The sequence below is a fragment of the Ctenocephalides felis genome, unplaced genomic scaffold (genome assembly GCF_003426905.1).
Source record: "Ctenocephalides felis isolate EL2017-DRISC unplaced genomic scaffold, ASM342690v1 CF-g0.4_SCAFFOLD_01886, whole genome shotgun sequence".
Lineage (NCBI taxonomy): Eukaryota > Metazoa > Arthropoda > Insecta > Siphonaptera > Pulicidae > Ctenocephalides > Ctenocephalides felis.
The window spans coordinates 164,683,902-164,755,990 of NW_020538040.1; the positions used below are offsets into that span (position 1 = coordinate 164,683,902).

The following is a 72,089-nucleotide window of genomic DNA, read 5'->3' on the forward strand; positions in this document are numbered from 1 at the left end:
ATTAAGAACAAATAGTCTCTTTGCATAACTTTGTGCAATTCTTGTGATGCCCGTCCAATATCAAGCTAAAATATAATGATAATTATTTGATTTGTTTCAGTGATGGTCGGACATTGGTTTGTTCACATTTTTTACTTGTGCAATTATTTAATTTTGTATTAATGCGCATATAACTAAAATTTAATACATTTAATAAAATATTATATAAAGCGTAGTTTGAATTTTATTGCAACATGATTAAATAATCATTAATATTATGTCGAGCATACGTACCAGAAATTTGTGAATTCATCTACCCTTCTGTTTATCAACTGAAGAGACCAGGTTGGACAATCTGATATCAAGCAGTATTGATATTGGTTTTACTTAATATAGGTAGAAATTTATTTCCAAGTTAAAATAGTCTTTTGGGGGTACTGCTGGATTATTAATAATAGAAAAGCGAACGCGGGGTGTAATAATAGCATTAAGTATTATAAATAAAACTATATCTAGTAAAATACAATCAATAACGTCTTAGAAATAGTGACTCAATATAGCTTATAGAAAATGTAACAGTTATGATTACTGTAAAATAACAAGAACAAATCTGAGGTCAATCGATGGGTTGCCTTATAATAACGTCGTTACTTAGGAATAAACATAATTTAAAACAGCTCATAGAACACTTAAAGTTCTAATTGATGTTCAATAAACTAGTGGTGTAAGGCATCGTGTCTTAAGGCAAATTGCTGGAACTTCCCGTACCAAAATCGGATTCTTCGTTCTCTTAAAAACTGAGGTACCGTTTTTGGCACTTTTTGTCTTGTATCTTGGGAACCGCTAGACCTGCCTTTGCCAAAAACTCCACCACAATCTCTACAAAACACCACATCTCCTTATCAATATGAAACAAAATTAAATTATTCAAATCGGTTGATCCGCACACACACACACACATACATCTATTTACGGGTATCCCAAAATGTCCAGGAGGTTTTGAAACGTAAAGATTTATAAAAATTTTCATTTTCGATTTTTTTGCGATTACTATAATTTACCCTACGGGAAGTTAATAAAATATCATTTTCTTCGGCTTTGAGTCAAAAACCTTTGAAATTCATATTTGAATCAAACTAGAATTGCGCCAAATTTATGCGTTCTGATTGGACGAAGTTCTGTGACAAGTGATAGGCACAGAGGCGGCAGTGGGCGACGACGACGGCCTAGCGCTTCAGGAGCCCTCGCAAAGATTTTATTTATTCAAAATTTGTGTAATTTCTGAAATAATTTAATTAGCAATAACCAGTAAATCCCATTTACTCTTCATTTATCAGCTTAGGTAATTTAAGGTTGTTTTTATGGAGAAGCAGAGGAGCTCTCAAGAACCATAATTTTGCCTCCGCCTACAACTATTCCAGTTCCTCCACTGGCCATGCAAATTCGATGCGACATGTGCATCCTGAACCACGTGCTTTATATCAGTGTGTAAGTGGTGAGTGACATTAAAGGTTGTGCCAGTGCAAAAATGACAAAGTAAGTAATAAAATTTCATTTACTTAGATATTCTGTAATTAAAAATGTTGAACGAATATTTCTGCCCCATATTTATATGTTTTTATTATGCATTAATTTCATACCATGGCATATAATATACAAACAATTATTTTATTGAGTTTTGTGTGCCGGTTTACGCCATTGCAATACAAGATCAGATTTTTTATAATAAGGGATTGGGTGTCTGACGTTTATTTGACAATGGCGTTAACACGGCTTAGGAAGAGTTCACTAGTAGAATTGGTAATTTATCGACACTATTTTAAAAACCGAGTATCCCAAAATACTTAAGGGGCACAACTAGTGTAACCGCCTAAAAAAATGTGATTTTTGGGAATTTATATTAAAAAAAACTACTTTATTAATAATTTCAAAATTTTAGGAATATATTTATACATGTTTTAAGAATACATAATAAAATTTTTGAAGGAAAAAATTAAATATTTTTTAAGTTATCGTCAGTCTCCAACGGCGCGACAAAAAAAGGCCCTTCACTGCTGCAGTGATTCCGGCCTTTTACGTGGATGCAATTTAAAAAAAAATCTCGTTAAACTAGATAATATTGTCTGTAAAATGAACTACGATAAGAAAATCAAAAATTGACAAAATGACGGCGTTTTTTTAAAAAAAAGTCGATTTTACCCAAAATTTTGGTCGTTTTTGGACTGCCAAAATTCGATTTTTGATTCGATCAAAAAATAGATAGTGCATTTTACGGAGAACTATATATAGAACATGTAAAAAAAAATGATAGTGATCGGATCATTTGTTTTTTAGTAATCGCTGCAGCAAGTTCGGAAAATGCTGTTTCGAGAAAAACGCGTTTGAAGATAAAATGATCGTTATACTATATACTATATAGATACTCTTTAAATGGCTGTAACTCAAAAACTATTTAAGATATCGATTTAAAATTTTGGCATGTTATTTCCAAAGGTATAACCTATCGAAATATGGAAAAATTGAAAATTCGATTTTTTGAAAATTTCACACTAGTTGTGCCCCTTAAGGGTCTTAAGGGGCACAACTAGTGCGAAATTTCGAAAAAATCGATTTTTGTTTTTTTTTCATATTTCGGTAGATTACACCTTTAAAAATAATATATAAAAATTTCAAATCGATAACTCAAATAGAGTTATTTTTGAGTTAAATTTGAGTTACAACCATTTAAAAAGTATATATATAGTATATAGTACAACGATCATTTAATCTTTAAACGCGTTTTTCTCGAAACAGCATTTTCCGAATTTGCTGCAGCGATTACTATAAAACAAATGATCCGATCACTATCAATTTTTTTTACATGTTCTATATATAGTTCTCCGTAAAATGAACTATCGATTTTTTGATCGGATCAAAAATCGAATTTTGTCAGTCCAAAAACGACCAAAATTTTGGGTAAAATTCGACTTTTTTTAAAAAAACGCCGTCATTTTGTCAATTTCGGATTTTTTTTTATCGTAGTTCATTTTACAGACAATATTATCTAGTTTAACGAGAATTATTTTTTTTTCGATTTCATCCACGTAGAAGGCCGGAATCACTGCAGCAGTTAAGGGCCTTTTTTTGTCGCGCCGTTGGAGATAAAAATATTTAATTTTTTTCCTCAAAAATTTTACTATGTATTCTTAGAACATGTATAAATATATTTCTAAAATGACTGATAGTTACATTTACATAGAATAGTTTTTTTAATATACATTTCCAAAAATCACCTTTTTTTAGGCGGTTACACTAGTTGTGCCCCTTAAGTTTTTTATTACCACTATCCCAAATGGATCGTATATTTCTAATTAGATCGTACATTTTCTAATTCGATTCCACCATTTTTCTACTAGATTACCCTTCCGTTGCATCAAGAAATGTATGCGGTAATATGCTTCACACATCTTTATACATCTTAAATGTTTTACATTATTTAAACAAATACTTTAATCATTCGCTCCCTTCACATATTCTTACAGCAATGATAATAATGTACAACAATAATTATAATTGCCCTACTTTTTAATAGCTTTTTTAATTAATAATGAAATTTTTAGCGAGATGTTCCTTTTCTCGAATGATATGCAAACTCACATTAATACATGTAAGTGTTACGGATATGATACATATGGAAACATTTACATAAATGTTAGAAATTATATCTAATTATTTCTATGGAATGGATTATATGATAAATTGGGGAAATAATAATTTTTAGTGTAAATTTGCCCTCTGCCGATTGGCGGCCTTTTTTTAATCCATACATTTTTGGTTTGACCTTGCTCAATTACGATTTATTTACATATGACTTCGATATTAAAAATACTATCTGAGAATAAATAATATATTATTAATTAATCATACCGGTGTCGTCTTTTGGATTTTCATGTAAATCAGTGATTTCCAAACTTTGCGTTGCGCTTCCTTAAATTTTCTAATAAATTAATTTCACAAATTGTTCATTTGAACTGATACTATAATTTAAATAATAAGCTAGTATGTTAATTATATATTAATAATTTTTAATTAATTTTTTTATATATTTTTTCCATTAATATGATAATGTTTTCATCTATTAAGATAGGTGTGAAAATGATCGTTTAATAAGGATATTTTTTTTTGAAACTTCTTTGGTTTGCATTCAAAAATGGTATTTCGAAAACAACTGTTTGCTTTTATAATGCACAAAATCTAATTTTTTTATTTATTCATTTATATTTTTTTTATTAATATGCCATTATTTTTAAACCTATCTTAATGGGTGTAGCAGGAATGATGCAGTGGTTTCCAACCTTTTTTGCCATGCGCCCTCCCGCTCTAATAAAAAAAAATGTTGCTTCTTCCTTATTTTTTTCAACAATTTTATTTTTATAAATACTCAACTAATATCATCAGACTTCAAATTAATATTCAATATTATGTAAAAAGATGCATAAAACATAATTTTTTAGTTTATTTTTTATATTAAATTTTTCAAAATTTTTGGTTTATTTTCGAAAATAGTTTTTTGGAATGTGCCGCACGCGCGCTCCTTGTAACAGCCAGGCGTTACCTGAGGAGGCGCGCCCCTACAGGTTGGAAACCGCTGGTATAATGAATAAAAAATATTTGTTTATTCATTTTTTTTGAATATTTTTTTTATTATTATACGATAGTTTTTACACATATTAAGATACTTGTAAAAATTATTATATAATTATAATAAAAAAATATTTAGACACCAATTCGACGTTTTTGGTTGCTATTCGAAAATAGCATTTTGAAAGCAACTGGTTTGCCTTTTATAATAAATAAAAAACAATTTTTTATTTATTAATTTTCTTTAATATTTTTTTTATCATTATATGGTATTTTTTCACCTATTCTAATGGGTGTAAAAATTATCGTATAATATTTTTAACACGTTAATTGCCATGTCAGTTATATGTATCAGACGCTATGAAGTTCTACATTAGCCATGTCTGACATCGAGAAAAATGTTTTAATAAAGGGTCATGTTTTTATTCATATATGTGGGACATAAAAAATTTTTCAGGTTCGGATTTCCACCTGGCCAGTCGTCAGAATGAGCAACTTTACCGGTTATAACCAGCATAGCTTCCCAAACCGAGGAGGTCATCACTCCTACGGATATAGTGACGAATGTGAGGAAAGACCTCAATATCTGGAGAAAACACGCCGTGGAAACGGTTTTCAAAATAGTAGGGGACGAGGAAGACCTAGTCCATCACAAAGTAAACGAGTCGATATGAACGAGTACAACCGATTAGCCGAAAAGCAGGTATTACAATCAAAAATGTTGTCAGTGACCAGCAGAGGTATTGGAGTCGGCACGACGCACCTCACTTATGTAGCAAAACAATACGATGAGAATATCCGTGTTCCCAATATCTACGCTCAGTTCAGAGCATATCTTGCTCTATTTGAAGCAAAATTAATGAATGTTGTTGAGCATTTTCCTATTGTGCCAAGATTTGCAGATCATATTAATACACATAGAGGCCTCAATGCAGAATTTCTTAGAACAATTATCCGATCGTTTAGCTTTGTTCCAACACCTATTAAACGAATTATAGATGCTATAGGTATTTTAAAGCATGAGGATAAAATTTATTTGCCTGTTATGGCTGCATCTCCAACAACAGAGCAGGGCGTCATAAGACCTAGGCCCGAATCAACTTGTTTTTCAAACCTTCGCGACACTGTTGTCGCCTTATCTGACCCACAGACTAGCCTAAACGTCAGGACATGTTACCATGAGAATTGCGCTATTCCTGGTGCTATATGGGCAAACAATTTATTAATGAATGCTGATGAGATAATTCCAGCTGATTATAATTTTGAAGAAGGTTTGCGTAATGATATAATGTTAATTTTACCTTACTTGAATAGATTAAAGAAGCACGCTCCTAAAATGGTGGGAGGTCCACTTGATGCGAAAATGGTTGGACGGAATTCTTTGTTATTGTCCAATGAAATGGAAAATTTGAAATGCCCAGATAGAAATGCAGGCGAGGATTTGGATGCATATTATGATAGGTGCATCATTGAAGGGAACATAACGAAATATACTTCCGACTGTAAATTAACAGCCGCAGAAAAGATAGATGGGCAGATTAATCTACTTGGTGAGCAACCAACTCTGCAAAATCTCATGAAGCCAATTTATATTCTTCGTGACAGCGATGCTCACGCCTATTATCTTCCAGCTGATTTTAAATCAGTCTGTCAAATTGATTATGCATAAAAAAATTGTTTTTTGATACATTGAGTTCATCTGATACATTTTTAGTTTTATTATTTAATAAAGTTACCATGGCCCAGATGAAATTTTTTCTGGAATTATTGTGGCGATTAACGTGTTAAAAATCATATTTGACACGAATTTGTTTTTTTTTGTTTTTGCTCGAAAATAGTATTTGTGTAACAGCTGCATGCTTATTTGCAACAGCCTTGCGCTTCCTAAGCGCCCCACAGGTTGGAAATCACTGATACATGGACTGATTATATTGAAACGAAATCTTATTAATAACGTATATTATTGTAAATTTTAAATTCATTTACCAGTAGAACCATAATACTTTGTGCATGATACTATTTATCGTAAATCATTAACAAATTGAAATATCAATATTTTAGAAAATGGTAATAAAATTTATTACCATTTAATAAAACATGTATTATATTCAGACATATTTTTTTATTAGCAATGCGCTTTGAAATATGACAAATATATATTACATAAAGTATCTTTTATTTATCATTTGACCTAAATTTTCAACAAAGCCAATTGGTAATGTGAAATATTTCAATACATAAAATTATCACATAAACGTCAATTAAATTTTATTTTATTTGAAGGTAGATTTAATATTTTAAAATCGTCTAATTTGTATTTTGGCGCGTTCTGAGCGCAGAATAACTTATAATAATTTATGAAATAAATAACATTTTAGGGCAGAAGTATAACATCTTTACACACACCTAAGTTTAATATTCATTATTTACAGATTTTACACGTACACATAATGTTAATTATGTTTTTTAAGGATGATACTGAACCTAATTGATTAATAATTAAATTTAAAACACATCTACGATATTTTGGAGGTCTTAAAGTTGTTAAAAATAGAACGCAATGGAATGTAGAAATCTTGAATACTTTCAAGTTGAGAGGAATGCAATATATATTTATATAATATTTAACAAAATTAAATTTTTTATTTCTGAAGGTTCAGAATCATTCTCGATGTAAGCTTAATAGTGAGTGATTTACCCTACGCGTGTGTGAAGTATTTTTTATCCTTAAAACAATTACATAATTTTACATACGACAACTGGAATTTCAGTACATCATTTCACTTGATATAATAATTTTTATTTCTTAATGAGGAACACAAATAGATGAATTAAAGAGATTGTCTTCAAATCATGTAAATCATTTCTCAATTTGAGATCAAAAGTCGATTAACCTTTATTTTAAATCATTTACCTAATTTATAGATAATCTCACGATAGGTCAATGAGATGTTCATAATTTTTTGTTCATTTACTACTAATATATTTTATATATAAATTAACATCTAATTATTGTTCACTAATATATTTTCAAGTGTATATGGTATATGGACAATATACTGTCTGGTTTTAGTTATACATTCACCCCATATTCGAATGAAAGCCAATTTTAAATTTATGTGGAATTTTGTTTGGCATTTTTAGATAGAGGAATTAGGAATAATTAGGCAAAGGTAAAATTTTTGCACATTTTTTTAAATGAATGCGCCTATTTTCATTATTTGGTAGTACTTAGAAATATTCAAATCGAATGCAAATCCAGTGATTGGACGTCCGGGTATAATGGTCACATATTTTTTTATAGTACATAAATATTATTTAATTTGTGTAAATATTATACGAAGTCAATGGTAAAATAATTTTACAAGTTTTCAAGTCTTTATCTTTTCAAGTCTTCAATAATAAATAATTTTGTATAGACCCTGCTAATATAGAACAAATTATTGTATATTTACTTTTTTGGTCTTACTCGTACTTCTAAAATGTATATTGACATAACTTTATCAATGTGAATTTTGAATATTTTTCAAAAATGTGCAAAAATATGCCTCTTTTGAATTACCCCATAATTTATTCATTTCTTCCTTATTATGACTATTTGTGATTTTTTTCTCTGACATTTTGCATAAGCGTTCGTTGTTAAAAATATAGTTTAGAAAACTAATTGAAGCGTTTTTTCAACCAATTTTTACAAAGATCATCATTGATTGTTGAGGGGATGATTGTAATTTTTTTTTATGAAGCAGTTACAATTTTGTATGGTTACCAGTTTTATATATCACAAAATACGTATATATATATATATATATATATATATATATACACGTCTTTCTATGTCTTCACTTTGGGTGCTTATTTATAAAGAGTGAACTGATGAGAAAATTTATCCAAATTCTTGCATATTATATTCAAATGAAAATATTGTCATGTTGTAAATATTTTTTTATTGAACTAATATTTTGTTGATCTATTGCCAAAGCCTCAACGATTAAAATACAGATCAAAAGGAATACCTTATATTTTATAATGTTTTTTAATAAGAATTTAATTAAAAGTGAGTAAAATACACCAAATTTATGACTAAAATCCAAAAAATTCGAAATATATTTTTGAAACAATATAGTTGTTTTGAAAATATTTATGTTGCTGTCCCAAAATGCTACCTAACAATAACAGTTTAGAGGATTAATCTTTTGTTTTATAGTTTTATAAATTTCACTGAAATAAATATTTAGTTCTAATTGCTCTGGCTAAATATAAATACAATCTATATATCCATAGAAATTGTATTATCCACGTTCATATTCAATTATTTGATATATTATACAACGATGAATCACTATTACATAATGTTTGTCTCTCATGATAGGAATTACTTTTGTAGCAGTATTGCCATTTAGTATTCAAACAAAAATCAACATTTCAAATGGAACGTGAATTTATTATTTATGAAATAGATTTATATTTGGCATTCTATATTTATTTATATTTTGCTCAATAGCTTATATAAATTTGTAATTTTTGATTGCTGTTAATAAATATATGTAAAAATTTTTTTAAAAAATCATATAATTTATGAACTAATGAATTTATTCACTTGGTAGTTTTTAATGTTGATTCTTTTTGCAAATGCTATAAAATATAAGTCCATCAATTATATATGTTAGTCATGATAGTGGCAATAGTTCAACTCAATAAGCTCAATATTTTCAAAATAATTGCTCAATATTTTAATCCAATCGAATATCAAATACAGTACATCATTATAGGGCCAACTCTGGTAAAATAGACCGCAACATAGCGTTTAGTTAGGTTGCTTTCTTCATATAAATTGGTAGTAAAAACTGTCAAAATGGTATGTACTTGCTATGCAGTCGTTAGGCGTTTTAGATATAAAACTCAACCTGAAAAACGTACAAACACCAAGAAAGGATGTTAACATAACTGCATCTTTTGGATGTGCATTTGTAACACAAACGTGAAGTTCGGTATTATGCATAAATCGCTTGATCACGCAGTAAATACATAGTATTTTGGCAGTTTTTACTACCAATTTATATGAATAAAGGAGGGTAACATAGTGTTGCTATGACAACGTTATGTTATAGTCTATTTTATCAGAAAATTGACCCCATATGGATAAATTATCTCAGTTCTGCATTATTTTTACAATGTTTTAATGTAACTATGAACCCATGCAGTCGAAAAATGAAAAGTCGATATGATTTGTTCAGACATACTTGAATCAGTTCTTGTATTTTTATTGTTATTTACATTCGTCCATGATTCTATATAACTTTATGAGCGGGAACACCGCATGTTGTACTTAATACATAAACAATTTCTCACAATAATTTAGGTCATTTTTTTTAAATTTACACACATGTACGTACATAAATTTTTACATATACACATCATACGTATACCCATGGTTTTAAGTATATATATACAAATATATATGCACATACATATCTGGGTTTTTCATCTACCGAAAAATAATTTGAAATCAAATTCCATAAGTATTAACAATAGTAATTTTTTTTCGTCTCGATTTGTCTAAGTTTCTAATCTAGTTTTATGTATTAGAGTACGAATTTGCGGGCGAAGTCAGATAGATGCTTTTTTTTTATTGAAAGATTAGTGAATTAATAGTGAACCCGAGTCCTTCGAGTTGTGGTCCCGACTCACAAATGCAAATATTGTTCAGAAACCTTAGTAAGTACTACAAAGCGAGGCTTGGAAGAAAGGTCGAATTTAGGAAAAGGACCCACGAATCATTAATTTTACTCACAATCAGCTATTTGATAAACCATGGGTAAACCATACTTTTATAACGTTCGTAAATCAAAAACTTTGTTCCAATTCAATCGACATTCCACTCAATATTTTTGGGATCAGTAAAGATCTTGTAGATCTTTGTTTAAATTTGATTGTATCTTACTATTAGTTCAACTTTTTTTAAATAGTCATTTGTGGATATTGTACAAAATTTTGAACAATAGTACAAAATGTTTCATATTTACAGTCTTGCAAATAATCGCAAATCTGTTTAACTAATAAATGCACTAAAAATCCCTTGATGTTTGGACTACAAAGACCCCGGTGTTGCACTCTATACGACTGTGGTGTGCAAAGGATTAAATTCGACTTCAATTTATCACAACATAATCGTTTTTTATAAATATTTTTTTCTATAATGTAATGTTTAGCTGTTGTTATTTCTATTAGTCCCTGTAATGTCCAATCCTAGTTTTCCAAAATTTTCTTAAATTCAGACCTTTTCGACCAAGCCCTGTGTAAATATTAGAACATGCTAGAACACCGCGGCCTGACTACAATGCGAAAGTACAAATTTTCGATATCTATATGAATTTTTTTACTATGAAAATACGTACATGAACTATATGATGCTGTTGATTGAGTTAAAGCGTATACAGGTTGAATAGAAATATTTAGTAATATGGAATATAGCTCTGAATTTGATAGTTAGATATTGTATCAGAACCGTAATCTTTTTTATCAGTCAAAAGAATGTAAATGCAATTTTAATTTAATTATAGTCGACTTATTAATAAAATATAAAATAAGTCCCTAATACATAAAACCATTACTTGTAATTTTAATACCTATGTGTGTATACGTAATTGAGAGAATTTTACTTGCGCAGTTTCACACTCTAACGAAATAATTTTTTAATGTAATAAAAATTGGGAAACAATTTTATAAATAAAATTGATATTGAAGCTGTATGTATATATAAATCTATCACAACATATCAAATAATTTTTCAAATTTATTTGAAATTATCTTTTGAATTTAATAATTTTTATTAAAGTGAAAGTGAATACTTGAGTTAGTATCCAAATAGCTGTGAAATGCGCACAATTGACAATTACCATTTTTACCTCAGTACTCAGAATTCATTTTGCATATACCAGGTAATCATAAGAAAACAATATAACCAAATGCTAAAGAAATTTACATGGTAAAATACTCAGTAGTTGTTTCATATTATAGCTGATTACCTGTTAACACCAAATTTTGTCGCATAAGTTGTATGCGTTCTTTGAAGAGTCGTCGATTTGTCATTTATCCCGATGTGCCAAATTCGTGAATTTTGGATATTTCTAATTTTCAGTGATTGATGTTACAGCTTTCGAATTTTACACATCGTTCTGTCAAATTTTCTTTGAATTGGTGTCCGATCGACGATTCCGCCGGTAGTACTCTTTGTGCGTGCGTACTTTCGTCGAGGGACTAATTAGCAATTGCAATTCGTGTCGGTTGGTCCTTGCGGAGGATCTTGCAGGCGGGTGCCCTTGTTACCACCTGCAACCAGTGTCGGGTCTGAGTCCAGGCTTTCGGACATTTTGTCACAGATTATATCCACGAGACGTTCGAACACGTTCTGTGGGGAGAATTAAAAATTACTTGCTTAGAATTGTTTATATTCACGAACTATCGACACTCTTTTTGTCAATCAAACCATAATTAGTCAAAGACAAGCAATTGTTCAGGGCAATAAAAAATAAAAAAATAGGAAACCGATTCTGCCATAAAATAGACCAATGTTATCGCAAGGCTACGTTATGTAGCAGTTTTCATATAAAGTCGTACTAAAAACTTGTCAAAATCCTATGTGGTTGCTGTGAAGTCAGGTGTTTTAGATAGAAAACTAACCTAGAAAACGCACAAATGTCAAATAAATAATGTTATCATAACTGTATCTTTGAGATATAGTGCAGTAAATGGAGAGAAAAAAGGGTGTAATCTCTGAATTTTTTTACTGTGTTCCAATTTGCACGAAATTTTGGAATTAGGTTTATCTTAGTGAAAACAATTTGGATTCCGCTGCCACCCCCGGGGGGATGATGCCCCTTTTCAGTGGTGTAATTTTATTTTTCCAAAATAACGTCGGATATCGATAGAACTAATTATAAGAAAAAAATGTCTTATAAAGTTTTTCAAAAAACCATTTTGACAGTATTTTGTACCACTTTGTATTGAAACTGGAACGTAACATAGCCTTGCCGTGACAGAATCGCCTATAAATATAAATACATACAATATCGATGTAAATAATATACAGAATATTAAAAAAAATTGGAAATGAGTATTTTTTAAATGTATATATCGCCTAAACCTACAATGACAATGTTTTCACAGCAGCTTTCTAACGTCATGACTGTATAATTTTCAGCACCTCAAATTTTCTAAAGATTATTATTTTCCAAAGGTTATTTTTGCCTACATGCCAATTCTTCTACGTGCTCGGGAATTCGAGAATTTTTTTTTTTTAAAAACGCACTTATCTTTGACAAATTTTTACTCTGTCTAATTGAGAATACTCTTATGTTTATAGATATAGTAGGTCATTGAGCCATTTTTTTTATCCTCTTGGTGGGCTGGTCAGTGATTTGGATTTGTGTAATATTTTAACTTGTTCATGTAAGGTATGACTTTTGTTTTTATATGTTCTCTAACAGTTGGAATTTTCAGATTTCGAAGCAGAAGTTTGTTAGATATATAGTATTTACTATGGTGCATTACTTGAAATTTTTAAGATTTTGTTTTTACACGTGTATGATTTGCTTTTGAAACCCCACAGTTCTACACCGTAGGTCCAAATTGGAATTATAATTGTTTTATAAATGAACACTTTGTTATCGAGAGAAAAGTCTTATGTTCTTCCTGTGAGCAAATATAACTCCGTGATTTTTTAATTAGATTTGTTTTTTCTTATTATATCCGAAAACTGATGACAAGATTATTAATGATTTTATACTTATAAATTTTAAACATTAGACCACTAATGCATTATTTGAGGATAATAAGCATCTATATGTTTGAATGAAGTCCATTTGATTTTTTTAACTGATGCCAGTCGGAAGTAGAACTTTGAATGATTGTTCAGAAGAGATATTTTGAAGTAGAGTAATAAATTATCTAAAATTGAGTATTAGAGTCCAGAATCTGTGCATGCCACTGGAAGAATTGATGTTACTGTGAAGATATGATTTTTTTTTATAATTCAACTAATTTTATCCGATTCAGTAAATTATCATTGATCAACAAGCCTTGAGTTTGTCATGTCATGGATCGTAGACAGATAAATTAGAACGGGGTTGGTTAGGACGGGGTTGGTTAGGACGGGGTTGGTTAGGACGGGGTTGGTTAGGACGGGGTTGGTTAGGACGGGGTTGGTTAGGACGGGGTTGGTTAGGACGGTGTTGAGTTGGTTAGGATGGATTTGGTTAAGATAAAATGATATTAATAGATGCAGCTCAAATGAAAAATAATAGAGTCAAAACATGATAAGGAGTAAAAATAACTATAATATATTTCATACGTAGGAGGAAAAGTAAATTCTTGAAATTGTATGATTCCTTACTAAACCGCATGTATTAACCCTATAACCATGCGAAGTTTCATCCGATTCCCAGGCGGGTAAACATGAGATTCTTGTGGTATTGATATATGTGAAGGGAAAACTTTATAATAAGCTTGGCTGACTCGAAATTCACTTCCGAGCAATGTTTTTTGCGCAAAAGTTTTTTTTTTGAATGACCATTAAATGGAGTGCACCGTGCTTCAGTGGCCAAAATTTTGACCCATCCACATTTGTCTAACGCACATATTTAATTATATATTTCCATCAATCTTCATCAAAACATGAAATTAATGAATACATTATTGCATATACATCTGCATTAATAGTAGTATTAAAGCAGATATTCTGCTCGAAGCCAATTTCGTGCACTTGAAATAATCTCAAACTAGATTCGGGACGATGGACATCTCGTTATGCGGAAGAAATCGTGCCCAATGCGCCGTGGCAATGATAATCGCACTGATAATTCTAAATTCGCTGACATTGGCACGATCATTTGTCATCGAGCATATGCTTTCTATACTTACTTTGACATTGATATTTTCCTTGGCTGACGTTTCGAAGAATTGGACATTCAGCTGCTCAGCCAGCTGTTTGCCGCGCTCATACGAAATGACTCGTTCGTCTTCCATGTCGCATTTGTTGCCAACCAGGATCACTTGCGCGTTGTCCCATGAATACGTTTTTATTTGAGTTACCCTACAGATTAAATAATATAATTAGCAAATTAGACCATCGCTATAAATATGGATTGAAAAATTAGAGTTACGAAGCTTATTTTCAAATTAAGTGCCGAATCAAAAAATTTTTGCCTCGAGTGAATCGAATCAGAAAAAGCCTGCTTCGAATCAACTCGTATCAAGCCTGTATCTAGACAAATAGAAGCTAAGAGAAAAAACATCGATGTATTGATAATGTGATCAAAATTTCAAATTCTGTTGAATTTGGATCATGCGAGTTAACTCGGTTGAATTAAAATCATAGCGAGTGATTCAATATTCATTTAATTACGAAACAATTTTTTTAACTTGTGAATTTTGGATGATTTGAGAATTGAAAATTGATAATTTGATTCATGCAATTTTTTAAAATTAAAAATGAGGTTCGATATTATGGAAACATTTCATTTTTTACATAATTTGTCATAAAAATTACCAGTTGAAAATTTTTTGAGTTTGAGTTACGTTTTAACAAAAAATATTCATATATACATATTAGAAACATATATGCAGATTGAATACCAATTCAAATTTGCATAAAGGCTTTGAAACACAAAAGTATGTATTTTAACGATTCGTTTTTGCTAAACCTCTCTTCGAAATATAGTAATATCCAAAAAAAATGTAAAAATCGATTTCGGTATATTGGTACACGTATATTTAACTTTTGGAGTTTTTTAATATAATTAGTATTTATTTATTTAATATAATTTATATTCTAGATGAGAATCTATGAAAGTAATAATTTATAAATAATTATTGCCGTTATTTTATAAAGTTCTTTAAATATAAATTTTCGTAGAGCAATTTAAAACATAAGCCCTTTTTGTGAAGTGTAATTTAATGTGGTATTCCAGTCTAGAGGTATGATCTTTAGGCGTTTTTTGAAAGGCTGTAAGAAAGGACAAACAATATTTCTATTTTTTTTTACAAATTTGAGAAATAATTAGAGAATAATGACAAAATTTAATAGAATGACAAGTTATAAAAAATGTTTTTTTTTACAAAATAGCGAGTATCCGAAAAAAATGTTTTCTACAGCATTTTTTATGTTTTCGAATTTTTTAAAAATAATAAAAATCATAATTTGGGGATGAGCGTAGGTCATACTGAAAAGAAAGTCTATAAAGAAAACTGAAAATTTTAAGTGAATCGGTCAAGTAGAAATTAAGGAATCGTGGGTATCGTATCGAAAAAGACGTGTTCAATGTTTCGCGTAGGAAGAAAACAGGAGGAGGATTTCGTGGTCAAACAGATATATCACCGAAAATAATTTAAATCTTGAAGGATTCTATTGTACACACACTTCTAAATAGTGAAACTTTAAAAATGTGATAAAAAACAATCGATGCCTTTAATTAATATAAGCTGAAATGGTTTGAACTAGAGATGGGTAACTCACTCCGGAGTTATCACTCCGATATAACTCCTCTTTTGGAGTGAATCCGTGTGGAGTTGCCTCACAGGATTTGTCATATCCGACTTCCCTAAACTACTTCTTTACTAATACAAAGATTTGTGTTGAAAGAAGTGATATTTTTTTCGTCTCACAGCCAGTTTTAGGACTTTCCAGGTATATAAAGTCTCAAAATAATCCTATTTTCTATTCTATATTCTGTATGCGATAATGTTTGTCCGTAAATGAGCTCTTTCAATGGTATTACAACCAGCTAAAAATATTTAGTAATATAACATTTACTTAATTATGATTTTATAATTGTGTAAGAGTAACAGTATGCTAATCAAACTACCCGATGTATAATTAATTCTCGAAAAGGAACTATTAGAAGAATGTGAGGTATTATTATTTTGTGAAAAATATTATACGCAAAGATTTGTTCTTATTTCGTATATAAGGTTCAATGCATTATTTTTATATAAAAATAAACATATTCAAAGAAATCTATATTTTCTTTTCAGAAATAATTACAAAATTGATTTTGATTTCCAAGTTTTTTGTCAATTTGAGATTTGTATGCATATTGAAATAGTAATTATTATAATAAAATGAACAAAAATGTTTGAACTATTTGTAAACTATTTCCAAAGTCTTAATAAATCCTCAGATATGCTATAGACACACTAGAGAACACATTTGTGTCAAGTATCATGTTTCAAAGTTGCCGGAATTGTGGAGTTGTTAAGTGGATATAACTCCTCTCTGAAGCGGAGTCAAATCCTAACCGCTCCGGCTTCGGATATGATAAGCTCATCTCTAGTTCGAACATTAGTATTGACTTTAAGAATCACCATAAAAGTTAATTATTTTATCGGTCCTTTTTATTGAACCTGCACTAGGAAAGTATATTATAGATCCTATCCCATAATATGTATATATAGTACTATTTTTTTTAAGTACTTTGTGTAAAATATTGTAAATGTAAATATAAAAAAAGTGATTTATAAGATCAATGACTTCTTAACAGCATTGTACGAGTATATTCAAAGACAAAACTTTCGAACGTTTATTTGCAAAACTAAATTTATCTCAGAAGTTAAACTTGTTCAAATGAATGATCCGATAATAAAATAAACAATTGTTCTGACGTGTTTGTATTTCAATAATGTTCCAGACGTGTAGTGTATTGTTTTATGCGAATTATTTTCAAGTGTTTGAAACATACCAATCCTGCACGCTGTTGAAACTTTCCTCATTTGTTATGTCGTACATCAGAATGAAACCCATTGCTCCACGATAGTACGCTGTCGTTATCGTCCTGTATCTCTCTTGGCCGGCTGTATCCTGAAAAATGAATAATTTTATTAAATAAACATAATTAACATAAAATATATTATCATAAACAGACTGTGAAATTCTAATTATATTGTAATAACTTTTTTTCAACTTCAATACTATAGGTTGCTTGGATTTTTTTCTTAACAGGGCATCATCAAGAAAACATCTTTACTTTCACTTAAAAATAATCAATATGATTTCCAATTAATGTCTTTCAAACACACTTATATCTGTAATTAATAAAAATAGAAGGCTAGTGATCGAGGATGATTAATATCACGGGGTTAATCTCTAATAAAGTTTATGTATTGATATTTTTAGTACGAGGTCTGTTCAAAAAGTTTTCGTAATTTTCGTTTTTTCAAAAAAATATTTATTTATTCGTCTACATTAACACTAAACATACCATGACGGGTCAAATGACCCATTTTGAACTTTTGCATTTAAATGCACGTATAATTTCATTGCGTTTGCACATTTGACTTCATGACTTTTTTTAAGTAATTAAAGTACAGTTATAAACAATTTTTTTTTCTTGTTTTGTTTTGTTTATTCTGAGTTATCCTTCTTGTATACCGATATCTACCACAATGGGTCATTTGACCCGGAGAGAATTTTTTGGTTTATGAGATTGTCGAGTCATATTTGTAGTCAGTAAGTTGCACATTCTTCTAAGCACTGAAAATAGCTCATAATAATTTCAGGAAAATACCAAAAATTTTAGATTGAAAATAGCTTTTTATTGTTAGAAAAAGTGACAGAAATTGAAAGTCTTGGTAAGTACTTGGCTTATATTTTATTTTGATAGCTATAGTAATACAGGTTATTTTTTACCCGGAAAAATGTCGAAGCAAACAAGACATTACAAGTTCTTAGAAGATATAAATAATATTGGCGAAGAGTTTTCAGAAATTAGTGAAGATGAATTTTCTGAAAATGAAGATATACTGGTTGAAAATGAAAATGAGTTTGATTCAACAGATACCGACGATAAAGAAAACAATGATAAACGTTTACCTGAAACTGTTTCATATTACAATAAAACCAAATTTGATGTAGACATGACCGATCAAATTTACTTCAAAAATTTACTACAAAAACCAAGTCTTGCAGATGGCCTCTCCTAGTTTTTTTCAATATCCTTGATTTAGCTAACATAAATGCCTGGATTTTGTAAAAGCAAACGACAGGAGAAAATATCTCGCGACAAGATTTTTTACTCAAGCTAGAAGAAGAACTTGGCGCCGATTTTCGAGAAGTCCGTGAACAACCAAAACAAGAAAAAAATACGAAAATATCGTTGCTTAAGTCTACTACAGATGCTTATAAACGTATGAGATGTCAAATAGAATACTGTAAAGAAAATAAAACCAAACTGTAATAAAAAATAAAACCAAAATGTACAATGATACGATTAACTATGAATTAAATTTTTTTATTTTTGCTTTTGTAATAGAAATGCTCAACATACTTTTTTCTTTAATTAAAATAAATTTAATTTTTATTTTTATTTTCTTCCTAACATCCATATTTCATACATTCAAGCATGAAACATAGAGTCGGGTCATTTGACCCGCTATGGTAGAATTAGGTATATATTAAGTCTTGGTATGATTAGTGTTAATGTGGTCCCCTTCAAAGTAGTCCCCCCCAGATATAATACACTTATGCCAGCGTTTTTTCCAATTTTCGAAGCACCCTTGATATTCACTTTTTGATATGTCCTTGAGCACTCTCGGCGATTTTCTTCAATCGAGGAAAACCGCCGTCCTTTCATGGGTCTCTTCAACTTTGGGAATAGGAAAAAGTCACACGGAGCCATATCTGGTGAATTTTTGCACTTTGCAACACTTTATTTCATTTTTTACGCAAAATTTAATACAAATTCTTTGACTTTTTCAATTCTTCCATCGTAAAAATCGCCGAGCTCAGAAAAACACGTCGAACCTTAGCGACTACCACAGACAAAGTAAACAGTGAATATAGCTGAAAATTTCATCATACTTTAGGGGCATGTATACCAACACAATAAAAGAAAAATTTTGACAATCAGACACTCCAGACCCGCGAAATTTAATTATTAGTAATTCGGGTACTTTTTGAACAGACCATGTATATAATTTGTAAATACATCACTAAAAATTGAATTATTTTGTTTAACAACTTTTAGTATCTATTTCGTCTCAACATATATTTTATTAACGTGTAGACGTCAGCTGTAATCAGTAGATACCTACAAATACACACAACACACATGCTTCGGAATAAGATTTTTGTTTCTCAGTTTTGTGCAACGATCAGTCAAGCCGTTTCTTTGTAAATAGCAGAAAAGTGGAAAGTTTTTCGTCCACGTTTTAGCCCGCAATTCTGAATCGATTTTGAAAATTCAAAAACCGTTCGAAAGATATTGGCTCTGAATCATGCTGATCAGTTTTTGGTAAAGATCGAACGGGCTTTTTTCTTGTAATAAAGTGTTAAAAAAATTTTTTCGACGAATTTTATGAATTTTTTTTGACGTTAGATACCATAGTCTTATAGATTATACTAAAATGTTTCGGCCCCACGACAAATAGTTTAATGTTAAAAATTTATCAAAGTTTGAGAAAAAATTAGTTAAAATTTGTGTCAAAAGTTACTTTTGTCATGTGATGAGTCAAACATTGTTATTTCATTAATACACGTGTATATGCAATATAATTAATATAATTATAGTTAATTTAAATGTGTTCAAAGAAATTATATTCAAAATCGCAATCGAAAATTTTATCTAAATATCTAAATTTCAATTTTGATCGATTAAGTCAATTTTCACATATTTCGGGAAGTTTATGCAACTTGCCTTAAGGCTAAATGCCACTTTCAACTAGTTTATTTTTACATATTTTGTCAAATTAATTATAGAAATTTTTTTTTGAATGTGTAAGTAAAAATATTTGGAATAAAGGGTCATTTTGGCAGATCACCAAAATGTTGCCAATTTTGCATACAAATCAGCCATAACCTAAGATGCAAATCGCGTAAGAAAAATAAAACATTTAAGCCATAATTAACCAATAACAGTTTTTGATAAGTTACTTTTAATTTATATTTTCTACTTTATTACTTCATTAAGTAAATGTTAAAATTAACGAACGTATTTTCTTAAAATAACTTAAATTTTATTTTACTACTTTTGAATATATTCTCAAATCTCATCATAGTTTGTCCTTTACAAACGAATGATAAAAGTTTGTCGATTAAAATTAATGCAATTATAAGAATGCGGAATAAACAAGAGAATTGAGTGCAATTAATTTTAAAGCTTTATTACATCTAATTGGAAATGCATTAGAAGCGATTTATTTTTTAAAGGTGTTGTTTTAAGAAAATATACGAAACATTTTTTAATCCTACTTCAATTATTTTTCAATGACGAAGTAATCATGGTATTTTATTTATTTAATTTAAAAACGTTACTTGGAATTGCGTTTTGAATTATTATTACATGAAGGTCGTAATATTGCGTTGTGCACTAATATGGTATTCGTGCAATTGAATAAAATTGCTTGATTAATTTATATATATATATATACTAGATGACCCGAGAGACGTTGTCCTGTATCCACCATCTACAATTTAAGTTCCAAATTTTTTAATATACTTTTATATATTCCTATACTTTTTAATATTCTATTTAGTGTCCTTCCATTTATGGTCTTAGCATAAGCTATATACATAATCCAGTTTTTTGAGTATAAGAAATTCAGAAAGAATAAATATAGTATCTGAAGTAAAAGAATAAAATCTTTATTTCCAACTAATATAATCGCTTCAATAATTTATATAATATATAATAATCTATAATTTTTATAATCGCGTACCCTATATTAGTTGCTTTTTGGCAATTACAATTTCTAAATTACATTTTTTTTACTAATAATTTAATAAAAATTATTACTTTATTTAAAATCTTAGGTGAATTGATTTTTAAAATATAGTTCATATAGCACTATTAAATCTAAGATCATGATGAAACAAATGAATTTTTAACACATAGAACAAAATTCTAAATCATTTTTTCAATAAGTGGAAATATTATTTTGTATTTAAATGATTCAGTAAAGTAAGGCAAAATCTAACATGCATAAGTTTAAAAAAATAGTGTATATGCAATTTTGGACATACTGTGTTATTTATCAATGATTTCATCTGCCAAACGTATATTGTATCAAATATTGTTTTAGTTTCTGGCACATCTCAGCTGGTTTTCAGCAATAATATTGTAGATATTACATTTTTATTATTCATAATCATGAACATGGATATTATATACTAATATTGTCTAGGCTCGCTTAAACTAAATTCAAATTTCAAGTGAATTGACATTTTTGGCAGATGACAGTTCTCATGTATCAAAATGTTTTCGATGTTAAACTTTTACCATTTATTTTTACAATATTACTATATTTTTATAATCATACATCCTAAATAATCCTTAACAAACATTAGAAAGATTTATCAAAATCCGAATAATCGTTTAGGAGGAGTATATTTACATACATGATATGTAGTACAGCAATTATTTTGTAAGATCGCCAGACTTTCTCATATAAATACATAAATGTGTGTATGTAATGTACCATAGTGCGTAAATGATGTTATAGGGCTTTATCAGAACTGATGAAAATGTGGTATCTATTTAATTGCTTATTGATTTTTATGGCAGGCCATATACAGTTTAATAATACCCCGGTCACATAATACTGTATATATATATATATATATATATATATATATATATATATAATATAAGACCGTCCTCGTAATTTCTAAATGATTTTCTGCATTAAATCTGTTCAAACAGATAAAAAGAATATTATGAGCTACTCGCCAAACTGGGCAAATATGTCAAAAAGTTTCGTTCAGTATAAACTAACAGAATATCACGAATGACCCGAATATTTTATAAAACTTTGTCCACAAATCTCCTTAATTAACTGTTCTATTTTTATACAAATACTAAATTAAAATGCAGCATTTTCATAAGCTTACTCGTTAAAATTAACTGTTGATTTTGTTTTTTTTTTATTGTGGTATAAACAAAAGGAGCGCGCGTAAGGATCACACGCGATTGAAGTAAAACTTATTTGTTAATGTACAAAGTAGCAAATTTAATTTGTGTAAAAATAAATTAATCGTATAACAATTTTGAATAATATTTATTAGTAAAATGGCAACTGCACACATTTATTAGTGTCAACCATTATACACATTTATATAATAATAAATTATAAATGATATATTTATAATAGCATTAAAAATATGTATAATATTTAAAAGCAAATGTGATTAATGTCATACTTCAAATATGATATGATCGGTTTGTCATTGTAATTAGCATTTAGAAATGAACCTTCATTAGAGAAATGAAGTAATAGCTGATTTATAAATTCTATAATATTCGTTCACACAGTAGATTATGTTAAACAACGCCTAAACAAATATTGTTTTGCAACTTCACTCATCATGTAATTGTGTTTGAAGAACCTCATGCAATTAAAATTAACATACATTCATTGATTGATGGTATTTAATTTTTTCGAATAGCTGTAATATCTGTTTTACCTAAAAAATATTTTCCATTTCAATAACTTCAAAGATTTATAGAAACTACAAATAATATAGAAATTATTTCAATAAACTTATCTTTCATACACGGCGCAAATTCTGCATTTGTTTTATTATAATATTTTCATTATAATTATTTACGGGGGGGCCAGGGTAAAATATTCTTCTGATTCAGACATTTTTCATTAAATCAAGATTTGTACTACGATGTAAGCTTAAGGTATTTATTTACATATGCTGATTTCCTTGTCGATATCGGTACGCATACAACGACAGATCTCTATTCACATACACGACGACTAATTACAATCGACCCGTATAAAAATGATATCATAGAGAGCGAATGATGAATCATTGGCAATCGACTCTTATCTTCTCATCTGCCGTAACACACTTCCGTTGCATTTGTACCGATTTACACCCTGGTCGCGCCAAAAGAAATTTTACTTCAATAATCCGCATATAGTAGCTCCAATTCTTAGTTTTTAAAACCTGAAATCTGACGTATATTTGCATGCACGTGGGATATATTTCCATGAAAAGTATTCTACCATGAACTCTATTTTCCATTAATTTTAAAATGGTACAGAATTCAAAGCTTCGATTCTAGATTACATAAGATTGCAAGTCCATTCGAAATCTATTAATAAAAATCACACCGACATTAATTCCAAAACGTGCATGCATATTTACATATGCGATATGCGTTAAAAGCTTCGAGCTTTTAGGTCGTGATGTAGATTTAATCTGATCTATTTGTACATTAATATTTGCATCAAAACGAATAATTTAATCTGAGTTGAATTAGATCTGTAGATACATAAATTAAGAATTGATTTATGTATATATATATATATATATATATATATATATATATATATGAGTGGTCCTTAATATGGACATTTTCAAATTTCCTTGCTTCCAGGGGCTCAAATGCTTCCAAATTGATAAAAAAAATCCTCGATAAGTTTTAGCTCTTAATATTGTCTTTTCGATAGTGCGCAATTCAATCAAAGTTTTGTATAGAAATAGCATGGGAAAATTTTCAAAAATTTTAAAAATGTTTTTTAGATATAACTTAGCGAACAAATGAATGAGTTTTATTCAAAATTCGACGCTCTACAAAACAAATTAAAATAACCTGTTTTGCAGAGCATCGAATTTTCAATAAAAGATGACACGAATTGTCACTTTTAATTCACTTGTCGCTAAGTTATACCTAAAATAAAACATTTTTAAAAATTTCGAAATTTTTTTCATGCTATTTCCTGATTAAGCTTTTATTGAATTGCGTACTATCAAAAAGTTAATATTAAGAGCTAAAACTTTTAGAGAATTTTTTTTTATTAATTTGGAAGCATTTACGTCTCTGGGAGCAATAAAAATCGAAAATGTCAATATTAAAGACTACCCTATTATTTATATATATATATATATATATATATATATATATATTATATATATATATATATAGACTATATATATATATATATATATATAGACTATATATATATATATATATATATATATATATATATATATATATATATATATATATATATATATATATATATATATATATATATATATATATATATATAGACTATATTTGATAAAATGCATTTTTTTTAAATATTTTATTTTCAGCAGAAATCCAATTCTGAGAACAGGGGTCCTTAAAGACATTTCAAAAACAAAGTAAACAACTTACTGCAACAAAAAGTCGACTTAATATTATAAAACATACATAAAATCCAAGGACATAAATGTTACAAGTAAATGAAAACTATTTAAAGAGTACAAGGACAAATATGGTAGATTTTTGGTTAAATCTAATTGGACTTTAGTGCGTTTTGTGAACCAAGTGTTTTGTTTATAGTGTTGTGCAAGACTTTGCAAATAAGTTTGACCACAAAGACTTGACCAACTAATGAATCTTGAATGCAATAGACATTTTAATTGTTAATATCTAAGGTTCTAATTTTACCAGATGTTAGGAATATTAAACCAGAAAATGGATTTCTATGGAAACTCGCGATGATAAGGACCCCGTAATTGACCCCAGTCTCAAAGATGATTTTAATAGAATTTCTTGCCAAAAACCAAATAGAATTACTAGACTGGACTTTATTCCTTTATGAAGTCAAAATATGCCAAGATTTACAAGGACCAACAATAAGAGTGGAGATGCAAAAGAAAAAACAAATCTCTATGTATGTTATAGTTAGTGGTGATCATTATGTATATGAGAATTATTAAAATCCATCTAAGTTCCATTAGTGATGAACAACAGTATTCAAAAAGAACTTCATTTGTGGTCAAATCATTTGCCTGGTGTCGCAGTGATGATTTTTTCTCGATTTTTGAGCGATTTTTTTAATCCGATTAATTTTTGTTTATCGTTTTTTAGTGTTTGTGTAGTGTTCTAGCTAATAAAGCTAATAAAGGCCTTTAAAGTGCGTTAGTGAAGTGATAGTGTATAGTTTTTGTTTCTGGTTCCTGGTTCCTCGTTTTTGGTTCTTGGTTTCCGGTTAGCTCTCTTCTGGAAATCACGAGGTAATGCACCAATTTTTTAGCACAAATTAATACTTCATAATTTATTGCAAAATTATCATTTTTTCTCTATTTTTCAGACAACAAATTGGTAATCGGGATGTTCCAGAAGAATCGGTGATTTTAAACAAAGGTCAGTGCATTTTCATTTCTAGGCATGATTTCTAAGGGTACGGTCACACGTCGATAATTTTGTCTTATAGATAGGTCGAACCGCAAACTAGGTTATAAATAGGAGATTTTTGTATGATTATATAATTAACTGATTATATAATTATTTAGTGTGGACAAAATTGTGACCGTATCCTTCACTAATCCACTTTATTTCAGCTTAATAAAAATGACTTCTTAAAATAAAAGTGAGTGTATAGGTAATTAAATCCGCGTAAATTATTTAAAAAAAAGTGCCAAATAAATCAATTTGCATAATTTCGCGTAAAACAAAGTGTGTGTGTGTGAAAAACTAGACTCTGGGCAATTTTGCGAAGAAATGCTGATATCCATGCAGCTTGAGGTAAGAACCAGTAGATGTATCAGGTTTTATTTAATTTATAAGTGATTTATTTTTTTCACTGGAAAATTGTAAGCATAATAATGATCGTAACTAAAATTGACAAATGCACATTTATTTGTAAGAGTTAGTTTAAGATTTGTTATAAATTATCAAAAACAGATTATGGATTAATTGTTAACGAAATAGATTTTTAAAGACTTTGTAAATATCTTACAAATACATGTCCAAAAAAATGTCACAATAACTACTTCTAAAAATGCACCTCAAGTTGTGCCACTTGATGATGTATCAAATATTTATAAATTATCAGAGGCGAATTTAGAAAGACATAAACTAAAAACTAAAATATTTTTGGTTTAAATTCTATTTATATTTTTAGTTCTAATTTGATTCATTTTCAGTACATGGAAAAAATATAGCCTAATTTAAAATAAAAACAGGATAATAAATATATAAAAAAATTTATGATACATAATAAAACATATTTCTGCGACCATTCAAAATACAAAAAATGTATATATTTATATGATGCGTGCAATTTGAAAACTTTTATTGAGCATAATATTTTAGAAGACGAATGGAGATATTCTTATAGCATATAAATATTCAGGTCACGTACCACATTGATCTTAGAGCAAATGTTTTCTTAAACCATTGTATAAAAAAGCTATGTCAGTGTCGTCTGCATGTCAGACTGAAGTACTCCGAAAGATCCAATGACAATTTTGCAGATATCTTTTAGAACGTGACTTTTAATCTATATTTAGATTGCATTAGAATTCTGTAAAATATTTAGTAAAGTACAATTTTCAGATTCGTTTCAGTTTTTACAGACGTCGCGAACTTTTATTAAGACAATGTTTCTTTATAAACTCTTACTATATTTCCTTTAGAAAATAAAAATGGATGCACCTTTATTAAATATGCAGAGGTTTCACAAGAGACATAACAAAACTCTTCGATGCTCATATTGTACATTTAAATATTTTTTTAAAAATAGGAAATGCTTTTTATTTAGCTTTTAGTAACTTCACTCTTTACATTTTATAGCATGAAAATACCGGTTTTGGTTGCAGAGCTATTTTTCATAAAAAAAACATCTCTTAAGATTGTTTTAAGATGTATGATAAATAAAAAATCTCTATCGAAGAAAATGTAGATATAACAAAACACACCTTTTAGTTTCTGTAGAAAAATAAAACTTTTCTAAAGTATATTTAAAGTTAACTATTGAATTATATGGAAAATATAAAAACCTCTTCTTTTCAAAAATAGACTGAAGTGTAGAACGAGTCGTAATAAAACTTACTCGTATTCATAATTACAAACAAGGTAATTTTTGATACATCAGATAAAAATACATAGCATGGTTTATTTCAAGAGAAAACTTTTAAAGACACGATTAGGGAGTAAATCTGTAAAAATGCAACGGAAGTTGCGTTACGTCTAAACAGTTCGACATTCGCCCTCGATGAAATCATTTCTATACGGGTTGACTGTGATTAGTCTAAATGTTTGCATAACGAGTGTTATATTACTAATAAACATTATTCCAATTTGTTATATTATGTATTTGTGTTTAACTTAAATGTCATCTCGTACAGTAGCAAAAAAGTTTTACTTCAATCGCGTGTGAACTTTACGCGCACTTTTTTTTCACACAAACGTAACGAGACGACACATAATAAAATTCTCTTATTTTTAAACTCAAATATATTTGTTACATATTTCCGTAACAAAATCTGTTTTCAACTTAGCTCTTAAAATTAACATCATGATCTAGTTTCCTCAGAAAACTGGAGCTCTACTAATATAGGTAGAGTTTCATGTTCCAGAATGTAAAAAGAATAGTCTCTTTATCAAAGAATTCATATGTAACACATATATAATACATATATGCATTATATGAAGTAAACTTTGAAGAGATCTGCTTTGAAGAAACTTCTATATAAAATCTGTTTAGACTAAGCTAAGATTTAGAGCTTTTAGTAAAATAATAGTTTTACCTTGCTTCGGTATAGCGTTTTTTCATTTTATCCCAGATATTCTCTAAAATATGAATAAAATCGCGGAGGAAAGAGTAGAATTAACGAAACAAACAGGTTTACATGAGGTAATTGTTAAAGTTGTCGAATAAATAGTTTCTAACGATGATCTTAAGTAATTCACTAAATAAAAAAAAAATTGATAGAAGTGATTTCGAGAAAGATAAAACAGAATTTTTTTATAAGGTTTGTGAATAGGTCTTTGACTACTAAGACAGAAATTGCAGACGAATTTACTGAAAAAGAACTAGCAGGTGTTTGGAAACACGCCTTTTTCTTATAGGTGCTTTATCCAATTATCAACTTCTAAAGGAGTGAAGCAAAAACGCAAACTACATTAGATGCTTTCCGACAAAAATACAAACTATTGGAAATACAGAATATATTGGATGATCTAAGGCAGGGCTTGAGGACCCCATTTATGATGACGCCGGGCGACTTTCTTGACGCCCCACGCCACGTGTTCTTTGTTTACTCGAAAATTTCTCGAAATCGAAAGATTTAATCGTTTTTAAAGCCTGATCTAGTAATTCTAAGTTTTTTGTATTTTATTTGTGGCTTCTAGGGCTAAAACTGTCTTTTTGAAGTTTGAGTATAAAAAGTCACTTCTTCAAGAAGTCACACTGATATAAAACAAAATATACATTGGTATAAAAATCTGCATTAATATATGGAATAGACAAAAGATAACACAAAACGTTTTTGAAAACCATAACAGACTGATATGATTCCAAGAATCAGAACGCTTGCACCTATCTGGTATATTTGGCTATATTAGTCATTTTTCACTTATACAGTGAAAACCGAGTTTTTCCACTAAAAAACGGTTCTCAAATTTCAAAATTATCATCTGAAAACCGGTTTTTGAAAACAAACCCTAGAAATGTGGCAATGCCTCAGTGACACCAATATCTTCAACGTTTCCTATTCCATTTTATCAAAAGAATTTGATAAAGGAATGCCTCTCTATCAAAGTAAATATATGCAGAAATGTAACAAGAGAACATAACATAACAGAACTCACCCATATTTGTAGTTTGACTCTTTTGTCGTGTCGGAAAACGGTCTTCACTTTGAAGTCGATGCCGACAGTCGATACAAAGGCCGACGTGAAACTGTCGTCCGCGTAACGAAAGAGGAAGCTAGTTTTTCCAACCGATGAGTTGCCTATGATCAACAATTTGAACATATAGTCGAAGTTCTGATCCGACGCGTCTTTCTGATGCCATTTTGGATCTCCACCGCCAGCCATCAGACTGAAAAAATAACACGTCAATAAGTACTATACATTATAAAATAATTTATGAGCTACTAAGCTACAACCCTATCATTGATATTTATCTTTGAACCTAAATCACATTTTATAAGACATTAAAGTTTCAACTACAACCAAAAATAAGGATTTCTTTTTCTCTCTTATCAATCACCATCAGAACACAAATGCTATAAATTATTTTGGTATACATTAGTTACATATAATTATAGATAGATACGCCAGTGGGTAATTACTATCACATACAATTTATTGGATTAAGTTAATTGGCCATAATTTAAGTTTTCTAAATTCTGGTGCAAAAAGCCGCGGAGCAACTAGTAAATTAGGATCGGTAAATTGTGATGGTGATTGGTCGATCTTGTTTTTGAAAAGTCTTCAATGTATAGCATATTAAGATCATCGTGCAGAATTTTAATGCATCCCCAAAGCTCTATCCCATATGACGAAACTTGAATTATTATTGTTTTTAAACTAGGATTTTATTCATGTACTAATTTTGAATTATGTCCTATGAGCCAATAGTTCTATGGATTCGCTCACTCCGGGTTTGATAGATTTAATTAACTTCCCGTAGGGTAAGTTATAGTAATCGCAAAAAAATCGAAAACGAAAATTTTTATATATCTTTACGTTTCAGAGGTTTCTGAATATTTTGGCATACCTTAGAAAAAAATGGATGTATGTGTGTGTGTGTGTGCGCGCGTATGTATGTGTGTGCGCGCGTATGTATGTGTGTGCGGATACAAATTTTCGTCGACGATTTTGAGAACACAGATAAAGCAATTTGAATAATTCGAAAAACATTCGATTCGTATTGATAAGAAGACGTGCTGATTAGTTTTTGGCGGAGGCAGGCCCAGCCGTTCCGAAAGATATGGGGCAAAAAGTGCCAAAAACGGTACCTCAGTTTTTAAGAGAACGGAGCGTCCGATTTTAATAATTCAAAAAACATTTTACTTGTATTGACAAGATGAAGAATTGATCAAATTTTCATAAGGGCAGGTCTAGCGGTTTTGCCGATCTAACGAAAAAAGTAAAAAAAAATGCCATTTGGCGGTCAAAAATGATCATTAGGCATATGCACATCAAATTATCAGATATTTTATAGAGATTTTTTACAAGAAGTATGAATTTTGTTTACATTCCTATGGGTTCCGTACCAATGTTTATCCGTTAGACGGTGACGCGGCGCTTACGCGCTTTGACATTTCGTCTCTATGCAATTAAAGCAGTACGATTGCTTTGAAAACAAGATAATCGGAAGTCCGGATAATCGATAGTCCGGATAATCGATAGTCCGGATAATCGATAGTCCGGATAATCGATAGTCCGGATAATCGAAAGTCCGGATAATCGAAAGTCCGGATAATCGAAAGTCCGGATAATCGATAGTCCGGATAATCGATAGTCCGGATAATCGAAAGTCCGGATATCGAAAGTCCGGATAATCGAAGTCCGGATAATCGAAAGTCCGGATAATCGAAAGTCCGGATAATCGAAAGTCCGGATATCGAAAGTCCGATAATCGAAAGTCCGGATTCGAAGTCCGGATAATCGAAAGTCCGGATAATCGAAAGTCCGGATAATCGAAAGTCCGGATAATCGAAAGTCCGGATAATCGAAAGTCCGGATAATCGAAAGTCCGGATAATCGAAAGTCCGGATAATCGAAAGTCCGGATAATCGAAGGTCCGGATAATCGAAAGTCCGGATAATCGAAAGTCCGGATAATCGAAAGTCCGGATAATCGAAAGTCCGGATAATCGAAAGTCCGGATAATCGAAAGTCCGGATAATCGAAAGTCCGGATAATCGAAAGTCCGGATAATCGAAAGTCCGGATATCGATCGTCCGGATAATCGAAAGTCCGGATAATCGAAAGTCCGGATAATCGAAAGTCCGGATAATCGAAAGTCCGGATAATCGAAAGTCCGATAATCGAAAGTCCGGATAATCGAAAGTCCGGATAATCGAAAGTCCGGATAATCGAAAGTCCGGATAATCGAAAGTCCGGATAATCGAAAGTCCGATAGAAAGTCCGGATAATCGAAAGTCCGGATAATCGAAAGTCCGGATAATCGAAAGTCCGGATAATCGAAAGTCCGGATAATCGAAAGTCCGGATAATCGAAAGTCCGGATAATCGAAAGTCCGGATAATCGAAAGTCCGGATAATCGAAAGTCCGGATAATCGAAAGTCGGATAATAGAAAGTCCGGATAATCGAAAGTCCGGATAATCGAAAGTCCGGATAATCGAAAGTCCGGATAATCGAAAGTCCGGATAATCGAAAGTCCGGATAATCGAAAGTCCGGATAATCGAAAGTCCGGATAATCGAAAGTCCGGATAATCGAAAGTCCGGATAATCGGAAGTCCGGATAATCGGAAGTCCGGATAATCGGAAGTCCGGATAATCGAAAGTCCGGAATAATCGAAAGTCCGGATAATCGAAAGTCCGGATAATCGGAAGTCCGGATAATCGAAAGTCCGGATAATCGGAAAAGGTCCGGATAATCGAAAGTCCGGATAATCGAAAGTCCGGATAATCGAAAGTCCGGATAATCGAAAGTCCGGATAATCGAAAGTCCGGATAATCGAAAGTCCGGATAATCGAAAAGTCCGGATAATCGAAAGTCCGGATAATCGAAAGTCCGGATAATCGAAAGTCCGGATAATCGAAAGTCCGGATAATCGAAAGTCCGGCGCTTACGCGCTTTGACATTTCGTCTCTATGCAATTAAAGCAGTACGATTGCTTTGAAAACAAGATAATCGGAAGTCCGGATAATCGAAAGTCCGGATAATCGATAGTCCGGATAATCGAAAGTCCGGATAATCGAAAGTCCGGATAATCGAAAGTCCGGATAATCGAAAGTCCGGATAATCGAAAGTCCGGATAATCGAAAGTCCGGATAATCGAAAGTCCGGATAATCGAAAGTCCGGATAATCGAAAGTCCGGATAATCGAAAGTCCGGATAATCGAAAGTCCGGATAATCGAAAGTCCGGATAATCGAAAGTCCGGATAATCGAAAGTCCGGATAATCGAAAGTCCGGATAATCGAAAGTCCGGATAATCGAAAGTCCGGATAATCGAAAGTCCGGATAATCGAAAGTCCGGATAATCGAAAGTCCGGATAATCGAAAGTCCGGATAATCGAAGTCCGGATAATCGAAAGTCCGGATAATCGAAAGTCCGGATAATCGAAAGTCCGGATAATCGAAAGTCCGGATAATCGAAAGAAGTCCGGATAATCGAAAGTCCGGATAATCGAAAGTCCGGATAATCGAAAGTCCGGATAATCGAAAGTCCGGATAATCGAAAGTCCGGATAATCGAAAAAAAGTCCGGATAATCGAAAGTCCGGATAATCGAAAGTCCGGATAATCGAAAGTCCGGATAATCGAAAGTCCGGATAATCGAAAGTCCGGATAATCGAAAGTCCGGATAATCGAAAGTCCGGATAATCGAAAATAATCGAAAGTCCGGATAATCGAAAGTCCGGATAATCGAAAGTCCGGATAATCGAAAGTCCGGATAATCGAAAGTCCGGATAATCGAAAGTCCGGATAATCGAAAGTCCGGATAATCGAAAGTCCGGATAATCGAAAGTCCGGATAATCGAAAGTCCGGATAATCGAAAGTCCGGATAATCGAAAGTCCGGATAATCGAAAGTCCGGATAATCGAAAGTCCGGATAATCGAAAGTCCGGATAATCGAAAGTCCGGATAATCGAAAGTCCGGATAATCGAAAGTCCGGATAATCGAAAGTCCGGATAATCGAAAGTCCGGATAATCGAAAGTCCGGATAATCGAAAGTCCGGATAATCGAAAGTCCGGATAATCGAAAGTCCGGATAATCGAAAGTCCGGATAATCGAAAGTCCGGATAATCGAAAGTCCGGATAATCGAAAGTCCGGATAATCGAAAGTCCGGATAATCGAAAGTCCGGATAATCGAAAGTCCGGATAATCGAAAGTCCGGATAATCGAAAGTCCGGATAATCGAAAGTCCGGATAATCGAAAGTCCGGATAATCGAAAGTCCGGATAATCGAAAGTCCGGATAATCGAAAGTCCGGATAATCGAAAGTCCGGATAATCGAAAGTCCGGATAATCGAAAGTCCGGATAATCGAAAGTCCGGATAATCGAAAGTCCGGATAATCGAAAGTCCGGATAATCGAAAGTCCGGATAATCGAAAGTCCGGATAATCGAAAGTCCGGATAATCGAAAGTCCGGATAATCGAAAGTCCGGATAATCGAAAGTCCGGATAATCGAAAGTCCGGATAATCGAAAGTCCGGATAATCGAAAGTCCGGATAATCGAAAGTCCGGATAATCGAAAGTCCGGATAATCGAAAGTCCGGATAATCGAAAGTCCGGATAATCGAAAGTCCGGATAATCGAAAGTCCGGATAATCGAAAGTCCGGATAATCGAAAGTCCGGATAATCGAAAGTCCGGATAATCGAAAGTCCGGATAATCGAAAGTCCGGATAATCGAAAGTCCGGATAATCGAAAGTCCGGATAATCGAAAGTCCGGATAATCGAAAGTCCGGATAATCGAAAGTCCGGATAATCGAAAGTCCGGATAATCGAAAGTCCGGATAATCGAAAGTCCGGATAATCGAAAGTCCGGATAATCGAAGTCCGGATAATCGAAAGTCCGGATAATCGAAAGTCCGGATAATCGAAAGTCCGGATAATCGAAAGTCCGGATAATCGAAAGTCCGGATAATCGAAAGTCCGGATAATCGAAAGTCCGGATAATCGAAAGTCCGGATAATCGAAAGTCCGGATAATCGAAAGTCCGGATAATCGAAAGTCCGGATAATCGAAAGTCCGGATAATCGAAAGTCCGGATAATCGAAAGTCCGGATAATCGAAAGTCCGGATAATCGAAAGTCCGGATAATCGAAAGTCCGGATAATCGAAAGTCCGGATAATCGAAAGTCCGGATAATCGAAAGTCCGGATAATCGAAAGTCCGGATAATCGAAAGTCCGGATAATCGAAAGTCCGGATAATCGAAAGTCCGGATAATCGAAGGTCCGGATAATCGAAAGTCCGGATAATCGAAAGTCCGGATAATCGAAAGTCCGGATAATCGAAAGTCCGGATAATCGAAAGTCCGGATAATCGAAAGTCCGGATAATCGAATGTCCGGATAATCGAAAGTCCGGATAATCGAAAGTCCGGATAATCGAAAGTCCGGATAATCGAAAGTCCGGATAATCGAAAGTCCGGATAATCGAAAGTCCGGATAATCGAAAGTCCGGATAATCGAATGTCCGGATAACCGAATGTCCGGATAACCGAATGTCCGTATAACCGAATGTCCGGATAATCCGAAAGTCCGGATAACCGAAATGTCCGGATAACCGAATGTCCGGATAACCGAAAGTCCGGATAACCGAATGTCCGGATAACCGAATGTCCGGATAACCGAATGTCCGGATAACCGATGTCCGGATAACCGAATGTCCGGATAACCGAATGTCCGGATACCGAATGTCCGGATAACCGAATGTCCGGATAACCGAATGTCCGGATAATCGAATGTCCGGATAACCGAATGTCCGGATACCGAATGTCCGGATAACCGAATGTCCGGATAACCGAATGTCCGGATAACCGAATGTCCGGATAACCGAATGTCCGGATAACCGAATGTCCGGATAATCGAATGTCCGGATAACCGAATGTCCGGATAACCGAATGTCCGGATAACCGAATGTCCGGATAACCGAATGTCCGGATAACCGAATGTCCGGATAACCGAATGTCCGGATAACCGAATGTCCGGATAACCGAATGTCCGGATAACCGAATGTCCGGATAACCGAATGTCCGGATAACCGAATGTCCGGATAACCGAATGTCCGGATAACCGAATGTCCGGATAACCGAATGTCCGGATAACCGAATGTCCGGATAACCGAATGTCCGGATAACCGAATGTCCGGATAACCGAATGTCCGGATAACCGAAGTCCGGATAACCGAATGTCCGGATAACCGAATGTCCGGATAACCGAATGTCCGGATAACCGAATGTCCGGATAACCGAATGTCCGGATAACCGAATGTCCGGATAACCGAATGTCCGGATAACCGAATGTCCGGATAACCGAATGTCCGATAACCGAATGTCCGGATAACCGATGTCCGGATAACCGAATGTCCGGATAACCGAATGTCCGGATAACCGAATGTCCGGATAACCGAATGTCCGGATAACCGAATGTCCGGATAACCGAATGTCCGGATAACCGAATGTCCGGATAACCGAATGTCCGGATAACCGAATGTCCGGATAACCGAATGTCCGGATAACCGAATGTCCGGATAACCGATAACCGAATGTCCGGATAAATGTCCGGATAACCGAATGTCCGGATAACCGAATGTCCGGATAACCGAATGTCCGGATAACCGAATGTCCGGATAACCGAATGTCCGATAACCGAATGTCCGGATAACCGAATGTCCGGATAACCGAATGTCCGGATAACCGAATGTCCGGATAACCGAATGTCCGGATAACCGAATGTCCGGATAACCGAATGTCCGGATAACCGAATGTCCGGATAACCGAATGTCCGGATAACCGAATGTCCGGATAACCGAATGTCCGGATAACCGAATGTCCGGATAACCGAATGTCCGGATAACCGAATGTCCGGATAACCGAATGTCCGGATAACCGAATGTCCGGATAACCGAATGTCCGGATAACCGAATGTCCGGATAACCGAATGTCCGGATAACCGAATGTCCGGATACCCCGATCCCCGGATAACCGAATGTCCGGATAACCGAATGTCCGGATAACCGAATGTCCGGATAACCGAATGTCCGGATAACCGAATGTCCGGATAACCGAATGTCCGGATAACCGAATGTCCGGATAACCGAATGTCCGGATAACCGAATGTCCGGATACCGAATGTCCGGATAACCGAATGTCCGGATAACCGAATGTCCGGATAACCGAATGTCCGGATAACCGAATGTCCGATAACGAATGTCCGGATAACCGAATGTCCGGATAACCGAATGTCCGGATAACCGAATGTCCGGATAACCGAATGTCCGGATAACCGAATGTCCGGATAACCGAATGTCCGGATAACCGAATGTCCGGATAACCGAATGTCCGGATAACCGAATGTCCGGATAACCGAATGTCCGGATAACCGAATGTCCGGATAACCGAATGTCCGGATAACCGAATGTCCGGATAACCGAATGTCCGGATAACCGAATGTCCGGATAACCGAATGTCCGGATAACCGAATGTCCGGACGATGTTCCGATGTTTCGATGTTCCGATGTTTCGATGTTTCGATGTTTCGATGTTTCGATGTTCCGATGTTTCGATGTTCCGATGTTTCGATGTTCCGATGTTTCGATGTTCCGATGTTTCGATGTTCCGATGTTTCGATGTTCCGATGTTTCGATGTTCCGATGTTTCGATGTTCCGATGTTTCGATGTTCCGATGTTTCGATGTTCCGATGTTCGATGTTCCGATGTTTCGATGTTCCGATGTTTCGATGTTCCGATGTTTCGATGTTCCGATGTTTCGATGTTCCGATGTTTCGATGTTCGATGTTCCGATGTTTCGATGTTCCGATGTTCCGATGTTCCGATGTTCCGATGTTCCGATGTTCCGATGTTCGATGTTTCGATGTTCCGATGTTTCGATGTTCCGATGTTTCCGATTTCGATGTTTCGATGTTCCGATGTTTCGATGTTCCGATGTTCCGATGTTTCGATGTTCCGATGTTCCGATGTTTCGATGTTCCGATGTTTCGATGTTCCGATGTTTCGATGTTCCGATGTTCCGATGTTCCGATGTTCCGATGTTCCGATGTTTCGATGTTCCGATGTTTCGATGTTCCGATGTTCCGATGTTTCGATGTTCCGATGTTTCGATGTTCCGATGTTTCGATGTTTCGATGTTTCGATGTTTCGATGTTCCGATGTTTCGATGTTCCGATGTTCCGATATTTCATTTGCCTTAAGGCACGATGAAATACACCACGGCGGAGGCAGGCCTAGCCGTTCCGAAGATATGGGGCAAAAAGTGCCAAAACGGTACCACAGTCCTTTTCAAGGAACGGAGCGTCCGATTTAATATTCAAAAAAACATTTTACTTGTATTGACAAGATGAAGAATTGATCAAATTTTCATAAGGGCAGGTCTAGCGGTTTTGGAGATCTAACGAAAAAAGCAAAAAAAAATGCCATTTGGCGGTCAAAAATCATCATTAGGCATATGCACAACAAATTATCAGATATTTTATAGAGATTTTTACAATAAGTATGAATTTTGTTTACATTCCTATGGGTTCCGTACCAATGTTTATCCGTTAGACGGTGACGCGGCGCTTACGCGCTTTGACATTTCGTCTCTATGCAGTTAAAGCAGTACGATTGCTTTGAAATAAAGTTCAGAATTTTCAAACTATGCCAGAATAAAGAAAACTTTTTTTTTCAAACAATTTTTTTTTGTTTCTCAAAAATCTAATTTTTTCGAAATAAAATTTTTTCAAAAATGTTAATCGGTTTTAAAAAAATAATAATTTTTGGTACGGGAAGTTCCAGCAATTTGCCTTAAGGCACGATGCCTTAATTGCCTTAAGACAGAATTCCACTTACAACTAGTTTTTGTTGTAATGTGATCAAAAATAAGCTGACTACACTACATCAACCAAAAATTAGGTGACCACATTTAAAATCCTTGACAAAATCTTATAGAAGGGCTAGAAGGATATAATAAAAATCAACGTATTCAAGGATTATCATCCGAATTCACTCATTGAAATATCATCAAAACCACTATATATATGATATAAAAAATCACTCTAGTTTTTTTTCAAATAAATCTGTGGGAGTTGTAATGATTATGATAATATTTTAAATTAGAAACTCCCAACATAAAAAATATATTAAATTTATTGACTATAAAAATATTTCGATATCAAAAATATACATGACATGTCCCATTGTTTTTTACCAATCAAAACCGGCCTCGTTGATATCCCCACAAATCAATCAAATATTTTAAGCTCGATTACTAAGTACAAAGCTCTTTATGTTTTTTTAGTTTTTGCCTTTTAAGCACTTTATAAAATTCTGCCCAATTACTTCATAATTAACTGTAGTCAATAATATCGTTTTTAGTGTATCTTTTTCAAGTCGCGCATTTTGATGGAGAAATCTTTTGTGAGCTTTTCAGCTTTGTAAACTTAATTCTAGTTGAATATGTATTGGAAATAACACTTTTGACAATTTAAGAAAATTCAGTACAATAGATCTGAGTCCGAGACAGATATTGCTTCCATTGTTCAATTATCATTTGTACTCAAATTGTTTAAAATTCTACACAATTAACTTCATAATTAACTGTAGTAAGTCGCTTTTAGAGTATCTATTTCGCATTTTGATGAGCAAATTTTTATTGTTCAAGTTTTGTACAAGTAATTCTAGTTAAATTATATTTTAAATATATTTTGGAAGTAAGTACTTATTCGACAATTCAATAAAATTCGGGGCAAAAGGATCTGAATCCGGGACAGATATTGCTTCTAGCAAAATTCGGACGTAAGGTAGAAATCCGGGACGTAAGGTAGAAATCCGGGACGTATGGTCACTTTACAAATATTCAATGTGATATTAATTGCACAGCAAAGAATGATATTGCTGAATTTCTTTCAATTGTTTAGAATTCTGCACAATTACCTTCATAATTAACTGTAGAAAGTAATATTGATTTTAGTGTATCTATTTCGCGCATTTTGATCAACAATTTTTTTTGCTGAAGTTTTTGTAATTAAAATTCTACACAATTAACTTCCATAATTAACTGTTCAGTAAGAGTCGCTTTTAGAGTATCTATTTCGCATTTGATGAGCAAATTTTTATTGTTCAAGTTTTGTACAAGTAATTCTAGTTAAATTATATTTAATATATTTTTGGAAGTAAGTACTTATTCGACATTCAATAAATTCGGGGCAAAAGGATCTGATCCGGGCAGATATTGCTTCTAGCAAAATTCGGACGTAGGTAGAAATCCGGGACGTAAGGTAGAAATCCGGGACGTATGGTCACTTTACAATATTCAATGTGATATTAATTGCACAGCAAAGAATGATATTGCTGAATTTCTTTCAATTGTTTAGAATTCTGCACAATTACCTTCATAATTAACTGTAGAAAGTAATATTGATTTTAGTGTATCTATTTCGCGCATTTTGATCAACAATTTTTTTTGCTGAAGTTTTGTAACAATCATTCGAGTTCAAATATATTTTAAATATATATCGGAAATATGTACTTTTTCAAAAATTCGAAAAAAATTGGTCAAAAAACAAAAGATCTGAATCTGGGACAGATATTGCTTCTAGCAAAATCCGGGCATAAGGTGGAAATCCGGGACGTACGGTCTCCTTACATATATCTAATATAATAACTGTACAGCAAAAAATAATATTGCTGAAAATTGTTAAATTATCATTTGTACTTGTATCGTCAAGTTTTTGAGACCTTTTTTTGAACTATGGACAAACTGGGTAAAAGAGTAGTTCATCTTAAATATGAAATCATAATTCCAGCAACTGAAAAATTGTCACTCAAATTATAGAAACTTTTGTATTATATGAGTTACCATTTTCAAAATCTTCTAAAGTTTACTTATGCGATAAAAGAATGATTCTTTAGACGAGAATTTTCTTTAGCCTATATTTGCGAGCGTGGTTGTAGTAGAATTTGTCACACTATTCGCAGGAGAAAAAGGATTCCAAGTTCAAATTCCAACAAAAATAAAATAACTTCGATCATAATTTGACGGACTACCAGATTTCAAGTCCCGTGGAACATACAACCTGATCTCAAGCAGTAGTAATATCCATTCTTATATGAAAATATAGTAATACACAAATATAGTGCAAGATACCATAGTAATTAGCAAGGAAATGAGTTGTATAAAAGTAGAAACTTTATAGAATACAGTAAGGCCAACCATTCGGCTGGTTAATTGAAAATAAATCACAAAAGCTTATTGAGCTATGAGAACAGTTATAATTGCTGTTCAATTGATAATAAAAGTTTAATTTGGAAATATTAACCCTTTCGACTCGGATGCCGCCGCTTCGGCGACATAATTCATATAAATCTCGCAATTTGCGAGTGGAAAGGGTTAAATTACTTATGTATATAACAGTATATTGTGGATTGCGGATTCCATATCTAAAGTAGAGATCTGCATATAAATAATGGCGATTTGCATATAAAATAGTTATTGAAGGAAAGTAAAAACGTAAAAAAGTAAAAAAGTGCCGACGTACGATTAATAGAAACCTAATCAAAATTATATGTATTTGAAATTGCCATTCATTATAATTATAAATGAATAAGCATTATTGAGAAATGCAACGCTTAATATAATGATGTATTAATTATAAATGCAATTTTTTTGCTTTGATTGAATTAACGTTTTGATTGTTTAGGTTTTGGGTGTTTGAGCTTGTTCCATTAGAGAATTTGGTTTTTTTCATTAAACGAATTTAAATACAAACGAAAATAAATATTTTCAATATAATAGATTATTTAGTCAAACACAGCGCCTTATGATACTATATACATTCATATCCATTTCATGCATATGTGCTAAGTTGAATAATTATTGTCTTACATATGCATTTCTAATATTCATACAAAATAGTAATCATGATCAATTTGCAAAAAACATTAATCTGTTTTAAATTATTTTTGTAACATGATAGACAAAATTATATTTTATGCGAATGTAGGTTCTAGCTTACATAATTTTTGTATTTCTCCAATTAAAAATAATACCTTTATATTTTTAGAACCTTCAAATCTAGCGTTTAAATTTTCATTCAAATGCTCATAGAAGCAGTAGAAAAAGCGCATTTTATTCAAAACTTGCAATTAGAGTGATTATACAAGCTTATTAGAATATTATTTTTACAACAAGGTACTACATGCATATATTTATAAGCGGTCTGTCGGATTAACATGCTTCATGAAAGGTGGTTCTCTATGTAATTGTAATACATTGCGGAAAATAGAAAAATTCAACTCTTTAGAATTCAATTCACATGATAAATATAGAAAATCTTTGTGTCATTAAAAGTTCAGCCTGTAGACTGCATTTTCACCTACGTTTGAGACTTCTGGTTATTTTTAATAAATTTTTCAAATGATATAAATTTTCTATCATTTTTTTTTCATTTCCAAAAATTAATCCTTTGTTACACTAATTCAACAACCCCCAATTACGAGTAATTTGGATATAAAAAATTTATCACATCATTACAATTTCCAACTTTGGCATTAATTCAAAAATAGTAAGATCATGAGATTGTTTTATATTCCTAGAATGAAATAAAGTAAGTACAGTTAAAAAGTTTGAATATAATCTCTTTATAGCTTTATATATTTATTATATCTTGTGGCAATTTCTTTGAAACTACTCTGAATTCCATCATAAAAGCGTTGGCGTGCTCCATAATAGAAAACTACCGTGAGAAAGCAGTGTGATGAAGCAATTTTCTTAGTGAAAGAATGCAATATTTTGAAATACTACGCAGTTGAAATTTGTAAGAACTAAATATAAAATCAATAAGCTTTTTAAAGTCATTTGTACTATAGGATTTTTCATGTCTTCTTTATTATTTTTAATTCATTTTATTTGAATGATGATTCACGGATCTTTCATTCATTTATTGTTCTGCCTTCCTATAGGGTGTAGACAGGAGATTTTTCTCAATTCAGGCAGACGTTAATATTATAATCCCCACGTATATTGGAAAGTAGCAGCTGTCGACCATTTTTAATTCTGAACATATCAATACAGCATGAAGGACATTAGAGCTGGAATACCCAGTGCTAATGCGGATTTAATAATTTATCTGGACACCAAACTGTACTTTTATCTGAGGAAGAAATTAAGAACTACTGATAAAAACTAGCTTGAAAGTTTTTAAATGTCATGCAGAAAAATCGAGAAAATTGAACTGAGAATCGTAGACAAGATAACAAAAATGAATTTCAATATAAGAAAAAAAAATCGTTATTGACCCTCTATATATCCTTGTAACTTTTTGATTCCATTCCAAATTTTTCGACATTCTAGCAAATAATTATGGCTTTCTTCGTCAGATGATGCATAAATCTTAATTCTATAATATTGGTAAAACAGCCAATATCTATTTTTCTGATCTTTGCTAGGCTTTTCAAGCTGAAATAATATTTCTATATACCGAAGTGCAAACCCTATAGGCTGTTGTGATTTGAAAGCCGCATAATTCAGAAATTCCAGAAAAATGTTTAATCAAATTTTTAACTTCCCGTAGAGTAGTTATAATAATGGGCCGAAAATCGAAAATGAAAATTTTTGCATATCTTCACGTTTTGAAGGTTTCTGAACATTTTGGCATACCTCAGAAAAAATGGATGTGTGGGTTTTGTGTGTGCATTGTTTCGTCGACGTTTTCGGGCGCACGGATCAACCGATTTGAATAGTTCAAAAAACATTCGATTTCTATTGACAGTGAGATGTGCTGATTAGTTTTTGGCAAAGGCCGGTCCAGCCGTTACGGAATACATAGCAAAGAGTGCAGAAAATAGTTTTTGAGAGAACGGAGCATCCGATTTGCATGATCTAAATAACATTCAATTCGTAATGGTGGAGAAAAGAGGTGATTAGTTTTTGGCAAAGACAGGTCCGGTCGTTTCAAGATACGGAGCTAAATGTTCAAAAAAATGCTGTTTTTGAGAGAACGAAATATCCGATTTGGATGATTCAAAAAGCTTTCTGTTTGTGTTGGTAAAACAATTGCTTTTGGATTTTTTTTTCAAATTTTTGTTTTTGTATTTCGAAAATAATTCAGATTTCAATATTAACTCTGGTTAAAGTTCTAAAGCTCACTTATATACTTCAAGTGAATAATTTCAACTTTGTAATAATAATTTCAACTTCATAATAATTCTTATAAATATTATACAATGTTACAGTACTTATAATAATCTATATTAAAACATTTAATATTCCTAGAACATTTTGTTACGGTGCGGGTATTTCCAGCAATTTGCCTTAAGGCACTATGCCATACACCTCTAGTTTCATTTGTGATTTGCATCAAAAATGCTTATGATAATTGATTTTTTGTTCCCTAATTTTTTTGGATGTAAAACAAATACTCGACTCGTAGAGTAAGAATAGAATAAAATTAGAGAGTGTCTCTACATCATTTGCAATGCAAAATTTTACACTGCCTCCAATGCTATCAAATACTAGTAAAATCTAATTCTACATCAAGTACATTTATTTAAACAGTATCTATCAACTCGGATTAATTCAATTAAAAAATCAACATCCTCGAACTAGTTCATTCTTCGCATCCCTGATAGACAGTTTGACGTACACTTTTAAACATGTCGATCGATTTAACCTTAACCCAAGCAAAGGGATGGCAGAATAATATATAGCATAATATGGGTCAATAAAAGTAGGCTTGTGTATTAAGATATAAAAAGTATGGTTTCGTTTAGGCGGTGATAATAATTAGGTTTTTAGAACTTGCGCTTTGTAAGGTGGCCATATTTTTTTTTAAATCGAAACTGGGACGGCAATTTTTTGTCAAGGGGGGGGGGAGGTGGTATTATGTTAAATAACTTGAATATGATTTTAAAATGATGAATACTATACTATATTTAGGATGCTATAAAAACAGTTACGTAAATGATTTTTTTTGTATTTATAACGTATTGTTTCAAATAAGTATACTCGTTGTATGTATTATTTTCAGATATTTGATAGCAGTAATTTTTTTTATCAAATAATTGTAGAACTCAATTTGAACCTATATATTTGCAAACACCTAGGACAATCCAGGACAAAATCAACAAATCCTGGACAAATATTGCTTTTAGAAAAACCCGGGACACAAGGTGAAATCCGGGACTGTCTCGACTAAACTGGAACGTATGGTCACCTCAGCTTTTAGTAAATTTAATATATTTGGATTCATGGTCATCTCAGCTTTTGGTAAATTTAATATATTTTGATTCATGGTCATCTCAGCTTTTGGTAAATTTAATATATTTTGATTCATGGTCATCCCAGCTTTTGGTAAATTTAATATATTTTGATTCATGGTCATCCCAGCTTTTGATAAATTTAATATATTTGGATTCATGATCACCTCAGATTTTGGTAAATTTATTACATTTACATTCAAAGTAAACCTATGAACAGATTTTACTCACACTCGTACATACATTTTCATTGTTTTGTTGAGCCTCTAATAAGGAATCCAATAGTAATAAAATCCAGTAAGTTTTTAGGAAAAATTGTTTGTTGTCAACGTTTTCGAACTTTGTACGTTCTCCATTTTCGGGACGTCTGACAAGAACATGATCTTGATTAGAAGATAAACAAACAAAACTATTATTATATAGTACTAGATATATATTATTATTAGTGTGTTCATCTTCTGATCAAGATAATGTTCTTGATATGTCCTGAAGATGAAACGTACACAATAGTTACTATTTTGCTTTTTTTATTACCATTGGGTTTTTTATTCGAAGCTCAACACAGCATTCTCAAATCTAAGCTCAATTATCTCTTATATTCTTCTTAAAATTCTTAAAAAATTACAAGCCTAAATTGAGAATTAACTATACTAAATCTAATGGATCTACTCTTCTTAGTCTCCTGATAGTGTTTGCAGAGAGTAGGTTCTAAGTCTCAATTAACAAATTTATTTATATGTATTTCTTTATTAATTTTAATACTGATTTTATGTATATGTTACATAAAGGTACTTGACAAATTTTGAACTATATGCACACATACAGATTGTCTACATAAATATGGATATATGCCGAATATACATTTGTGTATGTGTGGGTAGCGAACATGTGCGGTTGGCCCATATATACAAAATACATAGGAAAACAGCTTGAACAGCCAAATATTGATTTCGGAGGTCAGTGAAATGCTGGATTCGAATATGCGAGGCACTGAATGATTATTATCTATGTATTTAAACAATCATGTAAAGAATCAGGAATAAGAACATGAAAAATTCTACATATGCACAAATTGCTCTTCATGTAAGACATAAACACCTAGTATCTTGGTCTTGATGAATGGTTTTGACGAGTTGCTGGAACCTATGGTGTACGACAATAATACAGATCGATGGAAGGTTGAAATTATTAATTAATAATGTGTCGATAGTATGTTCTGCAAGGTCGCAGCGTGAAAAATAATACAAGGAGGGGGTTGTGTTCGATGGAGCATAAATACTTAAGAACCCTTTGACGATCACATGTCTGTTGCATTTTGACAACTGTCATTGACAAAATCGATTAAATTTTTAATATTTATTATTAATCCACTTACGGTTAGAAGGATGAAATCTGTTTTGCAGTCAGAGAATTATCGATTGTGTCTAGGCACTTCTCTCCTGGAACGCACACACGCACGAACTTGTCAAAAATCTGTTCCGTAGGACGTCTTTAACCGATTATCCCGGCACACCACTACACTTCGTAATCATAGGTCGATTGCAAATTACTTTTTACGCGATAATAATTAAGTTTTTTATTCTGAAGTCGATTTGGCCAAAACCTATCGGGTAGGAAATCACAGTTGACTCAATTCGCGTTCTGCGGACTGTCTTCTTTCTAAGTACAGAATAGTCCCCTGAGTGTTTCCAATATGGCTGATAGTGTGTTAGAGCGTAAGTTTCGGTTTTCCCCGACTTTTCACGAAGCTGCGTTCGGCCGAGTGTCATGTGGTGCCGCCATGCGCTCGCAGAGAACACCACGGCCGACTCCGATACGATTATTGATTTTATGATGTTCAAGGATAAGGCGACTCCGGAGTCGCAGCGCTAGCGACTGCCATCGGCCGTAGGCGTATTGTCTGCCATGGGTGCGCTCTCCGCGTGCTCATTCAGAGATCGGACGGATCAACTCTATAATGAACGCAGCAAAAAAAAAAAAAAAAATGAGACATTTTGTTCAAATTGATAAACTTTCGAGTTATTTTAGTAAAATATATTAGTAAAACTAGTGGAGCGCATGGAATCGTGTCTTAAGACAAATTGTTGGAATTTTCCGTACCAGAATTAAATATTCGAGACAAACAAAATCAGTAATCAGAGATAAATTTTTTTGCTCAGTAAATATTGATCAAAAATTAAAAACTATTAGTTCAAATATTTTTAAATACATAATTATAAATATTATACATTTAATCGCTCATATATTATATAGCGACGATTTTATCGCACAAAATACTTGAATGTTTACATAAACGAAATATGGCGAATAAGTCGATCAGAGATATATTTCTTATGATCAGAATAACACATATGAAATATATTCATTTTAAAACTGTATTGTAAATTGAAAATTTATATTTAAAGTATGAAACTTAGTATGTTTTTGAAAATTTTGAGAAAAAAAACTAACCATGGATATTGCCACCATTTTTCAAAATTACAAAATAAATAAAACAGATTATTATCCCGAGTTCCACTGTAGACTAGTATCATTTCTACAACAGGTGTATAAATTACAAGTTAGTATTCTGTAGTAAATTATTTAGTTTGCATTTTGTACTGTTTTTTTTCTGGAATCTTGTTTGCACTTCGTAAATAATAAATAATCTTTTTTCTAGAATATTGTTTCAACCGTAACTTTAAAAAATTAAAATTGGTACGGAACCAAAACAAATTGTAACAAAATTAGTATTCATTTTAAAAATATCTAATAATTTAATGTGTATATGCCTAATGATTATTTTTGACCATCAAATATCATTTTTTTTCCACTTTTTTCTGTATTACCTCCGAAACTGCTGGACTTGCCTTCCCAAAAACTTGATCAATTCATTTTTACAATCAAGTTTATTATGACTTAGAATGGGTCAACATCTATTTTTCATACCCGTATATGATAAGAGTTGGACGGGCAACCTTAAGATTTTTTCCTTCTTTTTTTTTTAACTTTTTGGTCCAATTTTATTTATTTTTTATAATTTGTAATTATAAAATATGTACACTCTTAAATTTTTATGATCTTACCTCAAACTTCAATATCGTAACAGTCATTTAAGTAAACGAATCATTTTTCTCTAAATGCACGAAAACATCCGACTAGTAATAAATTTAATAAAAATATCTTAACATACGATTTAGAAGCAGATTTTTTTAATTATCATAAACATTTTACGGTTAAGAAGTTTTATTTAAAATATGTTAAATGAATTGTATAAATTTTAATAATACAATATTGTTTACAATATAATTCTAATTCTAATGGAATAACTATAAAAATAAGCGAATTAAATTAAAGATATCATCAAATAAAATTTTAACTATCTTAAATAAGATAAACGAGATTATTGAAAGATTACACCTGATGTGAAAAAATTTAGGATTTGTCGATTATATTTGTTAATACAAGATAAAGATCATTTAGATGTTTAAATATAGAACGAAATTATTATAAAATATTTGAACCATCCATAGTTTTATCAGTATAACTTGTTGTTTTTATACTACATCAGTTGAGATGTATGGCATTTGTTATATTTATTTATCGATTTTATATGTACTATTTCGCTTTTATGGAATATTTCTGAAAATAGTTTTTTCATGAACAGTGGAGTCCTCTTTATATTTATTTAAGTGTGACCAGATTTACATTTGATTTGAATGGTGACATTGGTACGCTGAGAATCAACTAAATGTTGGCGGAGTATTTGATTTGAACACAATTGCATTGATTATAGTAACACACTACTTGAAAATAATTATTTTTAAGATGAAAAGTTTATTATGAACATTATTTCGTATTTACGTATAAATGTTATATAAAATATATAAAAGAACACAAACTAAATACTATATATCTAATGTTATGTTAAATTGTATTGTGTATATCTTAATTTTTGGGTTAATAATACTTTTGTTTAATTTAAAATTAATGTCACCGAAAATGTTCTGAAGCATGCAATTGATTTCCACTAAATATTTGATGACCTGATCGTGGGTATATCTAGTTTTAGATTTTAGGGTCGTTGCCTAGATTGAGCGAACATGTCGATGTTGTAGCAGAGGTGACGCTATTTTTACTAAATCTCATCGAAAATTTAACGTCAATGTATAAAATATTTCTCTTGTATTAAAATACGATCTAGACATTTAAAATGTTATATTATGTACAATGTTATAAACTATATTTAGTCTTCTTATATATACGAGTATCTCGTATCACCATAACAAACAAGTAATATTTTTATATTCCATGCTTTGTTGCAAAAAAAAAAACGTTGAAAATTATATATATATATATATATATATATATCTGTGTGTGTGTGTGTGTGTGTGTAGGTATATATAATATGAGAATCTTTTTGCTTTTAATATGGCACGCACACAGTTGTGAATTATTGATATACTAATGGCTGCATCTAGAAATAAAAGTGTAAATCAAAAAAAGTATTTTTAGACTGTATCCGCCCGTGGAAAATATTGCATTTATTGTGGATATAAAAGTTGTTAATAGAAGACTTTAATATAATTATCAATTACCAAATGATAGGATTTGTTTAATATATTAAATGAATGCAACATATACTGTTAATTTGCAGCTTCCTAAAATTAAAATTTATTACTCCATCGAACACTAGTATGTATTATAAAAACAAAACTTGTGTGATAATGTTTATTTGTTGTAATTTTTAACAACGCAGTCGTAATTTGTAAATTTACTACAGCAAATATGACAATACTCACAATTAGTAAATATAATTATTAAAACTAAATAGAATTGCACTTTTAGTTTAAAAATATTTATTAAATCATTAAAAATATGTATGTCCGACGTTTTAAGTCATTCTGAATTGTTTGAATCAAATGTATGTGTTGTGCTTGTCTGTATATGAATGCAAGTTCTTTTCAAACGGTTTCAAAAAATTTAAGTAATAATTGCTAAGGAAAATGCCACTTAAAACTGATTTAGTTTAAGAACTTGTACATTTAAGTTTTTTGACATGTCAAAATGTATATTTTTTATAATTTTCTTTTATATATATTTTAAAATGTAAATTTTGTATAGAGATATACTAATAATAATATGCGTCGTCGGTCGATGATTTTACACCCAATTTCTTGATTTGATATTATTACCCATAGATTATGAATCATGATGATACCATGATGAATCATGGATGATGATGATCATTTCAAGTGAATTTTAAAAAAAATCTGTTCATCGCCATGAGTTTCATAGCATACTAATGATATTTTATACCAGATTATGAAATAAATGAATCAGTAAAATTTTATTCAGTATTCTGCATTCTTTTACTCTTAGTCGTAAAAATCTTTTACTTGCAATACGTAATAGAAAAGATTGGGTTACTTGAAGTTCTTATTTTTTCCCTCGTTTTTTTAGTATAATACTAAGTATTTTGCTACTCTACAATCCTGATTGAATGCGCTAACTTTTGATGAAACTTCCCAACACACCTTTGTATATTTTTTTAAAGGAGGGCCCCTCAAAGTTGACCGATTATAAAAATTTTAAATTTATATTACAACAAAAAGTCTCAAGTCTTGAAAACTTGAGGTATTTGTGGTATTTTTTTTACTGTGGTCCTAGAAATGTTATTCACGGTTGGGGTTCTGAAGTTTAAATGAACAAAATTAATAAAAGTTAACTACATTAACCCAGTTAACTGCATTAAATGGTCAGAGCTTTACCAAAGCTCTAGGTTGCACTTAAAAGCTCATCATTTCCAAACATGAGATTTTTTTTTCTTCTTTTTAATCTTTCTTTTGAATTTTCTTGTTCCTAGGGGCTCAAATGCTTCTAACTTGATAAAAAATAATTCTGTGGAAGATTTAGCTCTTAATATTAACTTTAAGATAGTCCGCACTCCAACTAAAGTTTCCATGAAATTAACATAGGTAAAATTCTATTTGTTTTATACCTTAGCGACAAGTGAATCCAAATTTTGAGAATAACTTTGTATTTGCTTATTTTGATCATAAATGAAAAAATAGAATAACATTTTGATATATTTCATAAAATAAGTATTTACTTAGGAAGAAGAACCAAGAATATATATTTTACACATGTATATACAAAGAAATATATTTGTATTATAATATTGTCTAGTCGATTACGATTGCGAGCTTTTATAACAAACAATATCTTCTGTATTAGATTTACTCAAGGCACGTAATATCTATGTTTTATGATAACAGTAATTTTTCTACAAACACAGCTTTTCAAATAACTGTCAGATTCTGTTCATAAAACTAATGAGACCATGATGGTTCGCTATTGGCTGTTACATTGTTTAGATAGCAATGCCTCGGTTATTAATGATTTAGTATATAACCGATAATAAGGAATTTTATTACTGAGCTTCTGCTACAACGCTGTTATTGTGTATCATCATCAATTATGTATTTTATTCATTGTTTTACACTTCGCCTTTGAGATACATGTAATAAATTTCGTACTGAAATACATACAGTCAGACTTGCACGTATGTGTGAATAACGTTAAATGTATTATGAGTGGAAAAATATTATCTCTGGAAATATGAAAACATTGCACACTTTTTGTAATATTAATATTATCTTTCTGTAGGGTAAGTTCTGGTAATGAAAAATGAAAATATTTGCATATCTTTACGTTTCAAAGGTTTCTGAACATTTTGGCATACCTTAGAAAAAATGGATGTGTGTGTGTGTGCGGACACAAATTTTCGTAGACGATTTTGCGAACACGAATCAACCGCTTTGAATGATTTGAAATTAGGAAAATATTTGATTCCTACTGATAAAAAGACGTGCTGATTAGTTTTTGGCAAAGACAAGTCCAGTCGTTTCGAAGATACGGTTCAAAAAGTGCAAAAAATGGTAATTCAGTTTTTAAGAGAACGGAGCGGTCGATTAGAATAATTCAAAAAACATTCGATTCGAAGGCAGGTCAATCGGTTTCAGAGATACGTGGAAAAAAAACAGTTTTTGAGAGAACGGAGCATTCGATTAGAGTGATTCAAAAAGCATATCGCTTGCGTTTGACAGTGTTTATTTGTTTTCATTTTGTAGATGAATATAGATAAAGCACTACGATCGTCGCCCAAATATAAGCACTTACATTAGATTTATATAATACGAAGATGAAATTTACAATATTATAGTTATTTTCAAATATTTAAAACGATTATTATTGCCGATTGTTAATTTTTTATTGATTTGCACGTACACAAGCATAACATTCTTGAACATTTTCAAGTAAATAATTAAAAAATATTTTAACTAATATATAATCTTAAGAATTCTAAAATAAGTCGCTACCTGATTTATTTAATTATTTTACAAGCCGTCAGTACAATATTATAATAAAGCTCATGTCAGTATTTTACAAATTTTATATAATTTATTTTATTATGTATTCATTTCTTATTTAAATTTTTTTAGTACAAACCGGATATAACTTCGGTCGGAAAGAACTCCAGTCATATTCGCGCGGAGTCATATCCGACCGGAGTCATATCCGACCGGAGTCATATCCGACCGGAGTCATATCCGACCGGAGTCATATCCGACCGGAGTCATATCCGACCGGAGTCATATCCGACCGGAGTCATATCCGACCGGAGTCATATCCGACCGGAGTCATATCCGACCGGAGTCATATCCGACCGGAGTCATATTCGACCGGAGTCATATCCGACCGGAGTCATATCCGACCGGAGTCATATCTGACTAACTCCAATTATCCGATACGATATAACTCCGCCAGGATATGACCCCACACAGACGACTGCGCCCGTTTTTAAATTATAAGTGTTTCGTTAAGATATGCGCTCTCTGACCATATTATGATGACCGGATATAACTCCGGATGTAACTCCGCCTGGATATGACACCGGTCGGAAAGAACTCCAGTCATCCGACCGGAGTCATATCCGACCGGAGTTATATCCGATGGAGTCATATCAGGGCGGAGTTTAGAGTTATGACCGGAGTCATATCCGACCGGAGTCATATCCGACCGGAGTCATATCCGACCGGAGTCATATCCGGCCGGAGTCATATCCGACCGGAGTCATATCCGACCGGAGTCATATCCGACCGGAGTCATATCCGACCGGAGTCATATCCGACCGGAGTCATATCCGACCGGAGTCATATCCGCCAGGATATTACCCCACACAGACAACACAGTCGGATATGACTCCGGTCGGATATGACTCCGGATATGACTCCGGTCGGATATGACTCCGGTCGGATATGACGGCCGGGTATATCCGGACCGGTATATCCGGTCGGATATGACTCCGGTCGGATATGACTCCGGTCGGATATGACTCCGGTCGGTTATGACTCCGGTCGGTTATGACTCCGGTCGGTTATGACTCCGGTCGGTTATGACTCCGGTCGGTTATGACTCCGGTCGGTTATGACTCCGGTCGGTTATGACTCCGGTCGGTTATGACTCCGGTCGGTTATGACTCCGGTCGGTTATGACTCCGGTCGGTTATGACTCCGGTCGGTTATGACTCCGGTCGGTTATGACTCCGGTCGGTTATGACTCCGGTCGGTTATGACTCCGGTCGGTTATGACTCCGGTCGGTTATGACTCCGGTCGGTTATGACTCCGGTCGGTTATGACTCCGGTCGGTTATGACTCCGGTCGGTTATGACTCCGGTCGGTTATGACTCCGGTCGGTTATGACTCCGGTCGGTTATGACTCCGGTCGGTTATGACTCCGGTTGGTTGTGACTCCGGTCGGTTATAACTCCGGTCAGTTATAACTCTAGACGGATATAACTCTAGTCTGACATGACTGCCCCCGGATATAACTCCGGTCGGAAACAACTTCAGTCGGATATGATTCTGGCCGAATATGACTGCGGACGTATATGACCGCGGACGTATATGACCCCACACAGACGACTCCGCCCGGATATAACTTTGGAAATAATTTCAAAAATTTTAAAAATGTTTTTTAGGTATAACTTAGCGTGACATAAATGATCACTTTTGTTTCGCTCAAAGCTAAGTTATATCTAAAAGACATAAAATTTTTGAATTTTTTCATGCTAATTCTATACAAAACTTTAATTGAATTGCGCTCTATCTGAAGGTTAATATTAAGAGCTAAAACTTTTAGAGATTTTTTTTAACAATTTTAATCATTTGAGCCTTTAGGAGCAAGAAAATTCGAAAATGTCTGTATTAAGACCACCTTAAATATATATATATATATATATATATATATATATCCGTTTAGATATTTATGGGTATGTATATATTTGCGTAAACAAGATTGCAATTACAGGTACGCTCGTAATGCTTAAGACAACATTTGCTTTTAAATTGAAATTGTAACTTGCAGCTTTGCAAGAAAATCGAGCAAGTAAAATAAACGATTCACCGAAATTAATTTTATACCCAGTGTAATTCAAAACCTGTCGCATTAAAAGTCCATTCAATAGAAGAAATAATACGTTGATTATAATGGGTTATTAACATTTATTCATTCCGATTTTTGCAAAAGCTCGCGCAATGAAATTGATTTCTATCTTGGCTAAATAACCTAGCGCGATCTGTACACGGTTCTTTGAAAATCTTTTGATATTCCAGCTCGCTAGGGCTTTCTGTCTGTTTTTCGTTATCCGTAATTTTATACAATTTATCAAAAATATTTATAATCTAAAATTTTCATCAGTCTCGGTATAAGTCGATAAAGTCCTTCATTCAGTCGTTATTTATGTAGGACAAAACATAAAGAAGTATAAGGTAATAGGAAGTCTTTGAAGTTGCACAGTTAAAATAAATAACGTGCATAGAAAGAGAAATGTGTAAAAGATCATTACCACCTTAATGTTTGATGTTTTGGTTGTGATTGTAAGCGAATTCGACTCATTCTATTTTATTAAAGGGAACGCTTTGATCTCGTTGACAGTTTTCTGTTTGAGAAATTGATTTTTCTGACGTGAGTGAAGTAGTTATTAAAATATATCAAACGTATCAAATATATCAATCGAACAAACCTATATAGTAATCACAAAAAAAAAAACAATTTATTACATTCTCATAATCATATTTGTTGGACGTAACAGGTTCTCAATAATTGTTTATTGTTGACTGATAAAAGAATATATAGTGCCTAATATACTTATAATAAATCCAATAATTTAAAATTATAAATATAATTATAATATAAAATTATGAATTATAAATGATTATAAATAAGATATGCATATATGAGTCGATTTATTAGAACAAGATCTCATAGAGTGAGAAATGTTTAGATGAAGTATTCGTCATGACACTCAAATATATTGTAAATTACTATTGTACTCATATACAAAGTCAACAAAACAATAAATAAAATATTGATATTCTTAAATTTATTACGTTGGTTCATTTATTTATTCAACGTGTATTAAGTTGTTGAAATTTGTCAAGTTGCTAAGCCTAATCCTCTAGTATATTGTTTCACACTATTTCAAGACAACGAAAGTATTATTTATAAAATTAGCACAAACATATATATATTTTCATATTTTGGGCTGTGCAATGTATGAAAAAGTTGACATATATAACAGAAAATGAATGTAGCATTAATGAATATGTAGCATGTACGTATGTATAATTAAATTTTTACGAAAAAAGTGCTGCAAATTTTAAATGAAGAGCTAGCAATATATTTGGAAAATTTACCATACAAATTTAAATTTGATTTTTGAATGGCAAATTTTTCCTTTTCTTTTCTCTTTCCTATTTTGTATTTAAGTTAGATTTTTCTTTACCTGTTTGGATTTCACCCAAAAAGGATAAAATTAATTGATAAATGAATATGTAGCATGTTTCATGGCGTCACGGTTAAGCGCACTGTTTTGTGTGGGCAGGTTTGTGAGTTCGAACTCCGCTTCTAGATAACCTTGAAGCATACAGTAGTGATATCAATTTTTTCTTCAAAATCTTGCAGAATATACAGACGCGTGCATGCTAGTATGATTTTTTTTCTCACACAATTTGAAGAAAACAAATTAGCAATACTTTATCTTGCTAAATGCTAAATACTAAATACTTAATAGTGTGCTCTCTTACAATTTTATAAAAAAATCTGAAATTATTATTAATTTTGCTTCAGATATTTCAAATTCATTTGAAACTATTTTAATGAACTATGTATTCAAGAACATATAACATGTTATAATTATTGACGACTAACATATTGTTTGAACACTGAAGATATAAAAGTTGATGTAATATTTACAAAAATTTGGTATGGCTCTCAATTTAACATAACAAAATAATTTAAAGTATTGCTGTCTTGTAATTATTCTTTCTTTTCCTGTTATTTTATAATCTTTGTAAAATATTGCTGTGTTTTCGAATTGATTTTTCGAATATAAATTGTAGCCAATGATTAAGATTTTTCAACTATATATACCTTCATTATATTAATTAATAAAACCTTAATTATAATTAATAATTTAGTATAGTTTGATATAATACCAAATTCATCGATAGTATGCTGCAAATTGAATAAAATTCGAATTGACTTTGTACTCAATTTTTTTCGAGTTTTTTCAATACAGAAAATCGGATGATATAGGATGCTTTATTCGTAATTATCAATTCGTAACGAGGTAGAGGGGCCAATTCTCAGATAAAATAGAGATATTATAGTAACATTATGTTCACGATTCTATATTCGTATGATTTGATAGTAACAAACTGTCAAAAGCTATGTATCTTGCACAGCAAATACATATTTTTTAATAGTTTGTTACTACCAATTCTTACGAATAGAGGCTCGTAATAAATTGCTATTGTTACCATAACATTTCCATTTTATCCGAGCATTGATTCCAGAAATTTGGTATCAAGAATATTAAACGCCTGTGCTATTACATAAAGCGTTACGTATGAATTACTACATTTTCCAGCTTTCGCAAATATAAAGTTTTATTTTGTTTTCCATATTCATGGGCTTATTTCCATTCGTTTGATAGTAGGTAGGTACTCGGAAAAGCAAAATAAACATAAAATAGTGTACGAAGCGCAAACTGTCTAACACATCGGTAAATCTACGTGCTCCAGAGTAAGTTTTGTAGACTCTTTTAACAGCATTCTGTTCAGTCCATTTGCTAGTGTTTGAAGTTCTTTCACTATATCACTCATCTCGGAAATTTGTCATTCTTTGAATTTTATTTGGAAATATTTAAAATGTTTGCACATTTATACTCCGCTGTTCGAGAAATATTCGAAAATTCGAAATCATCTATGAAAGTGTCACATATATAAACATGCTTTAAACATGCTTTTTATGTAGAGAAGACTGGGGATGATGGTGATAGAGTACGGTAGTGACAGTCGTCATAACAGCCAATCAACTATACTTCTTTTAATATAGGGTCTAAAGAGAGAAAGATGAAGTATGTTTGTTTGAACAAGTTTCCATTTACGCATTAAGTCAGCGCCCTACATTAACATGATTTGTAGACCGCAACTGCCTTTGAGTCAAAAGTAAGTTTTTATGTTCGAATTCTTTTAATAATAACTGTTAATTGTATACCGATAGAAACTTATTTTTGTTGAACATCAGTAGTTATTCACCAGCAATTAGTTTTTGCTTGGATCATTTAACTCGGTCATAATAATAATTTGTTTTCAAAAGTGTGCGTTAGGTACGGTTGTAACAAATTTTGTGGGTACGGTTAGTACATGTATTTTTTGTCCTTTTTGGGGGAAGATTAAACAGATCAAAAAAATTTAACTTAACTAAGACAAAATACGAAAAACAGAGAAAGAAAAATATAAGAAAAAAAAAACTGCGCGTAATGTTCACACGCTATTGAAGTAAAACTTTTTTACTATCGTACGAGATGGCATTTAAACTCGGATGCCGCCGCTCCGGCGGCATTTTTTACTCGGATCGTACGAGAGGTAAGTATAGCCTATAATATTTACCGACTGGCTTTCATACATCATAACAATTTGAATAATGGTTATTAGTTATATGGTAACACTCGTGATGCACTCATTTTTAATGTCAAATATTATACATATTTATATAATAAAAATTATAAATTATATATTTATTTATAATACAATTAAAAACATTGATGATATTTGAAAACAATAATGTAAAAAGCCACACTGCAGACATGAGATCCGTTTGTCAGTGAAATTAGCATTTGGAAATTGTAACAATCTTAGGACTAAGAACCTTTATTAAAGAAATGTAGTAATTGCTGATAAATAAATTCTCTAATATTCGTTCACACAGCGGACATTAAATCTTAAGTAATTTCATTAACACTAGCAATGAATAAACTGCATAGATGTTCATTATAAAGTATATCTGTATATAAATTATACACAGCTACACAAACTCTTGTTGTGCTTGATTTCTTGTTCAGAGTAATAAATCTGAATTTTATTTTTCATTATTTATGAAAATATGCAACTTTGTAATACTTAATAGCCATCATAAACGAAAAACATCTAGACTTCCTCCAAAAGTGTGTGAGATATAATCCTAAGGATATATTTTCGGCATGATAGAATAAAGTTATAATATTCTTTAACATCTATAAAAATGCAGAGAATTATTATGTTAAACACCTAAATAAATATTGTTCACACTATTTCACTTATCATGTAATTGTCTTTGAAGAACTTCATGTAATTAAAATTAACATACATTCATTGACTGCTTGTTTTTTTTACTTTTTTGCTGGCGATACAGTTTTATTCTTTGAATAGCTGTAGTATCTAGGTTGCCTATCAAAATAATTTCTATTTTAATAACCTCAAAAATATATAGTAACTACAAATATACAAATCACTTCAATAAATTGACGTTTCTTTACACGGTACACATTTTTTATTTGTTTTATTATTTTCATACGCATACAATCAAAGAACCCTCTCACGCGACACGACGACCAATCACAATCAACCCGTATAGAAATGAATGACGAATCATTGTCACTCGACTCGGCCGTAACGCTTTTCAGTTGCATTTGCACAGATTTACACCCTAGTCGCGCCTAAAGGAGTTTTACTTAAAAAAATTTCATAAAGATTTCTTGTTACCATTTAAAAAAAATATTTTTTTGTGATATTATATTCCTAAGCTTTGTTTAAATGATTGTTATCTTGTATTACAAATTTCTTATGATAAAAAACGTTATAAACTATTTTGACTGCGAGAGTGGAGGGTTGTAGAAATTGCCCTATTTTTGTATGATTTGATTTTATGATTAATCCATCGTACTTAAGACCAGTACTTTAGTATTTCCACGTAGACAAATGTTCAAATTATCATTTAATTCATTTTCTTCCAGCTAATTGATAAATCAGAAAAATAATTGATGAAAAATATGGCACAACCGTACCCAGTCTACCCTCTTGTTTGTTCAGTTATATTTTCCTATTCACATTGTTTCTTCCAATATTATTCTAGCTCATTGAAGCGTCAACATATTTGAAGTCGCATGAAATTGAAAAAGTTAATATGCGTGTTATTGTTTGCGTTCCACTAAAAACTCGCTTTGTCGTAGTTATTTGAATCCTCTATCATAAGTGTGGTTCACGACACGATAAATAGGTCACGTTACAATATGATTTTGGTTTTTCTATTTGCATTGTAACGTTCAGCGCATCGTTAACCTGAAGTATTTCTTTTTAGGTAGTGGAAGAAGTTTTGTAAATGATACTTTTTCATTCAATATGCTATTATTTATTTATATTCTAGCTAATCGATTCTATATGAAATCATCTAGTACATATAATTTATGAATAAACTATATGTTCCGCACGCAACGATAATTACTATTTGTACAAAACGTAACTATGTACGTATATAGTAGGTAATAATGATATCTGCGACTTTTGTTCTACTAAAATCGAAGAATCGCAGAATGTTTGATATACTTCGAAGTTTAAATTACGCTTGTTTAGTGAATGTGAATATTCTTAACACTGAATTTACGAAGCCTGTCAAATTAACGGAATTTAAACTTCGAAATGAAATACTAAAAAAACCATAGTACTAAACTTTTAACTAATTTGTGTTGTTAATTTAAAATTTTAGTGATAACTATCTATTATAATATATGTAAAGCTAATTTTGATAAACATTCTAAATTTTAAAATTCAGATGGGATATATCTCTCTCTACGGAAATCCATCAAATTGACAGGTTGACAATTGTTTGGCAAACAAAGATTATATACAGTAAAACTTCGATTATCCGGACCTCAGTTATACAGACTCGCGATTATCCGGACAACCAACCGCGACAGAGTTGTACGTATGTACATACCTACAATTCGATTTTTTGCACGATTTATGCTGCTGTTTAGTATATGTATGTAATATAATTAAGAAAATATATATGTACATATAATATAAGAAAATGTTAATTTCTTATTAAAAATTGATTTTTTTATGTCTATGTAGGCATTTGTTATTTTTGATACATATCATTATTCTCCATACATTGGATTATCCGGGTTTTTGATTATCCGAATGCATATCGACAACAATTAATCCGGTTAATCGAGGTTCTTCTGTATTTGATTTATTTGAAATATATACTTTCAATAGTAATGAGAAGACAAGGATGCATTAAACTTGATTATATTATGTTATTTTGCATAAAATTGCTAACAAACAAGATGATCCCGTCACTTGAAACTCGAATTACAAGAATTCTTGTACCGTCAGAAAAATCTCAAGACATCTACCTATTTTAGGAACTAACATCCCATTATCATACTTTTAGACGGTCTGTCACATCATTATAAGCATTTTTCTTCAAGTTATAGTAAATTGCATCACCTGATATAAGGCTTAGTATCGTTTTAGCTTTGTATTGTTGTGTAATTAGTTTAATTAAGATAATTTTTCTACTGTAAAGAGTCTAATTTTGTATCCGAAATATATGAGAAATTTGAATTACATGAAATATTTCATGCAACGAAATTAGGAGCTGTATTTTTTTATGTATTGCTATAAAACTGCGTGTGAAAAGTGCATAAGACATCCAAATAATATGTAAAAAAAATAGCGTCAAAAATATGGTTACCGCGTTATTTTATGTATCTGTATTTTTTCGTGATATGTTAGCAATTTTCACATTATAATTTAAAATTTGGTGAACCTTTGATTTTTGTGAAAAAAAAAAAAATTGTGAAAATTGATTTTTGGAAATTTTGAAAAGTTGGTTTTTCCAAAAATTTAATTCAGGGTTTCATTTCGTCACTACAAAGAAAATGTTGGTTGAATCATTCAAATCGGACGCTCCGGTCTCTCAAAAATTGAATTACCATTTTTGGCACATTTTGCCCGGTATCTTTGCAACGGCTGCACTTTTTCCAGAAACTCGTCTGCTCACCTTCCTATCAATAGGAATCGAATGTTTTTTTATTCATGCAGATTGGTTGATCCGTGCGCTCTATATCGTGCGCAAAAAAGTGTAATGAAATATACATACAGACACACATACACATAATACATACACACATATAAATTTTTTCTAAGGTATGCCAAAATGTTCAAAGGCCCTTGAAACGTAAAGATAAAAAGTTTTATTTTTGATTACTTGCGGTTACTGTAACTTACCCTATGGAAAGTTAAATACAAAATTATTTTAAATTGTGGGTTGGAAAATAATTACATATATTCGTTCCAATTCACCAAGCAAATTTTTATATTGATCTGCTATTTTTTAAATTAAGAATGACAAAAACATTCGTCAAACCATCTGCCACGCTTTTCATTTTCAGTTAATTACTTTTTGAAACGAAAAATAATCATGTATGCAGCGTCATTGAGACAGTCGGACAATCCAATGTCTGTTCAGCCAACGACATCCACTTGATCACGTTTGTGGAGGTGACGCAGGTACCTGCGCTAGGTTCGAGCGCTGCGCTTGAAGCGCCGAGCTTTGAGCTTTCGCCGTCCGTTGAAACTCTCCACCGGCGTTTTGCCGCGGACTCTTGTCCTCAATGGTTTGCGCACAATCTTCCGGCGGCGGCTCCGGTATATCAGGCTCTGAAACGCGTGGGGAGAGTTTACAACCGTTCGGTGTGCGTTCAGTCGACTCAACGCGGAGTCAGTAGCGTCCTGACGCCGACGTGTGCAACAACTACCAAATCGAAATAGACCAACGGAACGGTGTGCTACGAAACTCGACCTACATTTCGGCACGACTTGAGCGAAACGCGCGCGAACACGGAGAAATAGCAAAAAAAATCAAGCAAAATCATAAGACAACACAACACGACACGACACAAAACCGCGATGCGATAAATAGACACACAACGAGGCTGAACAAGGTCAGGCGACGTACGAATTTATACAACGAGCAACCGTGAATGTATAACAGTGTCTTACCTCATCTCATGCACAGCTTTTTATTTAATAAAATCCGTTACACAACGGTGCGTGAGCAAAGAGTCATCTTTGCTAACTTTGCGTTCTAATACTTCTTTTATAAGCATACGACGCTTGCAATAATAGTTTATACGGTCGACGTTCGGAAGAATTATTCTTGGACGCGCTCCGCTTGATGCAATACTTCCGGTCCTACATTATGTGTTCGAATAAAAATCATCTCGCATCACTGTCGTTCACGATCAGTTTTTGTTATCGATATTAACAACAAGACCTGACATCTTCATGTTATTGTGTGAGTACAATTAATAAAAAAAATAAGCGCACTTTTTCGATGTTTGTGTTGCACTTTATACAATTTGCTTCTCCTGCACTCAATAAAAACTTTACTCTTATCTGAAATTTATATCTATAGTTCCTCTGAAATACGCAATTTTATAATAGTTTTGCATGGATGTTGCATTTTTTTGTTTTGCTTTGTTTCAAAAATACAAAATTATAAATATAAAACTTATACAGCGCATAGCTTGAATTTAACTATTTCAAACTCAGTTTTCTCTCAATTGTTACGATTAAATAACTTCGAATTGTGTGCGACAATTAAGCTCTAAGTAATGCCAAAATTGAGTGTATGTTGCGTGTACAACTATGCTAGTATTAGGCTCTAATGACTGTAAATGAGTGTATTCGATGTAGTATATGACATCGTCCGCGACTGATAGTTTTCGCAAATGCAGCTCGTTAAATTTGGACGCGGGCCTCGAGATCTCACGGCGTTGTCCCTCCGATCTATCGCGGAAATATTTTTAGCCGTTTGCTTGTCACACGGTCAGTGTTTGTTATGATTACGTCCTGAGCGTATATTAAGTATAGCGCTCCGTCGGACTGACGTTTTTCGCTTTTTTAATTTTATATCACTCGCGCGATCCCGGTGCGGCTATGTCAAAATCTTTTTTATAAATCACGGAAAGAACCAGACGCGACGTCGCCCTCTAAATGGCACATCTGTGTTTTGTAATCTTTTTTTCAGAATCTGTTTAAAGCAAGTTGTGATATAGTTTATTAAATTAATAATAGTTAGTTGTAGATATATGTTAAAAGTGCGTGCTTAAATGTGAAGTAGTGTTATTTGGCATGTAAGTGTCTAAAAGTTTAAACGAAAATAGTACCGTGTCATAAATTTATAGTTCGACCCAGCTTTGTGTCACCATTAGTTAGTTAAGTGTGGTACCGAAACGAGAGATAGCTCGTGACCCTGCGACTGGTTCTAGAGGTGGTGAGAGCACAGTCAGCCAGCAGGAATCTTTAGCCATGCATCGTTTAAGACAGGAATGTACGTGATTTATCCAGCCGATGAATTGATATTATTCACATACGGCAATATTAACTTGATACCAAAGCATAGACCGACATTGGACCGCATTAGAGATCCTGGGGTCGCAATTGACGAATATCATCAACGGCATCAGCATTCACAACATCAGCATCAGCATCACTCATTCTCATCACAATCGTCTTGTCGAAATCGACATTCGAGTGAAAATAGTGAAGCCGATAACGCGATTCGAGCACCGAACTCACACGGGGAGGAAACAAGCGTGGAGCGAAGAAAAAAGTCGAGCTCTGCAGAAGTGGAGCGACGAAGCGCCAGCAGGGCCCGCTCACCGTCGTCGCTTTTACCGCCGCGTCCGCCGGCGAGCAACGGCAGCAGACAGGCGTCAGCGCGTTCATCGCCGCTGAGACACTTGTTGAATCTCCATTCGGACAGACGCTCCAAGTCTCCCGATTGTAATAGCGCGACACGCGTACGGGAATCAGTGCATCTGCGTATCGCAAATCCGACATTCACACGCGATAATTTGCGAGAAAGAAACTTTGAAGCGTTTTTTGCATCCGGCGAGCCTGTCCTTGCTGCCAGCTCACCGGTGGACGTCAAAGATAATATTGAACTGTGCTCGGGGCCGTCGTCTGCGGTCACGACGCCTAGTACACCTCCTTATTATAAAGTAGGCAATAATATCTCCAAAACGGCGCTACATTCGTCAGCACCCACAACCCCCCTCAGCACACCAAAATCGCTCAACGATAGAAACTATCAACATTTTACCGGCAGCTTTGAGAAAGGTTGAAAGTTATGTTTTCAGAGTGACGTGAAGATGTTTTCTTTAACCTCACGCATGCAATGAATAATTAATTTCACTATTGTAAACGATGAATCAATATTCAGTTGTATATAGAAATACACAGCTTACTACAATTTGCCTATGAAATATAATTATATCTGGCTCTGTTTAATCACTCCAATATTTATAAGTTTAATGTATAATCATGAATAAAATGATTCAGATATATTTTATTTTCAATTCAGCTATTCAAATATAAAACAAGCTTAATTAATTCTATAAAAAAATTATAAGTATAATTCAACTACGAGTTTTGTTTTATTCTAACTGATATTTTTGTATTTAATAGGCATTTTCTTCAGCAGTTTGTTTTCATTATTGACATTTGCTTAACAGAATTTCTTCACATTCCTACATTTTCCTTCACCACAGTTATCTTTTTCACTCAATTATGTTTTCTATTTTTATACTTATATTTGTAAATATATAATCTACTACAGGTATGTTTTTTATATATTACACAAATTTGATATATGTATACGATGTTACATTAATTTTTCTCTTCGTCGTTCGCTGGGATTTAATCCCAATTTCTTTAGCATGTTAGCCGAAAGCGCATTCGTTTTAGGTCGCGGTAATATATTTTTAAATCGCATGTGGTTTTAAGAAAACTACTAATGCGATACATTGGTACGGGTGAAATACTTTATTTAACCCTTTATGAGGTATTTTTTTTATTTTGGCATACCTCAGAAAAAATGGATGTGTGTGTGTGTATGTATGTATGGATACAATCTTTCGTCCACGTTTTCGGGCGCAGGGATCAACCGATTTGAATGGTTCAAAAACATTAGATTCCTATTGATAGGAAGATCAATTGAAAAAATGTTTCAATTTTTTTTATTTACAATTAAATAGCAATCAGTATAGACATTCTATGAGCTACTAGGATCTAATTGAACTCAAACTGATTTGAGTTCATATTATGGCTTGTATAGGTAACTCTTTAATGAGCGCCCTAATTACATTGTATTCAAAGAGTTAGCTATCAATATGACTTCAGCAATTTCGTAGTCTCTGAATCGGTTAAAATGGGATATACATCTATTTTTTATTAATTCATGTACTGAATCCACTTTTAGATTGCTATGTATAACTTTATTTGAGAGACACTAGGGCGCTTTGGTAATCAATCTTCAAGCTTTAGTAGTCTCTGGAGTTGCAATATTCAAGTTTTGCTATATCGCAGATTCGATATTTTACCAAATAATTATGGCTTTTTTTCGTGAGATCACAAATCTTAATTCTGTTTTCAAGATAACCAATATCGATAATTATGACCGTTGCTAGACTTCTTAACTTGAAATTACATTTTAATACACAGAAGAGCTAACTTAAAGGCTGCTGTGACTTGAAAATCACAGTTCATTATTACCAAAATATATGTTTAATTTTTTTTAAAATTCTATTTGCATATATAGCTTCATAATTACTGATAATAGATTTTTCTTAGGATGCGAAGTAAAAATTCATCCCAGAGACAGTAAACTTATATATACCGGGTTTAGTAGATAAAATATTCTTCTAATAATAATAAATAAATCTAATAATATTGTTGTCCTAACAAAAAAGCTTAGTAAAAATGATTTTACGATATTCGGCGTACTATAATTTGCATAGTTTATTGCCTTTTAATTTAAAAAAAATTTTGAAAATTTGCTTTATTTGACTTAAATACATACATTGATTTTTACATAAAGATACAAATTGTATACAAATTGTATTGCTTTTTAATGATTAACTTTCTGCAGGTTAAAATATTATCATTTTTGTATATCCTGGCAAAGGTTTTTGAACATTCTGGCATACCTTAAAAAAATTGATGTATTTGTGAGTATGTGTGTGTGTGTATGATTACTTTTTGATTGAGACAGGTTCAGCCGTTCTAAAGATACGGTGCAAAAAGTGCCAAAAATGATAATTCAGTTATTCAGTGAACTCCGATTCGAATTATTCGAAAAAGATTTTACTTATATTGATTTAATTTTTGGAAAAGCGGGTCTAGCGGTTTCGGAGATACAATGAAAAAAGTAAAAAAAAAATGCTGTTAGGCGGTCAAAAATGGTCATTACACACACGCATATCAAATTATCATCTATTTTATATAGATCTAATTAATATATTTTAATAATACATTCTGTTCGCATTTTTATGGGTTCCGTACCAATGTTTATCTTTTAAATTGCGACGCGCCGCTTAAGTGCTTTTATATTTTGTCTATACGCAGCTAACGCAGTGCGATTGCTTTGAAAAAGCTTAAAATTAAAAAAAAAAATGAATTAAAAAAAAACAAATTAAAAAAAAACTAAATTAAAAAAAAATAAAAAAAAATCAAAAATTGAAAAAATATTTCAAGGCACAATGCCATGCATCACTTGTTTAATATCTTAAATTAATCTTTCTTTAATATACGAAAAAGAAATACGGCATAACACTCTGTTGAAAATTGAATAATTATACAGTGGTGCGTTTAACACGCGACTCGAGGGCTGTTTTATCCTCTTTATATAGGCGTGTAAAAGAACCTTACCGTTTAGATATACAGTTAGCCTGCTTCATGCATCATACATTATGCTGTACACCCTCAGGAGCCAAAGTCATAAAGTAAAAGTTACAGCCGTGTTCAATGTAACACTGAAACGAGACACTTATAAGATATATGGTTAGGCATGATAAATAATTAATAGATCACTCCCTTGTCGCATAATTAAACGACAAAGGTGTATTGAACTTCTGTATATTTTCATCTGGGGGAAATAAACGCACATTGAAGTTTCAGTCGTAAAACTACTCATAACTTCTGTGATGATATAATTTGAGACATTTTATAGACTGAGTATAAATCATAGCAAAATCGAATTTACGCTTGAAATGCACTTCGACATTTTCATTATAAGTTGTATATATAAGATGATATGTGATACAGATATAGCAAGAAATTCGTTGAAATTGCTTTGCAATTCTTTATTAACTTTCCGTAGGCTAAGTTATAGTAATTGAAAAAAAATCGAAAATAAAAATGGTTGGCATATCTTCACGTTTCAAAGGTTTCTGAACATTTTGGCATACCTTAGATAAAATTGATGTATGTATGTTTGTATGTGCGGATACAAATTTTCGTCGACGATTTCGAGAACACAAATCGTACCGATTTGAATAACTCAAATAACTTTCCATTCCTACTGATCAGGAGACGTGCGTCCGATTTCAATGATTCAAAAAAACATTTTATTTATTTATATTCAATAAATTATCTCCTAAACAGCTGGGCAGCGCGATTGCTTTGAAAAGTTTTAAAATTTTCAAAAACGTTTCAAAATACTTATATAAAAAAATCATTTTATTCAGTAATTTTTTACCAAAAATTTAAAACCAAAAGTCTAATTTTCCAAGTTTTCAAAAAATTCAGAAGATTTTCTAAAAAATGTTATTTTTGCTACGGGAAGTTCCAGTAATTTGCCTTGGTGCACGATGCCACGCACTACTAAAATTTTATGTTAGTTTTTAGTTTGATTAGACATTAGTTTCTGATTTTTTTCCTATAATTCTTGTAAACAGCATATTAAACTGTACAATTTGGAAACTTTTGGTTCAAATCCAATTTATTATCTGGAAGTAATTTTATTTTTATTCCATATATAATTATATTTCCAATAGTGCCTAGTATCTCATATAATAAGATTGAAAAGAAAAATATCAATCATGATATTAATAATGTAATTTTATACCGTACATTTTTTAATTTCAATATAAGTGGAAATAGATACTTCCACGCAATTTTCTTGTCTATTTCTATTATATTTGCTTTTCTTGATGACATTATTATTAAGAGAATATAAAAGATTAAAAAAACACACGATTTAAATAAAATGTTGTATAAAATAAATTTTCTCATATGCATCTTAATTTCATTAATTACCTTACTAGGAATTACAATTAAATATCTATATTTTTTGATGCATTATGTTAGATTGCAAAAGCAATTTATTCTGTAATTTTTATAGTTTTTCATTACTTTTTTTTCTTAAAAAAATACGTTATTTGTGAGTTTTTTTTAATCACATGGGCCTTGGTAACTTCATTTGATATTTTAGATAAAAATGTATCGAGAAAACTTAATGTATCAAAGAAAAACATTTTTTTTTGAAAAATTCCTGAAAAAACACTACTTTTTATATCTCACATTTTTGACTGACATGGTACTACATTCTGATTTTTTAGTCTTAGATTTTAAATTTTTAGATGCATTCTAATCCCGTATGTCTGACACGACTCATGTAGAACTTTTTAGCGTCAGACAGTTATGACTCCCATGACAATTATGATGTCCAACATTTCTTTATTGGAATATAAGTCAAAGTTAATAACAATTATAAATGAAACAATATTATATTTTTGAAATACCTATACCTAAAATGAATATTGTACTATAATAAAGCATTGTATTATTAGAGATGATTTTGACTCAAATTATATATAATTTCCACAAAAACATAAAACTTTGATTTAGTGCAATGTATATGAAGTATCTGTCCGAGGATTTGTTAGAACATACAGAACTCCAAAAATGTTTTTCTTTATAAATTTTGCTCTAGTATATTCTCATGTTTTACGAACATCTTGGAATTATTTATGCGTCTGCTGTCATTTCTGACACGCTGTTCTATTAATCATGACATATACCTTACCTTACCTTATCCTGGTGGTGTGTTTTGTATAGTATATATCCGAAGTAGAATTGATACTATTTGAAAACAACGGGAAATTAGTTCATTGCATATTAAAGTGCAGGAGACGTGTTACAGATTATACTTGGAAAATTTCCATAAATTTATCATGCTTTATAGCACAGAGTTATCAAACCTTTCTGGGGTTAAAAGATTGCGGGAACAAAATGTAATATTTTTAGTCTGTACAGACTCATCAACATAACATTGTTTGAAAAGATTGTTTATTGACCATTTAACTGTGGCGCTTTCATCGAACTGTGCCAACAAATTTGTATCGTCAGAATAGAAGTAGAATGTTGTCTTTGAGGTAAAAGATCACTTACAACTATTTGTATTATTCTTGCATAGTCTCAAAATATTCTAAATATCATAAAATTTGAGAATATGTTTAGATTTTTCTATTCAAAAATTGGGATCTAAAGAGCAAAGAGCAAATTTCCATGACCAGCATAGTCGTCAATCACAGTTAACTGGTCAATTTTTGTATACTGGTCAATATATAAATCACGGTTTACTAGTTAACTGGTATCACATATTGTTGTTTTTATAAGTTTTTCAGTTGGTACCACAGATTAACTTGCTGGGGACGAAATTTGGTTTGGTGGTGATTAAGATGTAGAACAAACCTTTTTTATACAAAAGGTCACATGGTTGTATACTGCTGCATTTAGCAAATGTTGATCTCTAATCCATCTTAGTTGTTGTTGTTATCCGGTAAGCAAATAATCTCTTAATCAGCTTGAACAACCATTCCAGAATGTGGTGTAGCTTCTTCATTAAAACCATTGAAATTGTATCTTACCATCTTACTCTATAAGGTTTTGTGATGATACTTTTTTATCATCTACATGGTTTTTCAATTTGGACGTACGGAATACAGCTTTGGGGAACGGCGCGCAAATCCAACATCGCCATAATTCAAAGATTTCAAATCAAGATTTAAAAAAAAATTATAAACGCACCCAAGTATGTCTTAAATTGGTTGGTTCATACAGATTTGAATATAAACACAGTTAAGGAAGAAATTGAGCAGTGCAGCCTGAGATACAAGAATAGAATACAGAACCACCCAAACATCATGGCCAAAAACTTAATAAAAAACCGTGGCATTGTACGGCTCAGAAGAAAACGACCCCTTTTTGATATTTTTTAGTAATCCTGTAATATGTACAATTACTCGTAGGCTTTATTTAAATTTTTTTACATCAGGACTACATCTATAAGCTAAACATATCCAACCTTGAATCGGATCACTACTGGGTGACCATTCGATCTTTTTTTCCTTATTTAGTAAACCATTAAGATTACTGAAGGTTGGTTATAGTGACAGATTGTAATTCATAAATAAAAAAAACATGGTTTTTAAGTAGACAACCGAGTAGTTGTCCATATTCGATAGAACAACAAAGGGAGTTTTATGGCGCAACGGTTAAGCGCACTGCCTTGTGTGAATAACGTAATGAAACCCTTGCTCTGGACAACCTAATATCGTGCAGTAGCTATGTCCATTAGCACATGAAAATATATATCAAAAATGTTTACGTTATTAAATAGCCCATTTTGCGCACTGCGATGTGAACTGGCAATGGGTAATCTATAACACGATTTTTTTCTGATCTGAATTGGAGTCTAATTCAGCTCACGGATCTGCCCTAGGAAAATGCTCCCATTCTTTATTATTATATTTAGATATAATTCATACTAGAAAGAAACCCAGTCCTTTTTCTCCTAGTGATGATATACTTGACTTATTGCAACGCCGCTTGGAAGGGCTATTTTTACTTGGAAACATTTTGATTTATATTTGCATTCGTAAAAATGGATATTTATGTATGTTTGTATATTTGTATTCATCCCATCGAGATCATTCGTTTTTTTTCAAACCAGAGATATGACGCATTTTTCATGAAATGGCAAAATCATTGAGACTTCAGCGTTTGACATATTTGCATACATATGCGCGTAATGAAACTTACATATACGTTATTACTGACCTAAATCATAAACACGAACATGAAACTTTTGCTGCATGTAAATGAGTTTATATGCGATTTAAAAAAATACTGAAAATATATAAAATAAATAGAAATAGCTCGAACTTCATAAGCAAAATATCCTTCATAGTTGAAGTTTTAGTTTTTATTTGAGTTTTATGTACAGTTTTAAAAACAATTCGTTGTGAAGACCTCGAATTTTATATTGTATTTACTATATTAAAAGTTCAGCTTATGCATAATGTGAATATATTTTACTAAACTAAAATATAAACTAGTGGCGCATGGCATCGTGCGTTGAGGCTAATTGCTGCAACTTCCCGTATCGTAATGAAAAATTTTAAATGTTTTCAAATAGGTCATTATAAATACTATAACTTTCATTATTTGTATTTTATTTAGACATAATATGAGAACTTATACATTTAATGACAACTTATATATGTTTACATGAAAAGTAAAAAAAACGTGAAGTTAGAATTAAAGAACCTTATTTCATTTTTCTGAAAATTTATATATACTGAATTGCAAAGTTACAATTATTTATTTTGAGTATATAAGTGAGATTTAGAATTTTAGCTAAAATTATAATGAAAATCCGATATTTGAAAAAAAATTCCTTTACGAAAAAACTAATTGTTTCTTAATACAAGTCACAATACAAGCAAAATGTTTTTTGTATCGTTCGAATCGGATGCTGCAGTTTTCTTAAAAACTGAGATTCCAATACTTTTTGCTCCGTATCTCCGAAATGGCTGAACCTGCCTTTGTCTAAAACTAACCAGCACATCTCCCCGTCAATATGAATCGAATGTTTTTTGAATCATTTAAATCGGTTGATCCGTACGCCCGAAATCGTCGACGAAAAATTGTCTCCACACGCACACACATCCATTTTTTCTCAGATGTGCCAAAATGTTCAGAAACCTCCGAAACTTAAAGATATGTAGACATTTTAATTTTCGATTTTTGGACGATTACTATACACTTCAGAAAGTTAATAATATATTGCCAAATAATTTGCTTTCTCAAATTCAACTAATCCGTTTTAATCTTTGGTAAAACATACACGTGTGCTTTATAATTTAAAATAAAAAAAAATCAGCATTATTTGTACAGTAACTACATGTAAATTCTAATTTATCAGAATTAAAACAAAGTTTTATGGCAGAAGCATAAGAATTAAAATTAATTGATTTTATAAATCAGTTTTCTTGAATCGCTTATTTTTATCAATTTA

General features: G+C 31.8%; 3 protein-coding genes across 4 annotated transcripts in view; 2 read left to right on the forward strand and 1 right to left on the reverse strand.

Annotated features, from left to right (window-relative positions):
* Positions 1 to 1,218: 1,218 nt before the first annotated feature.
* LOC113377792 lies at positions 1,219 to 6,364 on the forward strand. 2 transcript variants are annotated; one of them, XM_026618217.1, is made up of 3 exons: positions 1,219 to 1,253; positions 1,317 to 1,515; positions 5,057 to 6,364. In XM_026618217.1, exon 3 carries the CDS (start codon positions 5,087 to 5,089, stop codon positions 6,266 to 6,268), a length of 1,182 nt encoding a protein of 393 aa, XP_026474002.1. In that variant the 5' UTR covers positions 1,219 to 1,253; positions 1,317 to 1,515; positions 5,057 to 5,086; the 3' UTR covers positions 6,269 to 6,364. The 2 variants fall into 2 exon arrangements, with proteins under 2 accessions (XP_026474002.1, XP_026474001.1); XM_026618216.1 differs by lacking the exon at positions 1,219 to 1,253 and having other exon boundaries at positions 1,291 to 1,515.
* Positions 6,365 to 11,822: 5,458 nt separating this feature from the next.
* On the reverse strand, positions 11,823 to 46,019 carry LOC113377793 (ras-related protein Rab-3). Its single transcript, XM_026618218.1, has 5 exons — positions 45,882 to 46,019; positions 29,190 to 29,421; positions 17,334 to 17,452; positions 14,518 to 14,689; positions 11,823 to 12,007 (listed from the first exon to the last, which is right to left on the reverse strand). Exons 2-5 carry the CDS (start codon positions 29,415 to 29,417, stop codon positions 11,861 to 11,863), a joined length of 666 nt encoding a protein of 221 aa, XP_026474003.1. The 5' UTR covers positions 29,418 to 29,421; positions 45,882 to 46,019; the 3' UTR covers positions 11,823 to 11,860.
* Positions 46,020 to 63,273: 17,254 nt separating this feature from the next.
* Positions 63,274 to 72,089, forward strand: part of LOC113376188 — a 332,376-nt gene continuing 323,560 nt past the window's right edge. The window contains exon 1 of the mRNA XM_026616105.1: positions 63,274 to 64,066. Coding sequence (XP_026471890.1) covers positions 63,274 to 64,066 — 793 coding nt within the window. The remainder of the gene's footprint in view (positions 64,067 to 72,089) is intronic.

Coding starts and splice junctions, on each gene's coding strand:
- LOC113377792 (XM_026618217.1), top strand. CDS start 5,087: ATGAGCAACTTTACCGGTTATAACCAGCATAGCTTCCCAAACCGAGGA.
- LOC113377793 (XM_026618218.1), bottom strand. CDS start 29,417: ATGGCTGGCGGTGGAGATCCAAAATGGCATCAGAAAGACGCGTCGGAT. Junction 14,690..17,333: donor TTCAACAGCGTGCAGGATTG/GTATGTTTCAAA, acceptor TTTAATCTGTAG/GGTAACTCAAATAAAAACGT. Junction 12,008..14,517: donor AGGAAAATATCAATGTCAAA/GTAAGTATAGAA, acceptor TTCTCCCCACAG/AACGTGTTCGAACGTCTCGT.